The following is a 71,071-nucleotide window of genomic DNA, read 5'->3' as shown; positions in this document are numbered from 1 at the left end:
GATGGCTCAAGGACTTGGGTCCCTGCCAGCCTCCTTTAGATAGAAGATCTCTGTCTCTTTAAATCAAAATAAAATAATTTTTGAAAGATTTATTTTATTTATTTGAAACACAGAGTGGCAGAGTTATGGGGAAAGAGGGAGAAAGAGGTCTCCCCATTTGCTGGTTCATTCCCCATATGAGAAAAATGGCCAGGGCTGGGCCAGGCTGAAGCCAGGAGCCAGGAGTTTCTTCCACGTCTCCCATGTGGGTGCAGGGGCTCAAGGACTTGGGCCATCTTCTACTGCTTTCCCAGGCCACAGCAGAGAGCTGGATCAGAAGTGCAACAGCTAGGACTCGAACCGATGTCCATGTGAAATGCCAGCATTGCAGGCAGCAGCTTAACCCATTACGTCACAATACAACACTCCAAAATAAAAATTTTAGAAGTTAGAGAAGAAGCACAATTGTGGGCCATTTGTTTTTATTTTTTTAAAGATGCATTTATTTACCTATTTGAAAGCCACCCACTGCTGCCTCTCAGGAAGTTGGAATCAGAAGTGCAGTAGCCAGGACTTGAAACAGGCCCTCCAATTTGGATCGCAGACCTCTCCAACGTTGGCTTAACCTGTTGTGCCACAATGCCGGCCCCCAAGCTGTGAGCCGTTTCTGATGGGTAAGCTCTCCTCTCCAAGGCTTTCCCCCAGGTTCTGGGACAAACGTCAGGCCTGGGCTGCCCGCCAAGTAGGCAGCGTGGGCTGTGAAGGGGAGCAAATCCCCACAGACACTGCAGGGAGGTTGGTAAAGCAGAGACATGTGGCCTATGGATTGCGAAACTGGGATGTGGACAGCCAAGTTTACAGTCAGTCTCACCTTCCGTCCCAGGCAAGAGGCAATGGCCTGCACTTCCGGCCGAGAAATCTGAGTCATAGCCAAGTTCACTAAGGCAGTGGTTTCGGGGCAATGGCAGTGTGCATGGAAGAAATGGCCTCGCTCAGTAAAGACATTGGGATGCCCTGGAAGAGCAGGTGCTTCAGAACAGGGTGGCCATAGGGGTCTAGATCAGGGCTCCCCGGCCCTTTCATACCCAGGATATGATAATATTTGTATGTTTTATTTGGTAGTACCTACAAAAGACCTGATAAAAACAAAACAGATGATTACATTTTCCACCGGCACAAAGAGCAGCAATCTGGTAGCAGTGTCTCACCTGTCAGGGGCAAAAGACAAATCTGCCAGGGGGTCCCCAAGTAGTGGTGCATTAATTGGGCGTGGTTGTGTAACAAAACCTGGCAGCTTGAAGCAATGTTAAGTAAAAATTACAGGAGACCGGGGCAAGCGATTGGCATGGCGGTTAAGACATTGCTTGGGACACCCAAATCCCGTGTCGGACTGCCTCGGTTCAAATCCCAGATTCCAGCTTCCTGGAGGCGCCCCGGGAGGCAGCAGGGAGTGGCTCAAGTAGTTGGGCTTCTGCCACCCGTGGAGACCCAGGTTGAGTTCCTGCCTCCTAGCTTTGGCTTGGCCCAGCCCTGGCTGTCGCAGGCATTTGGGGAGTGAACCAGCAGATGGACAATCTTTCTGTTTGTCTGTCTCTGTTTCTTTTTTTTTTACAGGCAGAGTGGATAGTGAGAGAGACAGAGAGGAAGGTCTTCCTTTTTGCCGTTGGTTCACCCTCCAATGGCTGCTGTGGCTGGCGCATCTCGCTGATCCAGGAGCCAGGTGCTTCTCCTGGTCTCCCTTGCGGGTACAGGGCCCAAGCACTTGGGCCATCCTCCACTGCACTCCCTGGCCACAGCAGAGAGCTGGCCTGGAAGAGGGGCAACCGGGATAGAGTCCGGCGCCCCAACCGGGACTAGAACCCGGTGTGCCGGCGCCGCAAGGCAGAGGATTAGCCTGTTAAGCCACGGCGCCGGCCAATCTGTCTCTGTTTCTGTCTCTTTCTGTTTCTCTGCCTTTGCAATAAAATGAAACAAAAAGTAGAAAAAAATTTAAAAATTATAGGAGGCCATTGTTTTGGAGTAAGCCCCTGTATTAGATGCCAACAGATAAGGCTAAAATCAAACAGAAGCCACGCATGCTAAGACAAGCCGAAGTGAATGCACCTGACCTTCTGAGGCACTACAATCAGAAAGACGACAGCCACATTTCCCAAACAGGTGCTCTCCATCCCAGGATAATTACGATCCCTCTGCTTTGAATTCTTACACAGAAAAGGTAACCTCGAGTAACCTGAGGCTAACCACTCCGTTATTTTTCTATTTTTCTGTCTCCCTGGGCTTGTTTTACAAGGAAGGTAACTTCGAAATGACCGACTAATTTTCTCTTCTGTTTTTGTTTCCCTCAGCCTTTCTCTGTCTATAAAAGTAACCTCTTCTGTTCTGCCTTTCAGAGTGCTCATTCTGAAGTGTTGCCTGATTCTAGAATCAAAAATGAAGCCAATGAAAACCTTTAACCTGGGGCTGGTGTTGTGGTTAAGTCACTGCCTGTGATGCCGGCATCCCATATGGGCACCGGTTCGAGACCTGGCTGCTCCACTTCCGATTCAATTCTCTGCTATGGCCTGGGAAAGCAGTAGAAGATGGTTCAAGTCCTTGGGCCCCTGCACCCGCGTGGGAGACTTGGAGGAAGCTCCTGGCTCCTGGATCGAATCGGCCCAGCTCCAGCCATTGAAGCCATTTGGGGAGTGAACCAGCGGATGGAAGACCTCTCTCTCTGCCTCTCCTTCTCTCTCTGTGTAACTCTGACTTTCAAATAAATAAATAAATCTTAAAAAAAAAAAAAAAGATGGGAGTGGCAGGCATTGTGGAGCAGCGAGGTAAGCCACTGCTTGAGACACCCACATCTTATAGCAGAGTATGGATTCGTGTCCTGGCTACTCTGCTTCTGATTTAGTTTCCTGTTAATGTGCCTGGGAAGTTAGCGGATGAAGGTCCAAGTACTTGGGCCCCTTCTACCCACATGGGAGACCCAGATGGAGCTCCAGGCTCCTGGCTTTAGTCTGGCCCAGCTCGGACTGTTGCAGGGATCTGGAGAGCAAATCTCTCTTGCTTTCTCTCTGGCATTTTGCCTTTCAAATAAATAAATCAATCTTCTTTAAAAAGATTTATTTATTTATTTATTTGAAAGGCAGAGTTACAGAGAGAGAGAGAGAGAGTGAGAGACAGAGAAAGAGAGATCTTCCATCCGCTGGTTCACTCCCCAAATGGCTGCAATGGCCAGAGCTAGGCTAGATGGAAGCCAGGTGCTTCATCTGGGTCTCCCACATGGGTGCAGGGGCCCGAGCACTTGGTCCATCTTTTACTGCTTTTCCAGGCACACTAGCAGGGAGCTGGATTAAAGTGGAGCAGCCAGGACTTGAACTAGCACCCATATGAGATGTCACCAGTGCAGGCCTTGTCTTAACCCACTGCGCCACAGTGCCAGCCCCATAAATAAATCTTTAAGAAAAAGAAAAAATAAATAAATAAAAATAAGACAAGGCCGGCGCCGCGGTTCACTAGGCTAATCCTCCGCCTAGCGGCGCCGGCACACCGGGTTCTAGTCCCGGTCGGGGCACCGGATTCTGTCCCGGTTGCCCCTCTTCCAGGCCAGCTCTCTGCTGTGGCCCGGGAAGGCAGTGGAGGATGGCCCAAGTGCTTGGGCCCTGCACCCGCATGGGAGACCAGGAGAAGCACCTGGCTCCTGGCTTCGGATCAGCGCAGTGCGCCAGCCACGACGGCCATTGGAGGGTGAACCAACGGCAAAAAGGAAGACCTTCCTCTGTCTCTCTCTCACTATCCACTCTGCCTGTGAAAAAAAAAAAAAAAAAGTCACACAATGCTTGCTGCACATCTAGTGTTAACTCCGCATTCCAGGCAGCAAAGAGGGCAGGGCAAGGGGCACAAGCTCTTTCCTGGGAACGCCATCCATCAACTTGCCCTTCCATCTCAGTGTTCCTCCCGACTTCGAGGGAGGCTGGGAAACACCATTCCCTATCTGTGTGCAACACTGTTCCAAATAATGGAGGGAAACTGTGAGTGAGGGAGAGGCAGAGAGAGGTGATCTTCATAACCACTTTGGCTAAGCCAGCTTCCCACAAAGCAGTCTGGCTCCCAGGCTCCCGTATTCAGAGCCAGGGGGTCTTAATGGGGGGAACATGGACATTTCTGGTCCAAGGAAACTTAATGGAGTCAGCCCTTCATAGCATAGGTTTTACATCCACTGATCCAGGCAATTTAGCACCCATGGATTTTGGTATCCAAGGGAGTCCTGGAGCCCATCCCCCTTGGACACCGAGAAACAACTATATATGGGCACCCAGCCTACATCTCAGTTTGGAGGCTTTTGGGTCTTCTGAGACAGTGCTCAAACACATATTCTTTTTTTTTTTTTTTTTTGACAGGCAGAGTGGACTGTGAGAGAGAGAGACAGAGAGAAAGGTCTTCCTTTTGCCGTTGGTTCACCCTCCAATGGCCGCCGCGGTAGGTGCGCTGCGGCCAGCGCACCGCGCTGATCCGATGGCAGGAGCCAGGTGCTTCTCCTGGTCTCCCATGGGGTGCAGGGCCCAAGGACTTGGGCCATCCTCCACTGCACTCCCTGGCCACAGCAGAGAGCTGGCCTGGAAGAGGGGCAACCGGGACAGGATCGGTGCCCCGACCGGGACTAGAACCCGGTGTGCCGGCGCCACAAGGCGGAGGATTAGCCTGTTAAGCCATGGCGCCGGCCTTCAAACACATATTCTAATGCAGCTGGGAGGCCTGGGGCCTCAGGGGCTCCGCCTAGCCAGCTTTCTTGGCTCTGGTCCCCTTCCCAGATCACTACACAGAGCAGAGTACTCCTGTGCTCATAGGGTTGCCAAACTCTATGCCGCTTCCTGCAGTCCCTGAGCCCCTCACCATTCGATGCCCAGAGGAACCTCTGCAGTCAGTCCAGGCTCTCCCCTAAAGCCTGGGAAGAGGGCATGCTGGGAGCAACTCAGCTTGCCTCTCTCCAAAGCCCCTGTGGCAAGGACCCGTGCCAGCCTGGCTAGGCCTGCTCAGAGAGAAATACAGGGAGAGCACACAAAAGAACAACTCAATAATGTCCCCTGCCTCAAGCATGTGCTGGGACCAAGCTGGAATGCATGGAACCTCAATTTTATTCTGTAGGCACTTGGGAAGCCACTGAAGTTTGTTTTAGAAGGGAAGTATCCGGCCGGCGCCGTGGCTTAACAGGCTAATCCTCCGCCTTGCGGCGCCGGCACACCGGGTTCTAGTCCCGGTTGGGGCGCCGGATTCTGTCCCGGTTGCCCCTCTTCCAGGCCAGCTCTCTGCTATGGCCCGGGAAGGCAGTGGAGGATGGCCCAAGTCCTTGGGCCCTGCACCCCATGGGAGACCAGGAGAAGCACCTGGCTCCTGGCTTCGGATCAGCGTGATGCGCCGGCCGCAGCGGCCATTGGAGGGTGAACCAACGGCAAAGGAAGACCTTTCTCTCTGTCTCGCTCTCTCACTATCCACTCTGCCTGTCAAAAAAAAAAAAATAAATAAATAAAAAAGATCCTGGCTCTGGTTCTGCCTGGCTTAGTCCCCATGTTTGGGCACTTGGGGAGCGAATCAGCAGATGGGAGTTTCTCTCTCTCTCTCTCTCCCAAATAATTAAAATAAATGAACTAAAAAATTTAAAAATGGCTCGAAATGCTCCCCCCGCCACCACATGGGCAGATTTGAATTATAGCCAGAGAAAAGTAAGTGACATCCAGAAAACAGAAATGAGCTACAGAGACAGCCAAACCGGTTACAGCTGGCCGCTGTCTTACTAGAACACAGAACTGTTGGCCACTTGTGGTCGGCTGAGACACAGCTACCTCCTCGAAGAGTGGGTTACAGTCTGTTCACACAGAAACCTTTAGGGCAAACTTAAAATATGTATAGAGGCAACTTAGGCCAAACTTAATGAAAGTTAACACTGCCAATCCGCAGGACGTCCTCACCTTGTAACTGAACTAGGACACCCTGTGAGAGCCGCGAGTCAACCACGAGGGCAGAAACTACAAGGCTGGGAGGTGAGCAGGCCAAGAGTAGGCAGAGGCTGCAAAGGACCAGAGAGGAGGAGGGAGGAGGCAGAGGACTTGGTGGGCGGTGGCGGCAAGCTCCCTGTAAGCACCGGAGGGGATACTGTGAGAGGGGCCCAGAGGGGTCTCACGCAAAGGGCCTGGCTCCCTCTCTGCCTCTTGCAGTCCAACTGGGCCCCGGGGCCCCTCTCCATGTTTGACCTACAGCTGTCCTCAAGGAGGAGTCGCTGCTTCTGGTAACCTACAGAGTCCCAGTTAAACGAGAGGTGGTGCCAATGGACACAGACGATGTGAGGAGCCGGGCAAGCGGATGCTACAGGCAGCTCCGGAAAGCTCTGACATACTCATGGAAAGCTATGAGGCCACCAGCACACATGGGCTGTGGACACGCCCAGGAAACACCTGACTGACCTTGAGGCTCTATACAAGCAGCAGGGGAAAGCTAAGGCAGAGCTGTCAACTGGCTGGCTGAAGGAATGTTCTCCAGTACCTACAGTAAAGCCAGCAAGATCCGGGAGACTGCTTCCAGCCATTTAAGGAAATCTTACTCCATTCCTGAGCTGACCACTAAGCTAACCCAGCAGACACTACAAGGGCCACACATGACAAAGAACATACTTTTTTTTTTTTTTTTTTTTGATAGAGTTAGTGAGAGAGACAGAGAGAAAGGTCCTTCCGTTGGTTCACCCCCCAAATGGCCACTACGGCCGGCGCTGTGCTGATCTGAAGCCAGGAGCCAGGTGCTTCCTCCTGGTCTCTCATGCGGGTGCAGGACCCAAGGACCTGGGCCATCCTCCACTGCACTCCCGGGCCACAGCAGAGAGCTGGACAGGAAGAGGAGCAACCGGGACAGAATCTGGCGCCCCGACCGGGACTAGAACCCGGGGTGCTGGCGCCGCTAGGTGGAGGATTAGCCTAGTGAGCTGCGGCGCCAGCCCCCGACAAAGAAATACTTTACAAAATCAATGCAAAACAATAAGAATAAGCAGCAGCAACAACAATGAACCCTGGAGTCGGGGAGAGAATTTGATCTCCAGTTGCCACATTGTATTAAGGTGTCCAATTTTGGCAAATGTATGACATGTGAGAAGGGATCTAAATGATGACAGCTGCCAATATCTGTGATTATCCAAAAAAACCACTGAATTGTACATTTTAAATGGGCAGATTGCATTGTATATAAATTATATCTTAATAAAGTTGTTTAAAACTGTGTTTTCTGGGATGGGTACATCCAGCATGCGCAGTACAGCAGAAACTACTTGGGACACCCCACATTGAAGTGCTCGGGTTTCCACTCTAGTCCCAGTTTCACTCTAGATTTCAGATTCCTGCTAACGCACACGCTGGGAGGAAGCAGGTGATGGTTCAATTACTTGGGTCCCTGCCATCCACATGGGAGACCTGGATGGAGTTCCTGGCTCCTATTTTTGGCCTGACCCAGTCCTAGCTTTGTGGGCATTTGGGGAGGGAATCAGTGGATGGAAGATCTCTATCTTTCTGTCTTTTTCTCTCTGCATTTCAAATAATAATAAAAAAGTATTTCCTACATCATACTATATACTGAATTGCCTCATTTCAAAAGTGCTCATTTGAAAAAATATGAATGAGGCCGGCACTGTGGTATAGCAGGGAAAGCTGCTGCCTGCAGTGCAGGCATCCCAAATGGGCACCGGTTCGAGTCCCGGTTGCTCCACTTCCGATCCAGCTCTCTGCTATGGCCTGGGGAAGCAGTAGAAGATGGCTCAAGTCCTTGGACTCCTGTACCCACATGGGAGACCCGGAAGAAGCTCCTGGCTCCTGGCTTCGGATCAGCACAGCTCTGTCCATTGTGGCCATTTGGGGAGTCAACCATCGGATGGAAGACCTCTCTCTCTCTCTGACTCTCCTTCTCTCTCTGTGTAACTCTGACTTTCAAATACATAAATAAATCTTTTAAAAATTAACAAACATAACTATTATCTAGAATCTTTAATACTGATGTTACTATTCACTACAGTACACTAAAATTTATTAAATTGTCAATAATTCACTTAATGAAGTTATTTCTCCCTCTCTCTCTCTCTCTCTCTTTTTTGAAAAGGGAGATTTATTTATTTGAAAGACAGAATGACAGAAAAAAAGGGGGAGAGAGAGAGAGAGAGATCCTTCATCTGCTGCTCCACTCTCCAAATGACCACAAAGGCTGGAGCTGGGCCAGGCTGAAGCCAGGAGCCAGGAGCTTCACCCAGGTCTCCCACATGGGTGGCAGGTGCCCAGTGACTTGGGCCATCCTCCACTGTTTCCCAGGTGCATTAGCAGGGAGCTGGATGGGAAATAGCGAGAGCAGAACACTTGAACTGGTGCTCTGATATGGGATGCAGGAATTATAGGTGATTTAACCTGCTGTGCCATGAGTTTGGCCCCATGAAATTATTTCTAAGGTCAAAACTAAATTCTCTTTTCAGATATAAAATATAAGAATCTGATTATACAGCATTTGTAATATTTAATAGAGTCTTAGTATAAGAAGTTATAGCTGAAGAAATTACAACAACATGTTAACATCTGACCAGGTTAGGTATTGAGTACTAGGGTATTTTTTATATGATTCTCTTAATATTTTGGATATAGACAGTATTTCATGATGAAAATGTGCAAGAAAACAGTGCCACTACACAGCAACTGGAATGGCTAACATGAAAGAGATTAAAACACCAAATGCTGAGGAGGATGTGGGAGCAACTGAAACTCTGACACATTGCTGGTGGGAATGTAATATGCTACAGCCACTCTGGAGAATGGTTTGACATTTCCTGGTTAATCTAAACATAGAAGTACCATTTGAATCAGCTATTTTACTGTTACATTAAGAGAAATGAAAACATATGCCTACACAAAGATTTGCATACAAATATTCACAGCAGTTTTATTCATAATAACTTAAACAAATGAAGTAGCAAGGCTGGCGCTATGGCATAGTGGGTTAAACATCCACCTGAGGTGCCAGCATCCCATAGGGGTGCCAGTTCGAGTCCTGGCTGCTCTACTTCTGATCCAGCTCGCTGCTGATACCCTTCCTGGGAAAGCCCTGGAAGATGGCCCAAATCCTTGGGCCCCTGCACCCGCATGGTAGACCCCGAAGACACTCCTGGTTCCTGGCTTAGGATTGGCTCAGCTCTGGTTGTTGTGGCCATTTGGGGAGTGAACCAGCGGACAGAAGACCTCTCTCTGCCTCTCAAACAAATGAATAAATCTTTAAAAAAAATTTTTTTTGACAGGCAGAGTGGACAGTGAGAGAGAGAGACAGAGAGAAAGGTCTTCCTTTGCCGTTGGTTCACCCTCCAATGGCCGCCGCGGCCGGCACACTGTGGCCAGCGCACCGCGCTGATCCGAAGGCAGGAGCCAGGTGCTTCTCCTGGTCTCCCATGGGGTGCAGGGCCCAAGCACTTGGGCCATCCTCCACTGCCTTCCCGGGCCACAGCAGAGAGCTGGCCTGGAAGAGGGGCAACCGGGACAGAATCCGGTGCCCCAACCAGGACTAGAACCCGGTGTGCCGGCGCCGCTAGGCGGAGGATTAGCCTGTTGAGCCACGGCGCCGGCCGTTAAAAAATATTTTTAAAAGAAAGCAGATCAATGGTTTTCTGGAGATGGGGATGGCGGGAGGAGATTTTCTGGGAAGGGACATGACTTTTTAGAGCAACAGAAATATTCTTGGGACTGGTACTGTGGTGTAGTAGGTTAAGCCTCCGCCTGCTGTGCTGGCATCCCATTTGGGTACCAGTTCACGTCCCTGCTGCTCCACTTCTGATCCAACTCCCTACTAATGTGTCTGGGAAAGCAGTGGAAGATGGCTCAGGTGCTTGGGCCCCTGCACCCACATAGGAGACCCAGAAGAAGCTCCTGGCTCCTGGCTTCCTGGCTTTGGATCGACCCAGCTCCAGCCATTGCAGGACATTTGGGGAGTGAACCACTGGATGGAAGACCTCTCTCTCTCTCTCTCTCTCTCTCTCTCCTTCTCAAATAAATAAATATATCTTAAAAAAATTCTTGATTATGGGAGTGGTTACACATGGGCATACATTTGTCAAAACTCAACATGGGGACCAGCACTGTGGCGAAGCAGGTTCAGTCTGCTTGGAACACCTGCATCCCATATTGGAGTGCCGGTTCCAGTCCTGGCTGCTCTGCTTCTGATCCAGTTTCCCGATAATGGACCTGGGAAGGCAGTGATGATGGCCCAAGTACTTGAGTCCCTGCAATCCACATGGGAGACCTGGTTGGAGTGACAAATAAATTAATCTATTTTTACAAAATTGATTTATTTGAAAGGCAAAGTTACAGAGAGAGAGAGAAAGAGGACACACCTACAACACACACACACACACAGAGACCACAGTTCCACTGGTTCACTTCCCAAATGGTCTGTGATGGCTGGGGCTGGGCCAGGGCAAAGCTAGGAGCCAGGAACTTCTTCCTGGTCTCCCACATGGGTTGCAGGAGCCTAAGGACTTGGGCCACTTGGGCCCATTTTCTGCTGCTTTCTTAGGCCATTAGCAGGGAGCTGGATCGGAAGTGGAGCAGCCTGGACTCGAACTGGCACCCATATGGGATGCTGGCACTGCAGGCAGTAACTTAGCCTGCTGCAACAGTGTCAGCTCCCAAATAAATAAATCCTTTTTTTTTTAAAAGATTTATTTATTTATTTGAAAGTCAGAGTTACACAGAGAGAGAAGGAGAGGCAGAGAGAGAGAGGTCTTCCATCCGCTGGTTCACTCCCCAATGGGTCACAACGGCCAGAGCTGTGTTGATCAGAAGCCAGGAGCCAGGAGCTTCTTCTAGGTCTCCCACACAGGTGCAAGGGGCCCAAGAACTTGGGCCATCCTCTATTGCTTCCCTAGGCCATAGCAGAGAGCTGGATCAGAAGTGGAGCAGCCAGGACTCGAACCGGTGCCCATATGGGATGCCAGCACTGCAGGCAGCGGCTTTACCCGCTATGCCATAGTGCCGGCCCCAGCAAATAAATAAATCTTTAAAAACACTCAGCAACATGTACAGTTAAAATTGTTTCATTTGATGGTAGGTAAGGTAAGGTACACTTTAATAATATTGGCTTTTGTTTTTATTTTGCTTTTATTTTAATTTATTTTCATTTTATATGAAAGGCAAAGAGACAGAGATCCTCCACCTGCTGCTTCATTCCCCAAATGCCTGCAGCAGCTATGGCTGGGCCAGGCCAAAGCCACATCTGGAACTCCATCCAAGACTTCTTACGTGAATGGCAGGAACGCAAGTACTCGGGCCATCATCTTTGCCTTGCAGGGTTTGTATCAGCAGGAAGCTGGAACAGAAGCGGAGGAGCCAGAATTCAAACCAGGCACTCTGATATGGAATGCGGGCATCGCAAGCAGTGACTTAACCACTGCGCACGTTGCCTGCTCTGTTCAGACTGGGTGTTAAAAAAGAACACGGAATGTCTAGGAGATGTTGGGCAGAGTCAGACAACTGCTGCCGGTGGCAAGGGGCAAGGCGAGGAGGGTCTGTACTAAGGATACGGATATGCGGATATGCGGGATAAGGGCGTGGGGGTGAGATGGGGGATATGCAGATCACATTACAGCTTGGGAGGAGGAAGTCTGGTAAAGGAGACAGGGAACACATGAAAGACTGTGGAAATCGAGACAGGCTTCCGAGATGGGGGGGCATGTAGGATGGGTTCAGCGGCCTAAGTCAGGGTCAGCCTTGGGGAGGCGCATAGCTGCTCCTGGAGCAGGAGGCCCTAATGGCTGGATGGTGACACACACAAGCAGAGAGGCCAAGGCAAGGCCAGTTCACCAGGCCTCAGTAGAGGAGGTGGAGCCCCCCCCCCCCCCCCCCAGCCATTAACTGCACTGCAGGGGCCTGGGCTGGGGGAGAATCACAAAGCTTTGAACCCAGTATTAGGAGGCGCAGGGAGCCACCTGGGCCGGCAGCCGTCAAGCTGGAGCGCATTAATCAGTAATGAAGCCCACTGGGGTGGTTATGTTGTTTGCCCTAGCAACCTGGGAGCAAAGGGGAGGAGCAAAACACTTCAGAGCCACTGCCCTCCCAGCCCCCTGGCCCACGGCCCTGTCGCCCACGAGGCAGAATGTCTCGGGGTGCAGCCGTGAGGTTTGGCCTGTGTCCTCGTCTCGGGGCCTCTGCTTGTGTGGCTCTTAGCTGTGTGCACTTGGTGGCCTCAGACCCCCTGGCCAGGCCCCAGGTGTGTGGGGTGGTGGTTGGCCGTGGGGGGTGCATGTGCTCTGTTGCCCACCCACCCACCCCCAAGTTCTCCTTGTGTAGGGGAACATCTCCACTTCCTCTGCTCCCCCCACCACGCACAGGGATTTAAGGGAAAGCAAATCCCTTCCTCCCCTGGGGTGACTGCAGCCAGAGCCCAAGTCCTTTCCACGGTAATCCTTCACATGAGATCCTGCCCTGGTTTTTTCCACCTTTAGTTATCTTATGATTACAAGATTATAGGTTCATTATCAGACATTCTAATGCTGTGGAAATGTACAGTACAGAACATGCTCTGGACTCCTACCTTCCAGCCATGACCACTGTTCACTCTGATCTACAGGCTACCTATCCATATTCTTTTACATAACAATGGCATCTTTTTACACTTTTATTGTTTTAGTTGTGGGAAAGTATACATTGTTAAAAATTTTATAAAAATTTCTAAGAGATTTATTTATTTGAAAGTCAGAGCAACAAAGAGAGAAAGAGACAGAGAGATCTTCCATCCAGTTGTAATTCTCTGAAAATATTTGTGATTACATTTATGGAGCCATGAACAAATGAAAACGAATGAGACAAGTGTGACAATACTTCAGAAAGTTCATGGGAGGGTGGGCATCTGGCCTAGCAGTTAAGATGGGGTTGGCACATCTGTATCTCCTGCTGGAGTGCCTGGGTTCAAGTCTCGGCCGTGGCTCCTGACTTGGGCTTCCTGCTAATACGCACCTGGGAGGCAGCAGCACGTGGGAGATCTGGTTTGGATTCCTGGCTTTCTGGCCCGACCCTGGCTGTTAGGGGCCCTTGAGAAGTGGGCTCACAGATGCAGGCCTCCTATCTCTCTGCCTCTCAAAAAACAAAAACAAAAACAAAAACCACCCACAACTTTATTTTGGTGCAAAAAAAATTTAAAACTTCTGCATACTTTTTCCATTTGCCATGAACTTTTTGAAGCCTTTTTATACAATGATAAGAAAAAAATTGGTTGAACTTACTTAAGAACATACATCCAAAATTCCTAAATAGGATGTTGGCAAGTTGAAGCCAGCAGTGTGGAAGATACTAAAGCGTTATGGTCAGGCAGAACAGGCTCTGAGGTATAGGGTCTGCCCCAGAGCTTCCCCCCCGCCCCCCCAGGCTGAATGGCTGAAACCACAACCTTGCTCTTGACTTCTGTTCCCATTCCCCTCACTCCTTAGCTTCCTGCTGAGCGCCCTCCCTCAGGAAGTCACTTACCCGAGAATCTGTGTCGCAGGCTCCACCTTTAGGGAGGCTTATCTGAGACAGGAGCTTCCCCAGCTCTGAGAGCATCAGTGGTTGTGCCCTGACCACACCTTCACCATGCCCCTGTGGGATCTCAGGCCCCTACCAGATCCCACCTGTTTGCCCACCTGCCAATCAGGCTATGTAACCACTCCCCTTTGGAAGTGGATAAAAGGCCTGGAGGAAGGTGGGCCCCTCCCTTTTCCGCCTTCATTGACTTTTGTTGCCCTTGTTCCCCCTTGGGCCACTGCCCGCTCCCTGCTTTCCTGCCTGCATGCAGGCTCCGTGCTCCACGTGGCTCACTCGTGGCCTGCTCTCTGCTTGCTATGGACCCAACTTCGCTTCTAGACTTCTCTTTCTCTCCTACATAAAGCCCTCACTCCCCTGTGCATTTCTCTACTGAATAAAATCCTTAAAACTTACCATGTTGTCTGGTCTATTTAAGCCAGTATTCAGAATTCTCTAAATAGTGGCAAGAGCCCACAAGGCTTATTTTTTAAAAAAAATATTTATTTATTTGAAAGTCTGAGTTACATAGAGAGAGGAGAGAGGCAGAGAGAGAGAGAGAGGGAGAGAGGTCTTCCATCTGCTGGTTCACTCCCCAATTGGCCACAATGGCTGGAACTGCACCGATCCAAAGCCAGGAACCAGGAGCCTCTTCCGGGTCTCCCACGTGGGTGCAGGGGCCCAAGGACTTGGGCCATCTTCTACTGCTTTCCCAGGCCATAGCAGAGAGCTGGATCAGAAGAGGAGCAGCCGAGACTAGAACCGGCGCCCAAATGGGATGCCGGCACTTCAGGCCAGGGCGTTAACCCACTGTACCACAGCGTTGGCCCCCACAAGGCTTATTAATATTGAACAATTATTAATAAGCAGGATGGTATCACCTCTCTTGCTTATCAGACTCAGACACAGTGCAGTGACCCTGGGTTTATTTCGTCCTGAGGCAGTGACCAACTATCAAGTAGTTCCTTCCTCTATCCAACCTGGAATGGTTAAAATAAAAAAGATCTTGGCTTGAAGTACGTACTTGAGAAGATTGGCAAGCATTGGAGCTACTGGAGCTTCAAAGAGAGCCTTTGGGTCCCCAGGTCTAAGCAGTGTAGGAAAAAGAAGGGGAAACAACCCCCTAGCGCCTGTGATTGTCACACCCCCGCCCGACCGCTGGGATTGGGCTTTGGGGCCCTCTCTGAGCACGGCCTGCATGTTGAAGCAATCATCAGGCTGTTTTGGAGAAGGGTGCGGCATCTTTTAGCAAGTTAGGGACAGTCATGCTTTGGCTGATTTCGAGACCATGTCGAACAGGGAGAGCATTAGATACAGTTGGGGGTTGGGGGGAGGATGCTGCCTGCAGTTCAGAGGGCAGAGCCCCAAACTGAGAGCCAGGAAGGTACTAACTGTGTGTCAAGATGGAGAAGGAAGGCAGGAGGAGGCTGGTTAAAGAGTGAAGGTCAGGAACAGGTAACGAAGGGTCAGGGTCAGGTTCAGCAGGGCCCACAGGAGGTTCTGTGCAAGTTTTGTTTTTTTGTTTTTTTTGTTTTTTGTTTTTTTTTGACAGGCAGAGTGGATAGTGAGAGAGAGAGACAGAGAGGAAGGTCTTCCTTTTTGCCGTTGGTTCACCCTCCAATGGCCGCTGTGGCCGGCGCATCTTGCTGATCCGAAGCCAGGAGCCAGGTGCTTCTCCTGGTCTCCCATGGGGTGCAAGGCCCAAGGACTTGGGCCATCCTCCATTGCCTTCCTGGGCCATAGCAGAGAGCTGGCCTGGAAGAGGGACAACCGGGATAGATTAGCCTGTTAAGCCACGGCGCCGGCCTCTGTGCAAGTTCTAAGAATGTAACTGCATGTTGTCTATGCTTGACTTGCATGCAATGAAAACACTACTTTTACTGAGTCTCCTTTAAAATCCATTCAAGAGGCATTACCTGGTTGTGATAGCTAATTTTATGTGTCAACTTGACCAGGTCAAGGGGTGCCTAAGTATTTGGCAAAGCATTCTATTTGGGTGTTTCTGTGAGGATACTTTTGGATGAGATTAGCATTTAAATAGACTGAATAAAGCAGGTGGTCCTCTCTAACATGGTAGGCCTCATCCAACCACCCACAGACCTCAATGAGAACAAAAAGCCTGGCCGTCTTCTGAGAAGAGGGAGTCTTTCCACCTGTCCGCAAGCTGGGACATCACTTTTCTTCCTGTCTTCTGGCTCAAATGGAAACATCAGCTCTTCCTGGGTCTCCATTCCTGTTACCATTTTGACTGCAACCACACCATTGGCTCTCCCTCGTCTCCAACTTGCTGACTCACCCTGCAGGTCATGGAACCTGTTAGCCTCCTACCCACGTGGCTCAACTGCTGAGCTCTCTGTAACTCCTGAAGACTCTCTCTCCACAATGTTCCAGGTATACCGGTCTTCTCGATGCTCTGATGACACCCAGTCAGTTCTCAGAAATGCAAGGCCCTTACACCTTGAGGTCTCCTACGGTTTGGATGTGGTTTGTCCCCTAAGGGTTCATGTGTTGGGAACTTGGTTCCCAGTGTGGTGATGTTAAGAGGTGGTGGGACCTTTAAGAGGTGGGGCCAGTGGGAGGTCCTTGGGTCATTATGAAGGGATTATGGTTACTCTTGTGCATTAGTTCTTGGGAGAGGGCTGCTATAAAAAGAGCAAGTCTGGCCCTTCCCCCTTGCTCTGGCTTCCTGTCTCCCCATGTGGTCTCTCCTGGGCACGTGTGCTCCCGCCATGACGCCATCTGTCATCAGATGCTGTAGTTAGGGTGCTGTCGCCAGAGCCAGTACCACGCTGTTTGGACTTTCAGCCTCTGAAACAATGAGTGAAACATATCTCTTTTCTTTATAAGTTACCCAGCCTCAGGGATGTCATTATAGTTGCAGAAAACAGACTAATACAGTCTCCTGCTGGTTCTGTTTCTCCAAAGAACCCTGATTAATACATTGGAAAAAAATAAATCCCATACTGCCCTGGGCCCCGTGACTTTTCAGTTAAGTCCTAGGTAATAGCCTTATTGTCCACTAAAGCTACAAATACAGCGTCTCCCATAACTAGACTATTCAGCCCAAGAGAGTTTCCATAACTTCTCTCTTCCCTGGCTCAGGCCTGCTTCTGGCTGTGCTCTTCCAGGAGGAAGTGCTGGCTTCTTATCTTTTTTTTTTTTCTTTTTTTTGACAGGCAGAGTGGATAGTGAGAGAGAGAGAGAGAAAGGTCTTCCTTTTTGCCGTTGGTTCACCCTCCAATGGCCGCTGCGGCCGGCTCATCACGCTGATCCGAAGCCAGGAGCCAGGTGCTTCTCCTTGTCTCCCTTGCGGGTGCAGGGCCCAAGCACTTGGGCCATCCTCTACTGCCTTCCCGGGCCATAGCAGAGAGCTGGCCTGGAAGAGGGGCAACCGGGATAGAATCCGGCGCCCCAACCGGGACTAGAACCTGGTGTGCCGGCGCCGCAAGGTGGAGGATTAGCCTGTTGAGCCACGGCGCCGGCCAAGGCTTCCTATCTTCCAATTTGCACTTCCTCTCTGCTCCTCCCAACTAGCTCCTGAGGAGGAAGCGTGGGTAGAAGGAGTAGCAGCAAGGGACTAGGCAAGGCTCCTCGACCTGCCTCTCTCTCTAAGCCTGGCAGGGGTCTGAAGCCAGGACACAGCTTGTACCAGCCTCATCAGGTATGGGGATGACGGGACCCACAGAGACAGCAGCACCTCCCTCAGTCACAAGAGTAAGCTCACCTGCTGGCCCTGGGGCTTCTTTGTGGCTGATGGTGAGGAATGCATGGCAGCATTGTGACACATGTACAAACACCCTGGGGCCAACCCTTGGCTGATTCAGGCCCAAGCCAGGCATAAAGACTGCTCTCTCCCACCCTTTGGGCAGACAATCTGGAGATGCATTTCCGCATTTGCATAGCTCCAGAGAAAGCCCTTAGTGATAGGAAACCTGCTACCACAGCAGGTTGTGATGAGCTTGTATTAGCTCTCCCTCCTTCCCTCTTTCGCTCCTCCCTGTCCCTCACTCCAGTTCCTCGGGATCACTCCACAAAAGAAATGAATTGCAAGGAAGCCCTTTGCTCAGCTCTTTGGGGGTGGGGCGGACTGGCTCAGATGGATCCCTCATTAGACTTGGGATTAAAAGATAAAACCTGGGGTCCATGTTGTGGTGTAGCGGGTAAAACTGCCACCTGCAGTGCTGACAGCCCCACGTGGGAGACCCAGAAGAAGCTCCTGGCTCCTGGCTTCAGATCGGTGCAGCTCCGGCCATTGCGGCCAACTAGGGAGTGGATGGAAGACCTCTTTCTCTCTCTCTCTCTCTCTTTCTCTCTCTCTCTGTCTTTGCCTCTCCTTCTCTGTGTAACTCTTTCAAAAATAAATCTTTTTTAAAAATGTCGTTGCTATCTCGTCTTTTTAAAAAAAAAAAAAGATAAAACCTTTCCACATACATCTTTACAGCTTTCCCTATATAATATTTCATTTTTAGGGTTTGGGTGAAGAATCAGATAAAGCAACTACTCCCTGTCTCCCACCAGTCTTTTATATATTTCTCTCTTCCTACTTTGACCCCCCCCCCTTTTTTGATTTATTTATTTGAAAGGCACAGTGTGAGAATGAGAATGAATGAGAGAAAGAAAGAGAGAGAGAGAGAGAGAGAGAGAGATCTTCCAAATGCTGGTTCACCTTCTAAATGGCTACAACAGACAGGGTTGGGCCAGGCCAAGGCCAGGAGCCTGGAAATCCGTCCAGGGCTCCCACACGAGTGAGAGGGTCCAAGTACTTCAGCCATCTTCTGATGCCTTCCCAGGAGCATCAGGAGGAAGCTGGATCAGAAGCACAAGAGCTGGGATGCCAATACGGGATGCAGGTGTGGCAAGCAGTGGCTTAGCCCACTGTGCCACAATGCCCACCCCTTATCTTTCCTGTCCAATCTGGTTAAGACCTGGGGAACTACTTCTTTTATAAATCTCTATGTGGTGAATTAGCACCTGACTACGAAATTTCACATTTATTGTAGCTAGATTCTCAAAGCTTCTATTTTCTTTTTTAAAATGTATTTTAAAAAAGATTTATTTTATTTATTTGGAAAGCAGAGTTACAGAGAGAAAGGAGAGAAAGCGAGAAAGAGATCTTCCTTCTGCTGGTTCACTCCCCAAATGGCTGCAATGGCCAGGGCTGGGCCGAACTGAAGCCAGGAGCCTGGAGCTTCTTCTGTGTCTCCCACATGGGAGCAGGAGCCCAAGCACTTGGGCCATCTGCTGCTGCTTTCCCAGGCCCATTAGCAGGGAGCTGGATTGGAAGTGGAGCAGCCGGGACTCAAATGGGCACCCATATGGGATGCCAGTGCCATAGGTGGAGGCTTTACCTGCTACACCACAGCGCCAGTCCCCCAAAAATGCATTTTTAAAAAAGATTTATTTATTTGTTCACTTGAAAGGCAGAATGACAGAGAGAGAGAGAGAGGGAGAGGCCGAAAGAGAAACGGGACTCTCATCCATTGGTTCATTCCCCAAATGGCTGCAATGGCTGGGGCTGAGCTAGGCTGAACTCAGGAGCCTGGAACTCCATCCATGTCTCCCATGTGGATGTCGGGGGCCAAGCACTGCTTTCCCAGGCACATTAGCAGGGAGCTGAATTGCAAGCAGAATTGCTGGGATTTCAACGAATGCTTGGATACGGATGCCAGCTTCATAAGTGGCTGTTTAATCCTCTGTGCCTTGATGCTGGTTCCAAAAAGCTTCCATTTTCCTATCCTGATACATGCTGATCATTCAGTCTGGAGTACTTCTGAACAACACTGACATACACTTTTCTAAGTGTCTATAACATGATTTCCAGTTCTCCTGCCATTCTGGTCTCCTGGCTCTGTGCCTGTAATGAGCTGGGTTACTAACGTCAGTCCGAAAATATGCCCACTCCCATCCTCACTGCTGGTGATACCAATGAGGTGCAAACCGTAGCTGATTACCTCTGCCGAGATACTGTGCACTATAAATGCAGCCTGGTCGGTGTTCATTTTAGCAGCCACGTCATCTGGCTCCTTAGATGCCAGCTCCTGCTGCTATTTCCTAATGTCTGCTGGACATCTCCACTGGGATGTCTTCAGGCTCCTCGAATTAACAAGCCTACAACGGCTCATCACATCCTCCCACTTGAGCTCTGCCTCACGTACTTGTGGTCTTGGTGAGTGGAGTCATCCAAACCATCTCCCAGGCTAGCTCTCCCAGAGGCTTTCTCAAGGACTTCAGCAGCACCCCCAATCGCACCTTTCCTCAGAGCTGCTGTGTCCTACAGTGCAAACATCTCTCTGTCCCACTGCCTTGGTTCACATCCCATCACTCCCGTGGCCCCCTACCTGCAGCGCCTCTGACCTCCCATCTCCAGCCCTGACCATATGATCAGCTAGCTTTCAGTTCAGCAGCAAGAGCTACAAGTCTTCACAAATTGGCCCTATCACCCTTCTCCGGCCTCAGCCCCTACATGTATCTAAGGCTCATGAGCTTCCTTGAAGGTCACTTTCTTGGGTCCAGCGGGACTATGGTTTGAAGCTCTGTCTCCCTTCATCTTTACCACTAAGTTGTTGAATTCTAGTCTCAGATCGTAACCTGGTGATGGTGGTTTTCCAGCCACCAGTCATTGCTTTCTGCTCTCATCACTTTGCTCCTGTACTGAGTCAGGTTTCTCAGTAATGACTGCCTGCTATTAATTTGCAAGTTCTCAAGCATCATGCTAGCTGCATGGTAATAAGAGTCATCTGAGTGCCTGATCCCCAGTGCCTGGGGAGCACCAAGTGACCAGGCTTATTAGGAAGCTACAGAAGTGGTCCACGTGCTCCATTCTTAGTTCCCTGGCTAAGGGAGCAGAATTCTGGAACACTGCGATTTCTCCCACCCACACCTCTCAGTTGTTGATGTCATCCTGAGAGACTAAACTGGGACACATCCAAGACACTCATTTGGGTGTATGGATACACTGAGGATGAGCCTTGCCTGTTCTTGGAGTGGCTGATGGGCTGGGCAGAAGGTTGGGGACCCCAGCAGCCCCGGAGCACATGCAAAGAGCCAATGGAATCCATGAGGTAGCAGCTACCCACACTATGGCTGATCAGTGCTCTACTCAGGACCTCTGAACCCCTAGATCTGACTCTGTATTTGCATTTCTGGGAAGTTCACACTTCTCACCACATTCTCAAAGGAGTTTGTGACACAAATGAGGTTCACAGAAAGAGAACAAAGGGGCGCTACAAAGGCACCATTTTGCTAGAATATGTTTCTTTCCCACTATAAAAGCATTTAACAATCATTGGAAAATTGGAAAATGAAACAAGCACAAAGAAGACTATAAATTCAGCTCTAATTCCACCAGCCAGACAGCCATTTTAGCATTTTGATATGTATTCCTCTCATTCTTTCTCTGTACAAACACAAACACACATTCTGCCTCCTAATCCGGGGAAGATGTTCCTTTGTGGTCTGCCTCCTTCTGTGTAAGATAACATGGACATTTTCCCACAACTTTAATGACTTAAAAGACTTCATAGTATTCAACCATTTGAGTGCCTTCTTTATTGTTTGTTGCTATCATAAATAATATTGAGATAAACATTAATATACTTATTAAAGATCTATTTATTTATTTGAAAGGCAGAGTTACAGAGAGGCAGAGAAAGAGAGAGAGAGAGAGAAAGAGAGAGATCTTCCATCTGCTGGTTCACTCCCCAGTTGGCCACAATGGCCAGAGCTGTGCCGATCTGAAGCCAGGAACCAGGAGCTTCCTCTGGGTCTCCCACATGGGTGCAGGGGCCCAAGGACTTGAGCCATCTTCTACTGCTTTCCCAGGCCATAGCAGAGAGCTGGATCGTAAGTGGAGCAACTGGGACTCGAACCGGTACCCATATGGGATGCTGGCACTGCAGGTGGCAGCTTTACCTGCTATGCCACAGTGCCAGCCCCTTGATATACTTTTTAAGATTTGTTTTCTGTTAATGCAATGCAAGAAGTGGAGTTCTTTTTTTTAAACTTTCCCCCGCTGCAGCAAAGTTCTGTATAAAAAGTGGAGTTTTTGAGCCGGTGCTGCGGCTCACTAGGCTAATCCTCCGCCTTGCGGCGCCAGCACACCGAGTTCTAGTCCTGGTCAGGGTGCCGGTTCTGTCCCGGCTGCCCCTCTTCCAGGCCAGCTCTCTGCTGTGGCCTGGGAAGGCAGTGGAGGATGGCCCAAGTCCTTGGGCCCTGCACCCCATGGGAGACCAGGAGAAGCACCTGGCTCCTGCCTTTGGATCAGCGCGGTGCGACGGCCGCAGCGCGCCAGCCGCAGCGGCCATTGGAGGGTGAACCAACGGCAAAAGGAAGACCTTTCTCTCTGTCTCTCTCTTTCACTGTCCACTCTGCCTGTCAAAAAAAAAAAAAAAAAAAAAAAGCGGAGTTTTTGAATGAAAGGGTATATTAGTCAGCTTTTTGTTACTTCAACTTAAATACCTGAGAGGAGTTTCTTAGGAAGGAAGAACGTTTATCTCAGCTTACAGTTTTGCAGGTTCACAGTTCAAGATCAGGCACATCTGTTATTGTACTGGTATTTGATAAGGGTGATGAATGGCAGAATAGGTCTGGAGTGAGGATCACATGGTGAGCCAGAAAGCAGAGAGAGAAGTGAAGCCAAACTCAGCTTAAATAACCAACCCTCTCATGAGAACTACCTTCTCAGAACAAGTCCCCATTGACCGAAGGCCTCCCACTGGGCCTACCACCTAGATGCCATAATGAGATCAAGTCTCTATCCATAAGCCACCAACCACTAATGTAAGACTCTGAAGACCAAAATCTCAATACGTGGGCTTTGGGGGGATACCAAACTATTATTCAAACCGTAACATTCTGCTTCAGTCCCCCAAAAGGTTTATGTTTATCTCATAATGCAAAATACAATCAGTCCATCCCCCAAAGTACCCAAGTCTTAACTCAGTCCAACATTAATTCAAAAATTCAAAGTCTCATCTGAACCTCAAGGCAAACTCCCTTAGCTGTGAGCCTTTGCACAATTAAATACAAATTACATACTGGCAGAACAGGCACAGGGTATATATGTCCATTCCAAACAGGGGAAACAGGGAAACAAAAAGGATTAACAAGGCTGAAATAAGATCAAAATCCAGCAGGGCAAACATTAACTATAAAGCTCTAGGTATGGCATCCTGGGCACAGCACGGTAGTGGATGAGCTCCCAAGGGCTTAGGCAGCCTTGTCCCTGTGGCTTTGCTGGTTGCAGTCCACCCTTCAGTTCTCACAGGTGGTGGTCTCATCTCTGTAGCTCCACTAGCTGTTGCCCTGGTGAGGACTCTCTGCAGTAGCACTGACCTTACTTTTCTGCTCAGCATTGCTCCAATATGGGCTCTTTGCAGTAACTCTGTCCCTGTGACCAATCTCTGTCTGGATACCGAGTTTGTCCAGAACATCCTTTGACCTAGGTGGAGGCCCCTATGGACTTTGCCCACAAAGCTACTCCCCAAGGCTGTGTGCCGATGTCTGCAGCTTTCCCAGGCTTGCCTGGGATACTGCTTACAGCTTTCCTCACTGGGTGTCTCACATGGTTGGCTCCTCCACTTTTCTGGGGTTTCCTCTGCAGCTGCACTCACAGCTTTACGACACTTTGCTCCTAACAGGGGCTCCAACCCTGTGGCACAGCTCTGCCTGGTCCTCAAGGCTTTCCATTGAAATCTTGGTGGAAGCTACCATGGCCTCATAACTCTCATGTTCTGCACACCTAAAAAGCCAGCATCATGTGGAGGGACAGCCTCAAAGATCCCTGAAATATCTTCAAGGTCTTTTTCCCATTGCTTTACCCATTAGCACATGGCTCCCTTGTACCTGTGTTAATCTCTTTAGCAGGCTGTTTCTCTGAAGCATGTTCCTGTCCCAAACACACCACTTTTCCTTCATTCCTTCTCTGGCTAGGCTGCAAAATTTCCAAATCTTTCTGATCTGCTCCTTTTTGCTCACGATTCTCACTGAAAGTTGCCAGAAACACCCACGCTGCAGCCTGAATGCTTTGCTGTCTTGAGATCTCCTTTATCAAACAAACCAGTCCACCATCTTTAAGTTCAGCATCCTAGAAAGACTTAGGACGTGGACACAAAAAAGGTAGATTCTTTGTCACCATACAACAAGGATGGCCTTTAGTCCAATTACCAATAGAATTCTCATTTCCATCTGAGGCCTCATCAGCACTGCCTTTACTGTCCTAAATTCTACCAGGATGCTGGTCTGCTGCCCTCATCAGAATCATCAGTAACAGCATTCTAGGCTTTCTCTAGCATGATCCTCCAAACTTTCAAATACTTTCAAATTGATAAAACAATTCCAAAGGTTCCTCTACTTCAGATATAGTTAATAGTAATGACCCCACCACCACCAATTTCCTGTGTTAGATCTTCATTAAATTAGATAAAATATCTGAGAGTGTGCTCCCTGTGTCTCTCTGCCTCCCAATTCACCATGGGATCCTCCCCCTGAACATATTCTGCAACCCTCATCAGATGTCAGACTAATGGGGTCCCCTGATCTTGGACTGTGAACCTCCAAAATTGCAAACAGAAATAAATCCTCTTCCTTCCTAAGTAGCTCCTCTCAGATATTTTAGTTAAAGTAACAAAAAGTTAACACAAAAAGGGTATAAACACTTTCATTTAAGGATTTTTTTTTTTTTGACAGGCAGAGTGGACAGTGAGAGAGAGAGACAGAGAGAAAGGTCTTCCTTTGCCTTTGGTTCACCCTCCAATGACCGCTGCAGCCGGCGTGCTGCGGCCGGCACACCACGCTGATCCGAAGCCAGGAGCCAGGTGCTTCTCCTGGTCTCCCATGGGGTGCAGGGCCCAAGCACTTGGGCCATCCTCCACTGCACTCCCGGGCCACAGCAGAGAGCTGGCCTGGAAGAGGGGCAACCGGGACAGAATCTGGTGCCCCGACCGGGACTAGAACCCGGTGTGCTGGCGCCGCAAGGCGGAGGATTAGCCTATTGAGCTGTGGTGCTGGCCTCATTTAAGGATTTTGATACTGACAAATTATTCTCCATAAAGGTTGACTGCAAACTATCCTTCTATTAGCAGTTCATGAGAATAAGAGGGAACTTCAAAAAGTTTGTGGACAATAGAATTAAAAGAAGTTTATTTTGGCATAAAATTTTTGCAAACCATGCATAGTTTTCTCTTCATAGTATTCACTTTCCAGGAACTTTCTTTTTGAGAGGCAGAGAGACACAGAAAGAGATATATAGACAGAGAGGGCTCCCCTCTGCTGGTTCATTCTCTAAATGTGTGGAATGGCTGGGATTGGGCCAAGGATGAAATCAGGAGCCAGGAATCCAGGTCTTCTACATGGGTGGCAGAAACCCAAATGGCTCAAGTAATGAGCCATTACCACTACCTCCCAGGATCTACATTAGCAGGCAGCTGGAGTCAGGACTGGAGGTGGGCATTAAATGCAAGCCTTCACAATTGGGACATGTCCATCTTCACCACTAGGTCAAACATCTGCCCCTTCAAGAATTTTTTTGAAGACCCCCTCTTCCTCATTCCCTTGCATCCTCTTGTGATCAATAGTCATGGGGGCAGGCAGGAGGGGGTTATTTGTAATCTGGGAGGTGAAATACCATATTCTAGGTTTTACTGGAGTGTGTGAAAGCTGGTCAGTGCTCCAGCTGTGGACCACAGAGTTGACATTCTCTGAGAATTACCCCAGGTTTTGGCAACTCTCAGAGATGCCATGAAGTAGACTATGACTGTTTTTCTTTGACGTTTCAGCAGACCTGGAGACATGATGGCAACTTTATTTCCAGGCAGTGATTCACTTAGAGTTCATGAGATTGAAGGGCAACAAATAAATATTTGGTGGCTTTTTGAGAAGATTCCCTCCCCTAACCCCCAGCTTAAGTCAAAATTTGTATGTCTTGTGAAAGTTGTAAGCATTGTGGCTCATGCCAAAGCTCCCCTGGCATGCCCTAATTTTCTGGATAGTTCAGTTGAAAATGAGAATGTCGGAGTAAAATCCATCCATAATGAACAAACATCTGCATAAAATCATGACTTATTTTACATAATGAACAAGTTGGGGATTCTAGAATATTGTATGTGACTGAAATCCTATTTCTAATTCTCTAGGATTGCCTTCAAAAGGAAACCCAGGGTGATTATTTTACACAATGTTTATTTTCATCTACTTGACAGGGAGAGAGAGAAAGAGAGAGAGAGAGAGAGAGAGAGAGAGAGAGAGAGAGAGAGAGAGAGAGAGAAATCTCCCATCTGCTGGTTTATTTCCCAAAGGCCTGAAGTAGCCAGGGTTGGGCCAGGCTGAAGACAGGAGCCCAGAACTCCATCTACATCTCCCATGTGGGTGGCAGGGGCCCAAGCACTTGGGCCATCATATGCTGCCTCTCAGGGTACATTTGCAGGGAGCTGGACTGCAAGTAGAATATCTGGGACTTGAACTGTCCCAATATGGGATGTGGGTATCTCAAGCAGTGCAGCTTAACCGGCTATACCACAACTGCCTGCCCCAGATTCTTTTTTGTTGCAAATCTACATTTTTGTTCAGCCGGAGTGCTGGAAGTCACGTACCTAACATTGTTTCCTCATAGCTTAGAGCTGTGGAAGGGATTTTGCTTTTTTTGGGGGGGTCCTCAGTCCTGTTCCTAAGCACTTTATTGAGGAGTATGACAGGAGTCCATGACAGCCACGTCACTATAATACAGGAAATAATGGCTATCACAGGTTGGTCTACCACCCTCCCTCCTTCCTGCTGTGTGCACTGATGTTCCCACTGTCTTTGGGTACCAGCAGCTGAGGGCAGGCATTTGGCCCAGTGATTAAGCTGCTGCTTGGGGTGCCCCTATTCCATCTCAGAGTGCCTGAGATCCAGTCCTTCTTCTACTTCTGCTCCAGCTTCCTGCTAATGCACTTCTGGGAGGCAGCAGTGATGGCTCAAGTGGTTGGGTCCCTGCCACCCACATGGGACACTTGGAGTGAGTTTCTTGCTCCAGGCCCAAACCAGTCCTGATGTTGCAGGTATTTGGGGAGAGAACCAACAGATGGTTGCTCTCTCTCTCTCTCTCTCTCTCTCAAATGAAAATAAAGGGGAAAAAATGAAAAAGGAAAAAAAGGGCAAGTAGACACTTGTAGACGATGACCCCAGAAATCACCAGTCCGGATAGCGGTGCCCCCAAACTGACCAATGATGTTAAGTACCATTTGTGTTTAAGTAGAAAATTGTTTCTAAAGGGAAATTTCCACCCTCCCTGAGTTCTAGTTTAGGCTAAAGGTTTCAGCTGAAGGAGATAGAATGATATGGGGATGAACAACTTGGTCCTGAACCCATCCAGAACATTCCTAAAATCCCCACATCAATTTTGCTTTTCAAGTTTTCAATGACGTGCCCCAAAATTCAAGTTCAGGATATAACTCAAAGGAAAGAACCAAATGAGCAGGCAAGAGCTGGATCTAAATGGGTCGTGCCCATAAAATGTCATTTTGAAGTTTGTGGTTTGGAGTTTGGAATGCTGCTTCCCAGAGAAAAACAGAACAATGTTCAAGCGGGTGTTAGATTCCTAGGCTAGACCTCAAAATTCTACATAACTCGTAACACAGCTAAATCCTCATCTCGTATGAAAAAGAAGGAGCAGGAAAAAAAAATGCCATCTTGTGATAATTTTAAAAACAAACAGAAGCAATTTTACAACAGAAAACAAGACAGGTTTTATTCATTTGAAACACTAGCGTGTAAAGCAATCAGACTTAAGAGGGAGCAAGGAAGAAGCTGTTAATTTTCAGGAGATTTTTTTTCTTTTCTTTTTCTTTTTTTTTAATTGTTGACAGGCAGAGTGGACAGTGAGAGAGAGAGACAGAGAGAAAGGTCTTCCTTTGCCGTTGGTTCACCCTCCAATGGCCGCCGCGGCCGGCGCGCTGTGGCCGGCGCACCGCGCTGATCCGATGGCAGGAGCCAGGTGCTTCTCCTGGTCTCCCATGGGGTGCAGGGCCCAAGCACTTGGGCCATCCTCCACTGCACTCCCGGGCCATAGCAGAGAGCTGGCCTGGAAGAGGGGCAACCGGGATAGAATCCGGTGCCCCAGCCGGGACTAGAACCTGGTGTGCCGGCGCCGCTAGGTGGAGGATTAGCCTGTTGAGCCACGGCGCCGGCCGCAGGAGATTTTTTTTTTTTTAAAGATTTATTTATTTATTTGAAAGTCTCAGTTACACAGAGAGAGGAGAGGCAGAGAGAGAGAGAGAGAGAGAGATCTTCCATCCACTCCCTAGTTGGCCGCAATGGCCGGAGCTGCACCGATCTGAAGCCAGGAGCCAGGAGTTTCTTCCAGGTCTCCCATGTGGGTGCAGGGGCCCAAGGACTTGGGCCATCTTCTACTGCTTTCCCAGGCCATAGCAGAGAGCTGGATCAGAAAAGGAGCAGCAGGTCTTGAACCAGCGCCCATATGTGATGCCAGCGCTTCAGGCCAGGGCGTTGACCCGCTGAGCCACAGCGCAGGCCCCCAAGGAGAGAGATTTTGATAGGTACTTCTGAGAATTCAGAGTTTAGGGCTTGAAGTTAACTGCATCTTTGTGTCTGATTTTATTTCATAATTTATGACCTTTCTTTCTTTCTTTCTTTTTTAAAAGACAAGCAGAACACTAAAACCACTCTGGTTTAACATCAGCCTTGCTTGGGGATAGGGTTTGGGCTTATATATGTAATTAAAAGAGGGAGAGCTTTACTGAAGCAAGTAAGTATACGTTGGAAAGAAGCTCTAGAAGGCAAAGGGGAAAGGTAAAAGCAGACACAAGTGGAAGTAGATGGCTGGGGTGCAACTGCTGTACCCTGTGCTGTGACAGCTGGTGGTGAGGAGGAGAAAGCGTGGTGAGGATAAGGAAGGCTTGGGCCCCTCGGTGCCCTGGGCCTGCAGACAGGCTGTGTCAGTGCCTGGCAGCCTGCATGGTGTTCCTAGAATGTCAGGAAAAAGATGGAAGGCCCTGTATGGATGTGGAATCGCATTTGAGACCCGCTTCAGTATCCGGTGTTTGAAACCGGATACTGAACATGCCTGCTCCGGAGTGCCAGACTGTAAGAGCTAAACCCCAGAGAAGGCCACCTCACAATGGACAGATATTCAGGCTCTTGGGTTTTTTGGCTAGTAGAATTCCTCAGAATGATACTGCATGGCTTCCAAAGCCAGGTCCTAAGGAGTCTCATAGCTACCACCCACATCTCAGCACAGCAACTGGCTTGGGGGAGCCCAAGTCTCTGAGCCTGCTATGCTATAAGGAAGCCTACAGCGGTTTTCCAGCCACTCCATCCCCAGGTGCCAGACATGTGCAGGAAGAAGATTCAGGTAAGGGCTGTCTTATCCCCCATCTAACTGCCACTCAAATCAGAAGCGCGAAGAAGAATCACATGGCTGAACTTCTTATCATTCCAAAGAACTGTGAAGAATAATAAATAGGTATGTTAAGCCACTAAAGTCTGGGGTGGCTTTTACACAGCAACATATCACTAGAACTGAGATTAAGCCCAATATTTTCTTTCTTGCCAAGCACACCAATATTTTAGCTCCAAACGACAACCTGCTCCCATGAGGATGTGCCAATCGATCCATCTTAACCTGCTTAGTGCAAGGGAACACCAAGCATCTCCCAGCATGCTCAGATTTTAGACCTCAATTAGCTTCTCCTTAAATCTCACTCATTGGTCCTTTGCTAGATTAGAAGTCTAAAGTTCACAATTAAGAAAAAGAAATCAGTAATAACGGTCCCAAACTATAGTACCAGGCTTATCTTGTAGAGTAACCATGGCAACATTAGCTATTTGTAGCATTCAGGGTGGGGAAGGGGGCAGCCTTGGTGGAACTACAGAAGCAATTCTGGGCCAATGTTCCATAGCTGACTGGAAAAATTGTTTCCTGTCTCTATGGTTTTACTGCTGTTAGTTAGACTCTCTTACACATCTCTATTATCTACTAAGAGCTGAGTGCTTCTGGGGACACAGCAGTACAGGTGTTTCCTCAAGACACTGGCTTAAGAAAGTGGGTAAAGAGAGACTTTCCAGGCACTTTGCCTGGGATTCCTTCTGTTGTAGGAATGACTGGAACAGAGGTGGGTGTTGGGTACAGAGATTAAGATGTTGTTTGGGACACCTGCATCCCATATAGGAATCCTGGGGTTTGAGTCCTGGCTCCACTTCTGATTCCAGTTTCCTGCTAATATGCACCATGGCAGATGATGGCTCAAGTATTTGGGTCCCTGCCACCCATGTGGGAGACCTGGACTGACTTTCAGGCTACTTACTTTGGCCTGGGCCTGTCTTGGCTGTTGTGGGCATTTGGGGAGTGAACCAGAAGATGGAAGGTATCTCTTTTTTTCTCTCTGCCTTTCAACTAAATAAATTAAATAAATTTAAAAAAAAAAATGAGACAGGGGCCAGCACTGTGGCATAGCAGGTAAAGCCACCACCTGCAGAGTTGGCATTCTGTATGGGTGCCAGTTCAGGTCCCGGCTGCTCCACTTCCCATCCAGCTCTCTGCTATGGCCTGGGAAAGCAGTAGAAGATGGCCCAAGCGCTTGGGCCCCTGCACCCACATGGGAGACCCAGAAGAAGCTCCTCACTCCTGGTTTTGGATTGGCCCAGCTCTGGCAATTGCGGCCATTTGGGAAGTGAACCAGCAGATGGAAGACCTCTCTCTCCTCTCCCTCTGCTTCTGTCTCTCTGTAACTCTGCCTTTCAAATAAATAAATAAATAAATCTTTTAAAAAATGAAATGACTTGAACAGAGCAGTCATTTTCTTGATGAGTTTTCATGAGTTGTTTCTTATGACAAGGCTGGTCGACTCATTGTTGAACAATTACAAACATGAAGTCAGTGAGGGTAACACTGTCACCAAGCTGTCAGAGAGATCCCAGAGTTTCACTAACTCCTCCCTCTCAGAAGTACAAAGCATGTGATTATGTGGAGGAGCTCCTAAGACTATGACGCAAAGAATCTGTGCAGGGGTCAGTGCCCCCACAAGGTTGATCATCAACAGGAATTGCTTTCTCCCACCTACTGGGAATGCTGTCACGAAACTGAGATGGAACTCAAGAATGCTGACCTAGTGAATGAGTCTATGACTTAGAAGTCCTGAAACTGAGTGGCTTGGAGTTGGGTAACCCACGGGGATCCTATAAATAGCAAGGCTGAAAACAGCTCCATTCATGCTGCAATTGAGCCATACACCCTAGCTAACTACACAGTCTGGAAACAGGTAAAAATATAGAAGAGCGTTAAGGACATCTTCAGAAAAAAATGATAGTATCTACATGTCTGGACTTTATGGATACCCTGTGTGTGTGTATGTGTATTTAAGTTTACTTATTTGAAAGGCGAAGTGACACACACACACACACACAGAGGTTCCCCAAACGCCCCCCAACAGCCCGGGCTGGGCCAGGCTGAAGTCAGGAGCCAAGAACTGCATCTAGACACCCTCACAGGCACCGGCTCCTAAGTCTTGCTGGACAGAAACTGTCCCTTAGGGGACTTGCCTTTCTTTTCTCTCTGCTTCCCCAGCTAACCTGATGTGGGGTCACCTCAAGCTGAAGGTCCTGGGAGAAATGTTTGCCACTTGCCCTTGTGATGAGGTAAAGAAGTACCACCAGGAGGCTGTGATGGTTAACTACCAAGTAGGGAGCCTTCCCTGCTCCTAAAGGCAGGTTACTGAGAAAGCGCAATTGTCCAATAAACCTTTAGGGGTGACACCAAAAGAGAAGTTCAATAAGTACAAGGCCAGCTAGTTGACTTTGGATTAATCTTCCAGAATCTTCAGAAACACTTTACCCTAGCATTTGTCAGAAGAGTTTTATCAAGGACGAAGATGATTTTCATGCCCAGGAAAGAAGGAAGGAGTGGGGGAAGAAATTGGGATTGGGCATTTAAAAGAAACCTGCTGGGTTGGCACTGTGGCATAGCAGGTAAAGCTGCCACTTGCAGTGCCGGCATCCCATATGAGCACCGGTTCAAGTCCTGGCTGCTCTACTTCTGATCCAGCTCTCTGCTATGGCATGGGAAAGCAGTGGAAGATGGCCCAAGTCCTTGGGCCCCTGCACTTGCCTGGGAAGACCTGGAGGAAGCTCCTGGCTTTGAATCGGTGCAGCTACAGCCGTTGCGGCTAATTGGGGAGTGAAACAGCAGATGGAAGGCTCTCTCTCTCTCTCTGCCTCTCCTTCCCTCTCTCTGTAACTCTGACTTTCAAATAAATAAATCAATCTTAAAAAGAAAAGAAAAAAGGAAAAAGAAAAGAAAAGGAAGAAACCTGCTGGGCCGGCGTTATGACATAGTAGGTAAAGCTGCTGCCTGCAGTGCCGGCACCCCGTATGGGTGCTGGTTCGAGTCCTGGCTGCCCCACTTCCAATCCAGCTCTCTGCTATGGCCTGGGAAAGCAGTGGAAGATGGCCCAAGTCCTTGGGCTCCTGTACCCCTGTGGGAGACCCAAAAGAATCTCCTGGTTCCTGGCTTCGGATCAGCACAGCTTCAGCCGTTGTGGCCATCTGGGGAGTGAACCAGAAGATGAAAAAATCTCTCTCTCTCTGTCTCTGCCTTTCTGTAACTCTGCCTTTCAAATAAATAAATAAATCCTTAAAAAAAAGAAAGAAAGAAAGAAAGAAACCTGCTCCCATTGTTACCACCATCAAACAATGACAAAAGAATTCAAACTTTAAAGGCATGTTGGGAGGCTCTAGATATATTTTAATTGCCTTGGAGTTCTTACAAATCATGATGTAAGGAGCAGTTTTGAAAATACAAGGTGTGCATAAAAGAAAAAGTTGCAAGTCAGAGATGCTGACTGGTTTCATTTCTTAAAACTTTAAATTTTGAAATAATTATAGGTCAACAGGAAGTTGCACAACCGTCTACAGCATCAAAACCAGGAAACCGATGCTGGTACAATTCACAGCCCTTATTCAGATTTCACCAGTTTTACATGCACTCATTTGTGTGTGGTTATGTCTCTCCATGCCAATTTTATTTATTTATATTTATTTGAAAGGTCAAGAAACACACAGAAACAGAGTGATCATTCATCTACTGGTTCACTCACCAAATGCCAGCAACAGCCAAGGGCTGGGCCAGGCCACTACCAGGAGCCAGTAACTCTATTTGGGTCTCCCACATGGGGGGCAAGGACTCAAAGTACCTGAGCCATCACCTGCTGTCTCCTAGCAGGAAGCTGGAATCAGAAGCAGAGCTGGGACTTGAGCCCAATTATTCCCATATGGGATGTGGGCATCTCACGTGGCATTTTAACTGCCATGCCAAACACTCACCCTGATGCAATTTTATCACATGTAGTTCACACCCATCAAGATACTTAACTCCACTATCACCACAAGGCTCCCTCAGGCCATCCTTTTAGAGTCACACCCACTCCCCTTCTGTTCCCTCACCCCGGCCACACTAAGCTGTTCTTCCTAGAATTACATTGTTCCACGAGTGTTATATAAATGGCATCAACAGCTATGCATCCTTTTGAGATCGGCTTTGTTTTCCCACTCAGCATAATTCCCTGGGCGCCATCCAGGTGGTTGTCTCACCAGTTGAGTAGAATTCTACGGCACGGATGTATCACAGTTCCTTTAAGCAGTCACCCATTGAAAGACATTTGGATCGTTTCCAGTCTTTGGCTATGACAAATAAAAGTTGCTAACCACATTTGTGTAGCAGTGTCTGTGAGAAAGTAAGTTTTCATTTCTCTGGGATAGATGCCCAAGAATTAAGTGCTGGGTCATACGGTAAGTCTGTTTTTAGTTTTAAAAGGAACTGCCAAATCACTTTCCAGAGTGGCTGTGTCATTTTACACTCCCACCAGCAATGCAGCAGAGATCCAGTTTCTCTGCATCTTCACCAGCATTTGGTGTTGTCACTATTTTTAATTCTGGCCATTCTGATAGGTGTGTGCTTTTCATTTGTATTTGTCTAATGGCTAATGATGAACATCTTCTCATGTGCCAACTTGTTATTTATATGACTTCTTCAGTGAAATATCTGTTCATGTCTTTTGCCCATTTTCTAACTGGATTATTTATTGTTGAGTTTTGAGAGTTCTTTATGCATTCTAGATATAAGTCCTTTATCGGATACATGATTTGCAAATATTTTCTCCCAATGTTTGTCTTTTCATCCCCTTAACAGGGTCTTTGGCAGAGCAAAGTTTTAAATGTTGATGTGGTTTCAGTTTTTAAAGTGATAACAAAATAACAGTGATCTCCAGGCCTGCTCCATCATCCATGTAGAGTGAGGAAATGCATATATTCTACCCAGTTATTTAATCGATATTTATTGAGTACCTACTATGTTCCAGGCTCAGTACCAGGTGCTAGTGATCTGTAAGTGAATAAAATCATCTCCTCCAAGTATTCATAGTCTATTGGGGACAGGGACACGTGAGCATATGCCTTCTGTCAGGGGGTGGCAAGGGATGCAAAGCAGGCCGGGGGAGCCCAAGATGGAATGCCTGCCCTGGCTGGGGGAGAGGAAAAGGAGGCTTCTTGTTTGTCAGTTATGAACCAGTTGAAATCCTAGCACTATTCTAGCTTTATACAGATCATGATGTAAAACATCTCCATCTATTCTATCATATCACCACTGCTTCATTTAATAGAGATTCTTTCCCCACATCCAAAATAGCTAATGCTGAAACTGAGCTCCTGTGAGATTAATGGAGAATTAACCCCCAGGAATGATCATTTTTCCAAAATACGACATCTGTTAGTTCAACAGGTAGTCTTTGCTGTGAAGTACAGGCATCAAGGAAAGGTGTAGCTGGGTCTTGTTGCATAACAGTCCTTGGTCCCAATATAGCAACATTCATCTGAGAAGCTTAAAGGACTTGCCTCACATGACAAGCTGCCTCCTTTTTGCACTGACTCTTCGAGGAAGGCAGGACAAGATTTATTATGCAGTGGCCTATATTCCAAGTAGAATATGATGCTCCTTACCCAGGGAACTAGAAAAGAAATGTCCATTTGGAAGGAATATGGAGAGCCATGAGTGAGAAGAGGATTGAACCTTAGGCCTTAGGCCCTGGTCATCCTCCTTCAAGTATAAGGTCTGATCTTGCTTCTACAGAGCTGACTAAATGATAATTATAATAAATACTTGAGCCTTGAAACCTGAGAATGCTTTTTGTTTTCATGTCTGATCAGGGCCTTAGCCTGTTGCCTCTCCCTGGGTGATGTCCTCACCTTATATTCTCCCTTCCTTCCTGGTCCTATGGAGGTTTAATCCTAGGACACTTGATACCTGACTGTCTAGCCTCAGCTCCTCTCTTCCCTCACTCACACTGTGTGCAACCCTGACAGACTACTATCCCAAAGGTAACATTTCTCCTGTCATTCTCTAAGTTGGAACTCTTCAGCGGCTCCCAAACACTTCACTTTCCATGACCAGCCTCAACTTACCTTTTTATCTCCCATGATCTTTCTAAACACCCACTTAAACACTGTGGGCCCATGCTGTGGCATAGCAGGTAAAGCCACCATCTGCAGTGCTGGCATCTCATATGGGCACAAGATCGAGTCCTGGCTGCTCCACTTCTGATCCAGCTCCCTGCTAATGCACCTGGGAAAGCAGAGGAAGATGGCCCAACTACTTGGGCCCCTGCACCTATGTGGGAGACACGGATAAAGCTCCTGGTCTGGGTTGGCTCAGCTCTGGCCATTGTGGCCATTTGGGGAGTGAACCAGCGGATGGAAGACCTCTCTCTCTGTCTGTCTGTCTGTCTGTCTCTGTCTCTCTCTGTAACTCTGCCTTCTAAATAAATAAATAAATCTTAAGAAAATAAAACACACACACCACAGTCAACAGATGTCAGTTCCATGAGGTCAAGGGCTAATATCTTTCTTGTTCACCACTGTATGCTCACCTGTTGGGACAGTACGTTGTGGGTTTTGCTGAGTAAATGAATGAACCATCCCCTCCAACCACTGTTTCCTAAACTCACCATGTCCAAAAGCTACTTGACCATTCCCATCTCTGAGTTTCTGAGTACTGGATATCTCCTCCCTTATCCCCATAGCTACTCCCACCTAAAATAGTCTTTCTTCCCCATCTGACAATGTGAATCCTGTCCATGTTTCCACACTTGATTCAAACTCCAACTTTGAAAGTTTCTTCCTTCTTAGAACAGCTCCTTCATTTTGAGTACCATCCATTCATTCATTCCCTCCGTGTTTACAAAGGTGAATAGCATATAGGCTCCCTGGTAGAGGAGAGCAGTCTAGATGGCATGTATCACAACCTGCTGCATCTTCTGTTATGACCTTTGTATGTGTGTATGTCTTCTTGCCTCAATTCTGTGACAGCAGAGGCCATGTCTTCCCCCCAGCCCTGACTTAGCATGGTGTTCAGAAAACATTTGTTTAAAAGATTTATCTACTTATTTGAGAGGCATAGTTACAAAGAGAGGGCGGTAGGGGTGGGAGGAAACAGAGAGAGAGGTCTTCCATCAGCTGGTTTACTCCCCAAATGGCTGCAATGGCCAGAGCTGGGCGGATCCGAATGCAGGAGCCAGGAGCTTCTTCCAGGTCTTCTGCAGAGGCCCAAGGACTTGGGCCATCTTCCACTGCTTTCCCAGGCCATAGCAGAGAGCTGGATCAGAAGTGGAGTGGCCAGGACACAAAACGGCACCCATATGGGATGCTGGCACCATAGGTGGAGGCATAACCCACTAGGCCACAGCGCCAGCGCCAGTGAACATTTCTTAAATGATGAAAATATCACTTTGATTTGATACTTTTCTCCTTTGTGTTTTTTTTCCCACCTAGATAAAATTATTCCCTATCTATATGTGAAACATAGGGGGTGGCTCTCATTCTCCTTGTTTCATAAATGAGGAACCTGAGGTACAGAATGGTGAAGTGACTTGTCTCAGGCTGTAAGTGAATCATGACTGCTTCACCCAAAATAGAGACTGAACAGCTTTTGGAACCAAAGGCAGTTATACAAGCACGTATGGCGCCATACTTAGATAGCTCTCTTAGAGGCACAGGTACACATTGCACCCCAGTATACTCACTGTCTTAGTTGCTCTTCTGTGGCTATAACAAAATATCTGAAATGGGGTAATTTTTTAAAAGTATAAGTTAATATGGCTCACAGTTCTAGAGGCTGGGAAGTCCAAGAGCATGGGGCTGGAGCTGGTGAGGGCCTTCCTGCTGCTTCATCACACAGCAGACAGCATCATCTGGCAAAACAGAGCACATGTGCCAAACCAAGTCTCTCTTCCTCTTCTTACAAATCCACCAAAGGCCCACCCTCATGACTTCATCTAATCCTAACTCCCTCCCAAAGGCAGGCAGTATTATTCTAGCTATAATAATACACTGGGGACTGAGTGTGGTGGCAGAGCAGACAGGGCTGTTGCTTGGGATGCCCATGTCCCCTGTTAGAGCACCTGGGGTGGTGTCCTGCCTCTGCTTCTGCTTCCAGTCCAGCTTCCTGCTAATGCACTTGGAAGGAAGCAAATGATGGCTCAAGTATCCAGTCCCTGCCACCTATGTGGGAGACTGGGATGGAGTTTGGGGCTCCTGCCTTTCTCTTGGACCAGCCCCGACTATTGTGGGTATTTGGAGAGTAAACCAACAGATGGAAGACTTCTCTCTCTCTCTCTCTCTCTCTCTCTCTCTCTCTGCCTCCATACCTTTTCTCTCTGTCTTTCAAGTAAATACAAATGAATAAACATTAAAAACAAGAACTTTGGAGGATACAAATCACATCCAAACCATAACGACCGCTATGAACATGGGTGTGTGAATGCCTTTAAAAAACCAAAAAAAAAAAAAAAACCAAAAATAAAACAGAGTCCTGGGAGAATCAACAGGATGAAGTCCTGATTAAACATGGGAACAAAAAGCATCCTCAGGTTTTGAGGTTCACGTATTTATTATAATGATCATTTGATCAGGCCCCTCTAAGCAAAATCCCAATATCATTAACATGATGTTGAAGATTAAGTTTCCAACAAATGAATTTTGGGGCCACATTCAAAGCACAGGCCTCCCATACAAACTATCAAAATCATGAAGAAGAACATGCATATGTTTGAAGTCAGAGAGTGGTGCACACATGATAATTAATTTCTTCTGATAGTCAAGATCAAGTTACAGGAAAGGTAACATATGATAGATTAAAAAACACTCCAGAGAGGAAACAGTGGGTGGCAGTTGGTGAGCTGCAACATTTTTTCCTTTCATAGAACTATCCTTATGGAAGAAATATCATTGCTGATTTTCCTATTCTCAGCACAAAGCAACACTTAACTAATCGAATTGCTACTCAAGTGAGGGGCATGGCCACAAACCTTCATCTGATCTGCCCGCACTGCCAAACAACAAGCTCACACGCTGCAGAGGATGCACATGGGTGTTCTGCTGGCAAAACTGAGCTCCTTGAAGGCGTTTAAAGGTTTTTCAACTCCATTGGGAACACATATTCTTAGGAAAGGACGTTTAAAATATTTCTACAAGGCAAGGAAAATACAGGGAAAACCAATACTCATGTATCCATCAATCCAACTTGAAAAGCAGGACAGTATCAAAAGCCCTAACGCCTTCTAGATACACAACAGTGAACTGGAATCATCAGAATTAGCTGCCAACAGTGACAAACTAGAACATTTCACACAAAAAATCTGCACTCCCACCTCTCTGGAAAAACCTTGACCGATGAGCCTGCATTCCCTTAGGGAATGCCTGGGTGGGCCCTGTGCTGGGTGTCCCTCTGTCCAGCCAGCGCACCCCCGGCTTCTCTCTGCTCCTTTTCTCCAGTCACATGGCCTGCCAGGCCCTGGAGGAGCCTGAGTTTGTAACCCTCAGCCTGTGTGCTTCCTTCCTGGGTTAGCTCTCTCCTCCATGACAAGGTTCAAGAGCTCCATTTCTTTCCTCTCCTACCTCTGCTTTGGGGTATCTTGTTTCTTGGTGGAGCAGGACCCTTAAGAGGCACTAGGCCCAATGGAGATGTACAGATAAGAAACTGTGTCTGAGGGTGGACATTTGGCATAGTAATGTACCACTTGGGATACCCGCATCCCATGTCAGAGTGCCTGGGTTCTGGTCCCAGCTACTCTACTTCTGATCCAGCTCCCTGCTAATGCACACCCTGGGAGGCAGCAGGTGTGGCTCAAAGTAGCTGGCTCCCTGTCACCCACGCAGGAGATACCAATTGAATTCCTGACTCCTGGCTTTGACCTGGCCCAGCCCTGGTTGTTGCTGGCATTTGGGGAGTGAACCAGCAGATGCAATACTTCTCTCTATCTGTCCATCTGTCTGTTTGCTTGTCTGCCTTTCAAATAAAATGAAAATAAAATTCAATAAAAACTTTAAAAGGGAGAAGAAAAAGATGCTGGTTGGGATACTCGCATCCCATATCAGAGTGCCTGGGATCAAAGCTCAGTTCCATTCTTGATTCCAGCTTCCTACTAATGCACACCCTGGGAGGCAGCAGATGATGGCTGAAATACTTGGGTCCCTGCCCCCCCCCTCCCCCCCGCCAAGGAGACCTGGATCGAGTTCTGACTCTTGACAGGTGCAGACATTTGGAGAGTGAATCAGTGAACAGAGATCTTTCTCTACCTGTCTCTGTCTCTCTTTCAAATAAATAAATACAAATTTAAAAAAATAAAAGAGAAACTGTGTCTGCCCTTGGTGGAAAATGTACCTGTGGAAGAAGCTGACCTGTGTCATATGACATATTATACCAGACTGGCAATTATTTGAATATGAGATGGCTTCATAAAGTTCATGGAAAATATAATTAAAAACTAAGTCTGGGGGGCCCGGTGCTGTGGTGTAGCTGGTAAAGCTGCTGCCTGTGGCGCCAATATCCCATGTGGGTGCTGGTTTGAGTCCCGGCTGCTCCACTTCCAATCCAGCTTTCTGCTATGGCCTGGGAAAGCAGTAGAAGATGGCCCAAGTCCCTGGGCCCCTGCAAAACCCACGTGGGAGATCTGGAGGAGGCTCCTGGCTCCTGGCTTTAGCTTGGTCTAGCTCTGGCTGTTGTGGCCATTTTGGGAAGTGAACCAGTGGATGGAAAATCTCTGTCTCTCTCTCTCTCTCTCATTCTTTCTCTCTCTGCCTTTCAAATAAATAAATAAATAAATCTTAAAACAACAACAACAACAAACCTAAGTCTGGGGTGGACATTGGGCCTAGTGGTTGAGATGCCACTTGGGATGCTTGTATCCCATATCGGAGTGCCTGGGTTGAGTCCCAGTTCTGCTCCCATTTCCAGCTTCCTGCTAACACACATCCTGGGAGGCAGCACGTGATAGCTTAAGTAGTTGGGTCACTGGCACCCATGTGGGAGTTTTTGGCTCCTGGCTTCAGCCTGGCCCAGCCTCAGCTATTATGGATGTTTGGGGATTGATTATGCCTCTCACATATATAAATTTAAAAAAAAAAAAAAAAGTTCATTCTGGCAGAAAAGTTTTGAAGACCATACATAAGAAGGGTTTTCAAAAACTTCATGGAAAGTGAACATGATATATGTGTACGTATGTGTGCAAAGGTTCAGCTAGGCAGTCAAAGGTAGAAACACAGGGGGGCCGGCGCCGTGGCTTAACAGGCTAATCCTCCGCCTAGCGGCGCCAGCACACCGGGTTCTCATCCCGGTCGGGGTGCCGGATTCTATCCCGGTTGCCCCTCTTCCAGGCCAGCTCTCTGCTATGGCCCGGGAAGGCAGTGGAGGATGGCCCAAGTGCTTGGGCCCTGCACCCGCATGGGAGACCAGGAGAAGCACCTGGCTCCTGGCTTCGGATCAGCGTGATGTGCCAGCCGCAGCGGCCATTGGAGGGTGAACCAACGGCAAAAGGAAGACCTTTCTCTCTGTCTCTCTCTCTCACTATCCACTCTGTCTGTAAAAAAAAAAAAAAAAAGAAAGAGAAAGAAAAAGAAAGAAAGAAAGGAACACAGGGGAACATTTTGCAAGGAGTGGACCTGGTGAAGAAAGCACAGAGTTGGGGACACACTGAGCATGTTCAGAGAACAGTGAGTAGTCCAGTGCAAGAATGGTGGTAGGGGTCACGGCAGGGGGCAAAGTGGACAAGAGGGGTGGGAATGGGATCTGGGGTCATGACCTTGAATGGATATTCAAGCAGGAAAGTGGCACAAGAGGAGTCTGTTTATGGAGGAAACTGGCAGACAGGCAAAGGGTGCAGAAGAGAGGGAGAGAATGAGGCAGGAAGGGCAGCGTGGAAGTTATTAGGATAGGCAAGTACAGGGCTGAGCAGTGCTCAAGCTATTCGGTTTTTTCTACAAGGAGAAACAGCTTATCACTCTTAAATTGGCACTCACATAACAACAACAGTAAACAATACAAAGATTGCTTGCTGCTGATGTAGAGGTAACGAAAGTCCTGACCTGGAAAAGAGAGATGATGAGATCAATTGGAGAGGCGTCAGGTGGGAGAGGAGGGAGGGTCTGCTTTATGGAGAGGAGAGAAATGGAGGCAAACATCAGAGGTTTGAAGTCTGGGTGTGAGAAATAATGAGGACACTCTGATCTGTGATAAAGGTCCCTCATTTCATGGGAGATAAAATTACCTGAGGACCAAGTCATTTTTGGAGACGATGAAGAATGCTGCTTAGGATTTGCTGTGTTGGGGGAGTTCCAGGGCCCCGGGGCCCACTTGGCATGGGCCTGTAGATTCATCCAGCAGCCATCTAGGTCTGTAGGTCAATGACAGCAATGATCACTAAGTAGGAAGGTATGAGGGGAAGGCTGAACCAGCTTTAGCAAATGCAGACACAGGACAATAGTCCCATCTGTGAGGTCTGGCCAGGCTTCAAGTCCTAACATCACCAGAGATAGTGATTGCTACAAAATGCCATTATTACCTAAGACCAGCATGGACTCTTGAGCGCATGCGATCTCCTTCACTATCCTCTTAACTTCCAAGGCTTACCCCAGGCAAGACCCCCTTTTCATCCAATTGCTACTCCTTGTACTAAGCCACTTTGCCTGAATGAAGGCAGACATGTCCTGGGCTTTTCTGTTGGCAACAATTTTCAGTCATTTATTGGCAAAGATGCCCTTTGATATTAATTTTGGTTTTGGTCTTGCCATCTTTGGTGGCAGGAAAGTATAATTCCAGGTCAGCTGTGCTATTGGAGAGAATAATTGCCTACAACATTAGTAACATTCTCCTAATTATCATCAATTATCTGGCACTTGAAGTTAATCTACTTTATCTGAAGCAACAAACAAACAAAAATCCAAAAAGCCCATTACATTTGAAAACATAAAAGAAGACTCAGTAGGGAACTGCTTTTACCTCCAGACCTATAATTATCCTCCTGATTACAGGGAAGTTTTTCCTTCTTTGAACTTTATTCCTGATCTGCACTAAAGGAAGTGTGGGTCAGTGGGACCCAGGAAGCTCTTCCCATGGATCTGGCACAAAGATGGTAATCACAAAGCTCAGGACAGGCTCTGACATTCCTTTCTTCTAGCTGCAGAATAGCTGAATTATCTTAGCGCTGTTTTAGGTTACTTAGGCACATTATTCTGTGCACTGTGATAACGTGATTTCAGTCTATCTCGGTCTCAGCAATGAGGAAGTTCACTTAAAGTCATCTATGGATGTGAAATAATGGATCTAGACCTCTTAACATGCCCCACATTATGGCTTCCCCAGGGCAGGCGTTTGCACTTTGCACCCACCATTCAACAGCTACTGCGCATCTGTGTGCTCCCAGTCCCCTCTCCCCTGCAGGCTCACACAATGCAGTGCCACACGGTGTCACAGTGGAGGTCTCAGCTGGAGGTGCCTTGGGAGCCCAGTGCCTGGAGCAACCCGCTTTGCTGGGAGAGTTGAGATGATGGGGAGACAGCCACTTCTATTTGCACGTGGAGCTGCCAGTTTTTAAACTCTTACTCTCACCTTTATCCTAACCATCTTTGGAGTCAGAAACTACTTTAATTCTACCTTTATAGGTAAAAGAACCTGAGGTACTGAGATGTCCTTGAGTTGCTGCCACTCACACAGCTTGGAAGCAGCGGGGCAGGGAGCTGAACTGCTGGGGGAAGTGCACATGCCAGGCGCTTGTCCCCTGGGCTGCCTCCAGGGATGGAGGTGGTGCAGGCAGACTATCTGCTCCGACTGGAGAGCAGTATGTCTGGGAACAAAATTAAGTGGGCTTGCAAAACAAATTTCCCTGATTGCAGTCATTTCTAACCTTTCTTAGGTCACTTCAAGTAAAATTTGCAAAGGACCATCCGGTGGGGGAAAATATCCACCCGCTTAATGGGAACGTCACTTGGAGTACCCTGAAAGCTGGCTAGTTGGCTTCTTTAGCTGCCTGGGGGCGCGGGGTGGGGGGTGCACATCATTCTTTTTCAGAGTGACTGTGTTTGAAGACAAAGCTTTGTTTCCCTACTTCCTCTCCAACTTGATATTCCAATTATAACATATTGATTAACAAAACACCCTGGGGGTTTGAGCTGATTATGCCTAGGAGCAGGGGTTAATTGAAAATATAAAACAGCTGTATATTTAATTCTTTTAGGCACTCCCACGGCAGTACCTTGTATACTGGTGCTACTCAAAAGTAAAACAAAGGCCACAACTCCTTTTATAGATGTAGCCAGTGCATCTCACTGTTGCTACATGCAGTTTGAAGAGTTGTCAGAACCCACAGCTTTTCCATTGCGGATTTATGTTTACCCTGGTCTATAATGAAAGGAAATTGAAGCAAAACCAAGAACATACCCTGCTAAGGCTCCGTGAGAACTCAATCTCAGGGCAGGAAGGGACACTAATGATCAATAAACCTGGTGGTTTCAAAGGGGCATTGTGGAAATCTGTGTGTTTTTCCTTATCACAGTGACTGGCAAAGGCTACGGGCATTTAGTCAGCAGGAGCCAGGTGTGCTAGATGCTCTACCATGCTGATCAGGTCCCCCACAAAACCAAGAACTGATCCACTGGACACTCATGCGGGTGACAAACTAGCTTACCTTCAGCTAAGCCTAGAAAATACACTGTTTCACATACAAACACAAAGTATTTTTGCCTAGTTTCCATACACAATAAATTGCCCGTGAATGCCACTACTGTATCAATTGAAAGGTTTGTTTTGTTTCAGGAATGTACCACTTTGGAGAATGAAGCCATCAAGGGCAACATTGTTCATGATACTTGAGTTGTGCAAGCAACACATCTATCCAGTTTGCATTTGTGGCTGCACTAGGCAGGTAGCTACTATCAGTTACTGTAGCTTTGAGGGAGCATTTACATATTAAAACACACACTGTTTTTTTTGTTTTGTTTTGTTTTTGTTTTGACAGGCAGAGTGGATAGTGAGAGAGAGAGAGACAGAGAGAAAGGTCTTCCTTTTTGCCGCTGGTTCACCCTCCAATGGCTGCTGCGGCCAGCATATCTCGCTGATCCGAAGCCAGGAGCCAGGTGCTTCTCCTGGTCTCCCATGCGGGTGCAGGGCCCAAGCACTTGGGCCATCCTCCACTGCCTTCCCGGGCCACAGCAGAGAGCTGGAAGAGGGGCAACCGGGATAGAATCCGGCGCCCCGACCAGGACTAGAACCCGGTGTGCCGGCACCGCAAGGTGGAGGATTAGCTTGTTAAGCCACGGCGCCGGCCAAAACACACACTGTTTTATTATAATCACTTTTTAAAAATGTTTGAGAGAGAGATTTGTTCCATCCCCTGGTTCACTCCCTAAATGATCCGAGCCAAGAACTCCATGTGGGTGTCCCACATGGGTGGCACCAGCCCAAGAGCTGGGGCCATCACTTGCTGCCTTCCAGGGTGTGCATTAGTGGGAAGCTGGGTTGGAAGTGGAGGTGCCAGGACATGAACCAGGCACTCCCATATGGGGTGTGGGCACACCACTAGGCCTGTCCTTACAATCATTTTTATGTTATTTTTGTAACACTGTTGGTAGGTTTAGGTTATATTATTTAAGATTTCCTATCTCAGTATATGTTAAAGGGAGCATTGCAAAAATACTTGCTATTAAAGGGAGGGTTTTTGTTTTGTTTTACAGTCTAGACTCCTTTTCTAGATAAGGAAATTGAGACCCGAAGCCGTTAAACAACTTGGTTCTGGACGCAGAGTTAATAATATCTCCCTATCATCTTGGGACTCCGGTTTTAATTTTAAAAATTGCAAAAGGGAGGTAAGTTATGTGTGTGGTCAATTACGTGATGAGAACACAACCATCTGAATTCTGGCAGCAGAAGACCTTTTGGTGCATGAAGGAAAACCGTGCGTTTTGTGTCAAAAGAGAGGGGAGAAAGCATTGGGAAGAACCACTTCTGTGCGGCCACTCGCTTAATTAAAGCCGGGAAACCACTAGATAACTCATTTTTTTCTATTTACGGGACTGTGGCACAGGGTAGCCTGCCTCGGACCGGGACCACAAAAAGAGGTTCCTCAGATGGCAGAAACCCGTTTCCTCCCATTGCCCACCCACCGCAGCGGGGGAGGGGGAGGGGGGGTCACCCTGGTCCCAGGCCAGCAACCGTGCCGGCGGCGGCCACAGATATCCCCAGACTCCCAAGGGTGCTGAGAGCCGTTCCCAACCCTCAGGGTGCCCGCCGCGCCGCTGGGCGCCCCGCGGAAGGAAACTGGGTCCCAAGGCAGCCTGCGTTCCCACGGAACGCCGGGGGTCCCGGGCCCCGCGCAGAAGCGTCAGCTCAAGATCAGCCGCGTGATCGTCTCATTGTTCCCTCGCAGCTGGGTGGGGGGAGGGCGGCTCGCGCGCTCACGTGGGGAGCGGGGGGGGGGGGCTCGGTTTCTAGGCGGCGCCCCCTGCTGCCTAGGCAACCGCTCTGGGAAGCGTCCGGCCACCAGCGATCCCTTTCATTTCCCCCATACCCCTGCTCCGCTCAGCATCCCGCCCAGTTCCCTCCTCCCCTGCCCACCCCCCGCTTTCTGCTTCCCCCTCTCTCCCTCTCCTCCCCCATTCCCAGCACTGTGTGCAAGCCACCGTTTCTTGCTTCACAAAATGGCCACCGCGCGCGACACCTGCGGTCACGTGAGCAGCCGCCCTCTCAGGGTCGGGCCTGTTTCTGTGTAACTCAAATCTCAGAGAGGCAGTACTCAGACGAGAAGAGCGAGGGCCGCTTAGAGCAGAGAAATCCCACGCCACCTCCAAGCCCGGGGACTGACAGGGACCGCAGGGAGAGGAAAAGCGCTAAAAAGGAGGCACGAACGCCGGCTGCCCAGGGGGAGGAGGAAAGGAGAGCGAAGCGGCCTAGGAGCTGGCGAAAAGCAGGCGGGGAGGAGTTCTCGCGAGACCTCGAGACCTCCAAGACTGAGAGGAGGGTATTAGCGGCGAGCAGGGGACGGGCAGCGCAAACGAATTAGGACAGCCTTTGGCAGTGTGCGCGCCGGGGCTGAAAGACGAGGGGAGACGGCACTGAGGAGGAAATCCCGCGAGGTTAGGACTGAGAGCGCGCAGTAGCTGGGCAGAAGTCCTAGCGGCAGGGGGAGCGCGACGGGGAGAGGGAGGGCGCACGTCTTACGTGCTGACGTAGCAGTCTTCGGAGTGGGTATATTAGGTCCGGGGCCGCGCCGTGCGCTCCAGAGCCGCAGTTCTCCCGTGAGAGGGCCTTCGCGGTGAATCAAGCGCACTCGCTCAGCAGTAGAAGACTCCGAGTTCTCGGTACTCTTCAGGGATGAGTCATGTGGCGGTGGAAAATGCGCTCGGGCTGGACCAGCAGGTGAGCCGCCAGGGGCCTCTGGGGATGGCCGCTGAATCGCTCGCCTGCCCTAAGCTAGCTTGTGGCGCAGCGCTAACTAGCACTGCGCTTCCATTTCCTGGCGAGCTCGGGCTGCCCAGTGTCAGTGCCTCGGGGCTGTGGGGGAACGAGGAGGCAGCAGGATCGCTGCTTGGGGCTGTCGTTCGGAGCCCGGGGCCGCGGCTTGGCCTGTGGTATTGTCCCCCCGGCCGAGCACAATGGCGGCTTTTGTGTGTGTGTGTGCGTGCGCAGGCGGGCGGAGGGGCCGGGGAAGGGGTGCGCGCGCTCTGGCGGGGCCGCGCGCGCGCGCACCCCGACTGATGATAGTGTGACCCGGGGGTGGGGAGGGGGCGCACCGGCGCCGTGCGGGGCCGCGGGAGCCTCCGGGCCTCCGGGGCCTTGGCGCAGCCCGGATTGCTGTCAGGGAGAGCCGGCGGCATCCGGTGTTTGTGTGCGCGTGTGAGCAGCAACGCGGCCCTGGAATGTGGGAGGGGGCGGCGCGCGGGGCGGGGGGGGGGGTGGCCTGCGCTCGGGGTAATGGCGGCGGCCTCCTTTGTGTGGGGCTGGGTAGCTGGGCGGCGCTATTGGCCCACGAGCGGGAGAGGCCCGGGCCGGGCCTGGAAAGGAGGGTGGAAACGGGCATCTTGTTCCTCCCGGCTTTCCTTCCGCGGGCCCTTGCGTTTCAGCACAGTTTCCGCAGGCCCGGCGCTGCGGCCTCGTTTCCGGAGTGGAAAGTTTTGTGACGCAGAAGGTGGAGGGAGGACTGGGCGGGCGCTGGGGGGGAGGGCGGGGGGAAGGGGAGGGAGGCCTGGGCCGCAGCTCGCGCGGTGGCGCCGGGCTCTGGAGAGAGAGAGAGAGGCTGAACTCCGAGGGGCAGACAGCAGGGACGCCAGGGACCCGGCGCGGCCTTGGCCTCGCTCGCCCCGGATAGCCGCTGCCCGCTGTGGCGTCGTAGCCGCGGGCTGCGCGTTCTTTTTCTTAAGGGGTAGGGGACCGTGGCTTGCATTAGTCTCTTTTCTATCATCAGCGATGTTTGATCCGGGGATCCCGCCAGAGGATACTTTCCTGGGAAATGACCTGGGGGGGGGGGGGGCGGGGGGACAAGTTTGCTGACTTGTTGCTGCCTACGGAGCAAAATTTTTGGAACAGGTCAGAGGTCCCGGGTCGGTTCTCTTGAACTGGAATCGCCTCTTGTAAAGGGTTGAGGGCCGAGGAGGAGGAAGAGGAAGACGCGTGATCTCCGGCTTTGGCGGCCGGTAGTCCGCATCCCTCTGCAGTTGAGTAGGTCTTCTAAGAAAGTTCTGCTCACCGTGATGAGGAGAGAGGGAGCTGATTTCAGCAACTCCAGAATAATCCTGAGACAAAGTCGACTTGATACATGAGTTGATCTTGATCAGTGTTTTTAGGGATTTAACGATCAGTTCTTTGGGGACATTTTTGCTTCTCCCATTAACAAGCCAATTGTTACATCCTCTGTACTGCTGACTCTAATGTGTGGAACAGAGCACAGACAGAAAACCTGGTATCAGGGGCACAGACTGCCGCATTCTAACGTTTCCACAGAGGCGATGCCGTTCTTAAGATTTCCAGGCATAGCTAAACCTTATTTAAACTTGTGCTCATTTTTAACTCGGAAAAATTACGCTTTCAAGGTCGCTGAAGTCTGGACAAGGATTTGTAGGCAAGCAAATTCACTTCTAAGAAAGTTGAGATAATGTAACCTTTCAGTTGCCTAGTTTCTGTTGATGAGGTGTAAAATTTTAAGAGGCAGCTTGTACCAAGAGCGAAACGATAGTTTGTGTTCCTATTGTATTTCAAAGTATTAATTTATTACTTCCCAGAAGGAAGAATGGCAGCATTTTTGCTAATAGAAATTTTGGAAATGAGGTCCCTGCTGATCTTTTTATTTATAAGGCCCGCCAGCAGCTTCCTATTTTCGGTGACTCCCATCAGTGATGCCTAGTTTGGCAGTGTTCTGTTAAACCTTTAACATAAGACTTACAGACATGTCTTGATGGGTCTCTTGCAAACACGTGGCAACAATACTGTGCTACTTGGTCTTTTGTGGCTGTGTTAGAAGAAGCAGGATCTCATTTTTTTTTTTCCACATGTATAGTTCCTGCGCCACAGGGCGCCTCCCCACTCCTCCCTAATTCCTGGTTGGTTATAAAATGACATAAAGATAGCAGGTAATCTTCCAGAGTGTTGAGGCTTTGAGCTACCAGTGTAAGGTAAGTGTGGTTGGTATATTGCTGATTTTTTTTTTTGGTTGTTACCATAATTAAATACACTTGCATAATATTTGGAGATAAAGAGACTAATGAATGGTCAATTCAAAATGTGCCCTAAACATGTTTTGGGTGTGATATTTAGGTTTAGAATAATTCCAAGTAAAAAAATTAGCGTTGGAGATAATTTGTGAAATGTGATTGGGGCTGAAATAAATCCTTTGCCTAGTTACCATTTTAAAATAACTTGAAGTTCAGTATAACTTTATTTGGTTAGGGAGAGTTTACTATGGAAAGTAGTGTAGAAAATTTATTTTGACTAAATGAGTGAAATTGGGGCCTAATTTCTGATAGGTAACACCAGTATCTTGGTGTGCTGCTTTCCGCAGTAGATGCAGTATTACTGTTTTGCATGTACTCCAGAGCATTGCCGTCTTCAAAGCATTCTTGGTCACATTGTGATGAAGTTTTCCTATCTACCCTGTGGGGTAGGCAGGGCAACTATTTGAATATGGTGGTGGTAAATGCTGCAGGGCAGGACTAGTGTCCTTGTATAATGTTTCATTATATGGGCTGATAACCTCCTTTTTTCTTGTAGTTTGCTGGCCTAGACCTGAACTCTTCAGATAATCAGACTGGAGGAAGTACAGCCAGCAGTAAGTAAAACATTTTATGGATTTGCTGAATGTTAGAGCTTAACATCTTTTTTTTAATGGACGTATTTAAGATCAAGAGTTTATAATTTTTCCTGTGTAAAAATCCTACTCTTAATGTAGAATTCTGTAATACTAAGTGGTCAGTTTAAAACATGGCCCTTCTGGTAATAAAGGGGACTGGTCGGTTCTCTTGAGTAAGAGCAGTTAACTATTAAAAAGAATCTTCCAATACACATCATCTCTCTGGAAGAGTTCGATCATGTCCATTATGAGGGCTGAGCCTAGTTCACAGGTGGTGGGGATGTGTCCATTCCTTAGTGTGAATCAACCAGAATTAAACTCAGGAAAACATGCATTTTGATCAGCTGCTCTTCTGAGGAGCATGGGACTTACTGATAGAAGAAGACAGTACTGAATGTTGGGGTAGTCATTAGGATTTTAAATGCTGTGTTATTTTGCAACAAGTTAGGTACACAAGTGTCTTCCTTTTTTATTCAAGAGGGGTTATTTGGAGACTTGTTTCAGGTTAGTATTAAGGTAGAGGAGTTTGGTTTGTAATTAGTAGACCTCTGCTTCAGCTCAGGTCTCTTCCCACCTGTTAAACAATAGCAGTGGGTATACGCTGTCTCTTCGTTTTTAGGCAAGAAGAGCCTCACTGGGCACATGGTTACTTGGTGTTTGCTTTAATTTTTGCCATGCTGAGAATTTTTTTTTTTTTTTAAGATTTATTTATTTTACTTGAAAGTCAGAGTTACGCAGAGAGGTCTTCCATCCGCTGGTTCACTCCCCAATTGGCCGCAACGGCCAGAGCTGCACCGATCTGAAGCCAGGAGCTTCTTCCAGGTCTCCCACACGGGTGCAGGGGCCCAAGGACTTGGGCCATCTTCCACTGCTTTCCCAGGCCGTAGCAGAGAGCTGAATCAGAAGTGGAGCATCCGGGACTCAAACCGGCGCCCATATGGGATGCCAGCACTGCAGGTGGCAGCATTACCCACTGCGCCACAGCACCGGCCCCCATGCAGAGAATCTTAGGAATAATCATCCTAATAAGAGATCTTTTAAATACTTAGTCCAATCTAAAAGTGAAAACGTTGTTGTAGATTTACAGTAATAAAGCAAATTGACTTTCTTCTACTCGGATGTATATTTGCTTTTGCTTCTCTTGCAGTCTAGGCTTTATTCTTGCCTACATGCAGAACAACAGTTGACTTCCTTCAAAGTCAACAAGCCCTGAATTAAAATTCCCAGTTCTTGAAATTGGCACTTTTTTTCTTTTTGCAGTTTTCCATGTATATTTAATGTATGTTTTGGAACAACTCGATAGAAACAAAAAAGCTTCTTAGTGTCCAGTTTCATGATTTACTATATTACCGTCTTTGTAGGTTTTTACAATAATACTCAGGCTATAAGCGCTCATGTTTATGACAGTTCCCTTAAATCCTAGCAGGCCTTTTGGAAAAAAAAAATCACATTAAATAACCACTATGAGCTAGTTAAATGTATTGGATTTGTGAATTTCAGCTATTAGGTTTCACGTCAAATCTTTGCTAGCTTGTGGGTCAGACAGGGAGTTCCCACCCACTGGTTCACTCCCCAGATGCCTACGATGAGGGGCTGGGCTGGGGCCCAACCTGGGAGTTGAGCTCATTCCAGTTTTCCCATGTGAGCGTTAAGAACCCAATTCCTGGAGTCAGGAATTCAACCCAAAGTACTCTGATGTGGTACACAAGCATCTTAACTACAAGACTAATTGCTTACCCTTCTAAATTCTTCTTTTAAAAATTTTCTTTATGAAGCAATAGCCTATTTAAAAGTAGACCCGTTTTTCTTCTCAATTTCTAGGTAAATAGACTAGAAGGCTAGAGACTAAGATTTATTTGAGAGGTAGAGTTACAGAGAGAGAGGGAGAGACAGAGGAAGGTCTTCCATCTACTGGTTCACTCCCCAGGAGCCAGGAGCTTCCCCCAGGTCTCCCACATAAGTGCAGGGGCCCAAGGACTTGGGCCATCTTCTGCTTTCCTAGGCCATAGCAGAGAGCTGGATGGGAAGTGGAACAGCTGGGACACGAACCAGTGCTCATATGGATGCCTGCACTGCAGGCAGAGGCTTAGCCTACTAAGCCATAGCATCAGCCTCTGGACACTTTTTTTAAAAAATAGTTTATCATTTGAAAGGCTGAGGGAGAGACAGATTTCCATCCACTAGTTCACTCCTCAGATGCCTGCAACTGCTGAGGCTAGGCCAGGCCAGTACCAGGAAACAAAAACTCAATCCAGGTCTCCCACATTGGTGGCAGGGACCAAGTACTTGAGTCAATGTCTGCTGCCTCCCTGGGTGTGCATTAGCAGGAGACTGGAACTAGAAGTGGAGCTGTGAGTAGAACCGTAGGCAGTCTACCATATGTACCTCCCAAGTGGCATATGTACCTCACAAGCTGTTCTGCCAAATGCCTTCCCGTAGATTTTTTTAAAGAAAATGTTTCCAAGGATCATTTTTAACAGCAGATTTTGGTAAAAGCTTTAGTGTGAAGGGTTTTTTTTGGGCATTTAATTAATTTTGTACGATTTCTTTTAGAAGGGCGCTATATTCCTCCTCATTTAAGGAACAGAGAAGCTACTAAAGGTAAGTCATACACCTTTGTAGATCTCATCAGTAGTTAGTTAAAGCCTAGGGAAAATGAGGCAGCTTGAAAGTCTGTAAACATTGCATTCTGTATTTATCAGGACTAGTTCAAGTAGTGGGGCAGTCACAGTAGAAAATTATTATGCATTTACGTCAGGTTATTCTGAGGCCAAGGGCATGGTTTTTGTATAACTGCACCAGTCTTGTGTTCGGTCTGTAATCATTCACAGTGTGGTTTTCACTTGAAAAAGGAACCAAACTGCATGGTGATAACAACCCACAGTTATTTTTGACTCGTAAAAATACCAGAATGAAGATGGGCTTGTTGACAAATAGTGAACAGGTGATAGCATTGAGCATGCTCTAGTAAGTTGGGAGTGTGATTCTCTGGTTTTGTTTCCTTGCCTTCTTTATTTGAAAGGCTTTACCCAAAATTGATTACATTTCGTGTCTTTTCCCGTTACATTTGTAAAAGGGACGACTGTGTGGGCACTGTAGATTCTGTAAAATAGGTGATCTGAAATTTGGAGGAAAAAATGTCCAGAGGAGGGGAAATGTTGAATAAAGAAGTCAGGATCTGAAGGTGGAGAGTCCGTGGGGGAGCTAATGGTTTGTTGCTGTTGCTCCATCTCCCTCTCCATCTGTAGTCTGAATTGGCTTCTCTGCCCTTGGCAATGCATGGATATGACATCTGTTATTTCTACCAGAAGTTCACCTCGTTAACATGATGCTCTTTTTAGGTGAAGTTACTGCAGAGCTTGTAATCAAGGGTGTTGTCATTGTTCCTTAGAATACACTAGCTAGCCTTGACCCTCAAGTGTATGTAGAGCCTTTTCTCTTGTTGGCAGTGACAGGAATCAGAGGTAGTTACAAGAGGCTTCAGAGCTAGCAAATGCTGTTGGTCATCTGGCTGGTTAATGGTAGAGGCAGAAAGAAAGTGACTTATTAACTTGTAAATCATCTCTGCCTGTTTAATAAGGTGTCACTGAAGCTTGTTAAACCTCCCGGTGGTTGCTAATTTACACATTGTCACCCCCCTCCTAACTGAGTACGCAGGAATTTGTTCATACCAGGAGTGTATAGGAATGTAAGTTTGCCCTTTTCCAGGTATTCCTGATTTTCATTAAGCTTGTAGTAAATGAACCACTAAAATGGTGTCATTTGAGTAGTATGTTTCATGTGTACAAAGTACTGTACTTTTTTTAGTACTTTTTATAATTGAATTTAGTAATCTGAGACAATGTTGTGAATGAATACCAACCTCTAAGCAAAATAGAAACAATGGTATCTATTTCCCAAACTCATTAACACCTATTAACACCTGTAAAATAAGAGGCAGTGGTGCTGTGGCTTAGCAGGTATAGCCACGGCCTACAGTGAATCTTTTAAAAAAATAAATTATGATGGCCATGTAGCAGTAATATAACCATGTATTATAGGCAAAGCTATTCACCTCCAAGAGATGGTATCCATTCAGAATATTCTTAGATGTATCAGGTTGCTTGATTTAGTGTTTAGTATTTCTAGTGGTGAGAATTGAAGATTTAAAAAGTTTTTTAAAGATTTATTTATTTGAGAGGGAGAGACAGATCTTCTGTCTGCTGGTTCACTCCCCAAATGGCTGCAACAGCCAGTGTTGAGCAGGCCGAAGCCAGGGGCCAGAGCAGTTGGGCCATCTTCAGCTGCTTTCCCAGGCACATTAGCAGGGAGCTAGATTAGATGGGAAGTGGAGCAGCTGAGACTGGATCCAGTGCCCATATGTCATGCTGGCATCAGTGGGCATTTGCTTAACCCATTATGCCACAACACTGGTCCATGTTTAAAAAGCTTTTTGTTCTGGTGTAAATAGCTCTAAGTCTTGATTTTTCACCTTCTGGCGCTATGTTTACAAATACTTGCATTGTCCCTTGAGCCCACAGAGATGAGAAAAAGTCAAGTCAGAAAGATTGAAAATACCTTAACATGGTTCTTATTTCTAGATAATAATAACTGTGGGTTTGTACCTTTTTTGTCTTGATCTGAAGGGTTCTACGACAAAGACAGTTCAGGGTGGAGTTCTAGTAAAGATAAGGATGCATACAGCAGTTTTGGATCTCGTGGTGATTCAAGAGGGAAGTCCAGTTTCTTCAGTGATCGAGGAAGTGGATCAAGGGGAAGGTAGGTGATTTCTTGTCTCCTCACCTTAGAATAGCAGTTTAGGAATTGATCTTTAGATTGGTAAGCCCTCATTCTGACCGCCTATTTGGAGTTAAACATTATGTCCATTTATGTATTTATTTTTTTAAGTTCTAAGAGGTCTTTACTGAATTGACTCTGTTACATAGAAATTAGATGAAAGCATGAATATGCTCTTTGGCATGATGAAAACAGTTATTTCTACTCTAGTTTTATATATTCTATTTAAAAGTGTAAGTTCATCTAGTGATTGGCCTAATTTGGTTGAGATTTTTGTTGACTATATAATTTTTAAACACCTCATATTTTTAATTATGCAAGTGTGGTGAACTGACCTCATGAGCCTAATAGCTGTGGTTAGTCCTGTATCCTGATTATTTCGCAAATAGGCCTAATACTCTAAAAACACCTTAATTCAGGTAAGGATTGTTTTCTACCTTTTATCCAAAATCTGTTACACAGGTGAATTGTTAAATGATACCCTAATATAACTGGGACAGTTGATATTTGGTGTGTTATTTTTTTTCCTTCCCCTGTCATTAGATATTTGATGAGCACGTTAAATGAAGATACAAGCCATACTCCAATTTCCCATATATAAAACTTGATTCTTAATTTTGGCATATGTGAGGCCTGCTTAGTAAGGCTGTATGACTGTAGAAATACAAAAGTTACTAATTTAAGAAAATGAACTCACATAAGTGATACCTATGATCTGGTTAGAGAATCTTGTTTGTCAATTAAGAAAAAACCAGATTTGGACTGTTGGGTATCTTAGTAATTACTCACAGTGAGTAATTTAACTTCCAGATAGAGTTCTACAGTAATGGTAGGAATCTGTTAATGGTTAAATGGTATTCTGAGTAATTGCTTGTGCTGTTCAGGTTTGATGATCGTGGACGTGGTGACTATGATGGCATTGGCAGCCGTGGTGACAGAAGTGGCTTTGGCAAATTTGAACGTGGTGGAAACAGTCGCTGGTGTGACAAATCAGATGAAGATGATTGGTCAAAACCACTCCCACCAAGTGAACGCTTGGAACAGTAAGTTTTTAAAATGTATGTTAACTGTAGTGAAGCCTTATTAGCTAGTATAACAAACTTAGCAATTGTTTGATCCCAGGGAACTCTTTTCTGGAGGCAACACTGGGATTAACTTCGAGAAATACGATGACATTCCAGTTGAGGCGACAGGTAACAACTGCCCTCCACATATTGAGAGTGTAAGTATTTTTGCTTGACTTTTTAAGATGCAGAGGGAGGTGTAAAAGGTTTTGTGGCACACCAGAATGAGATAGATACATATATACCAAATGTTAGTGGCTTGTGGAAAGCAAAGGGGAGAGGGGGCAGTGGCACATGAAAGAGCCCAACGTCTTTTCTGATGCATATATTAAATTAGCCCTGGGGTTGATTTTAAAATTGAAGCAGTTTTAAATTAATGTATGTATTCATATAAAACAGGATGGCTCCGGGTAGCATTTCTAGCTATTAAAACCTATTTGATTTCTTGACAGTTCAGTGATGTTGAAATGGGAGAAATTATTATGGGAAACATTGAGCTTACTCGTTATACTCGCCCAACTCCAGTGCAAAAGCATGCTATTCCTATTATCAAAGAGAAAAGAGACTTGATGGCTTGTGCCCAAACAGGTAAGCTCATTTGATAAGGTAAAAACATTGTCACCCTTTTTCTGTGGGCCTTGTCTCTGTAGCTACTCAGCTCTGTTACATTATAATGTGCAAGAAGCCACAGGCAATCCGTAAATTATCAGGTATAGCTGTATTCCATAAAAGCTTTTATTGACATGAGGCTGGACCTTAGTTGGTGTGACTCCTGTGGTGGATCGACCGAAGAAGTCACTTGATGGAGTTAATTTGTGAGTTTTTGGAAAATTTATTTGGATATAAAATAGAATTACTAATTATTAACAGGGCAGTAAAAGTAAATGTCTGTTGGAAAGTAATAAGTAGGATTGCTCCCTCTCCCCACCTTGTAATGGTTAAATGGATACACTTTTTTCTTAATAGGATCTGGAAAAACTGCAGCATTTCTCCTGCCTATTTTGAGTCAGATTTATTCAGATGGTCCAGGCGAGGCTTTGAGGGCCATGAAGGTAAATATTTCTTCTTAATAAAATGTTTCCCATTTATTGTAGAACTTGTAAGTGGTTATTGAAAGAGATTTCTAAATGATGCTAAGACTTAACTCTAGTACATCTAATGAGAAGTGGTTTTCAACTGTAATATGTAGGTTACAAATTATGAATTATATTGTGATGTACTATCAGTGGTAGAGTTTAACTTAGATTCCTGTTTCTTAGGAAAACGGAAGGTATGGGCGTCGCAAACAATACCCAATCTCCTTGGTATTGGCGCCAACACGAGAATTGGCGGTACAGATCTATGAGGAAGCCAGAAAAGTAAGTATTTCAGTGATTATTACCTTTCTCATTGATTGTAGTGTTTTATGACCACATAAAAATCTTGACATTGAAGTTGATAAAATTTCTTTTGTTTATAGTTTTCCTACCGATCTAGAGTCCGTCCTTGTGTGGTTTATGGTGGTGCTGATATTGGTCAGCAGATTCGAGACCTAGAACGTGGATGCCACTTGCTAGTAGCCACTCCAGGACGTTTAGTGGATATGATGGAAAGAGGAAAAATTGGATTAGACTTCTGCAAGTATGTTAATTTTTTTAATGTATGGAATGCAGCATTAATTTTTAAGTAGTGGCCATTAACTTTATGGGTTTATTAGCATTGCCTAAATTTTAAGATTAAGAGGTGATTTATTTTAGCCATTAACTTTCAGAAAGTTTGTTCTCGTAATTTTGATGTGGAAAAAATGAGTTGAAGATTTACTTACTGGGGCTGGTGCTGTGGCATAGTGGGTCTGCAATGCTATATGGGTGCCAGTTCGAGTCCCAGCTACTCAGCTTCTGATCCAGCTTTATGCTATAGCCTGGGAAAGCAGTAGAAGATGGCCTAAGTCCTTGGGCTCCTACATCCCCATGGGAAGCCAGCAAGAAGCTCCTGGCTTCGGATCAGCTCATCTCTGGCCATTGCAGCCTTTTGGGGAGTGAACCAGCGAGTGGAAGACCTCTCTCTCTGGTTCTACCTTTCTCTATAACTCTTATCTTTCAAATAAAATAAATATTTAAAAAATAAGAGACTTATTTATTTGAGAGGTAGAGAGAGAGATCTTTTCATCTGCTGGTTCACTCCCCAATTGGCTCCAATGGCCAGAGCTAGGCCAATCCAAAGCCAAGATCCAGGAGCTTCTTCTGGGTCTCCCACATCTCAAGCACTTGGGCCACCTTCTACTGCTTTCTCAGGCCATAACAGAGAGCTGGATTGGAAGTGGAGCGGCTGGGACTCGAACCAGCACCCATATGGGATGTCAGCTTTACCCCCTATGCCACAGCGCTGGCCCCATGAGTTAATATTTTAAGTAGAGACTGAGAATGACCAGACCGTGGAACAGTCAGTTGCTAAGAGCCAGTTTTGCTGTGTGATCTTAGGTGACCTAGAAGAATCTTGCGCTCTTTTACGTGTCAGGGCGTGTGGTGTTAATAATGTAGCCATCTTAATGGTGATATAATTGTAATTACTCGTGTCATCTTTTGATTATCCCTCATTCTAAACTGAAATTTTGTTTTCTGACAGATATCTGGTGTTAGATGAAGCTGATCGGATGTTGGATATGGGTTTTGAACCTCAGATCCGCAGAATAGTTGAACAGGATACTATGCCTCCAAAAGGTGTCCGCCACACTATGATGTTTAGTGCTACTTTCCCTAAGGAAATACAGGTATTATATGAAGCCAATCTTGTTTATTTTGGAATTTGTTTTTTCTTGGCAAATAACAAGCATTTCCTCCTTTTAGATGCTTGCTCGTGATTTCTTGGATGAATACATCTTTCTGGCGGTGGGAAGAGTTGGCTCTACTTCTGAGAACATCACACAGAAAGTAGTTTGGGTGGAAGAATCAGACAAACGGTCATTTCTGCTCGACCTCCTAAATGCTACAGGTAAAATTACGAATAATTTTAGCATCACTTTGGTGGCCTAGGAGATGAGAATCCATTTGAGTTTTCTTTATTTCTCTCCTCATTCGAGATATTCTGTTAAAAGTCTACTGCCACTGTCTTGTATTCACATGTTGCCTAAGTATAAAAACAATCAAGCTCCTATTAGTGATAAAAACTTTGTAATTTTTAAAATTCAGGCAAGGATTCACTGACCTTAGTGTTTGTGGAGACCAAAAAGGGTGCAGATTCTCTGGAGGATTTCTTGTACCACGAAGGATATGCTTGTACCAGTATCCATGGAGACCGTTCTCAGAGAGATAGAGAAGAGGCCCTTCACCAGTTCCGCTCAGGAAAAAGCCCAATTCTAGTGGCTACAGCAGTATGTATAATACTATTTTGTTTTCACTTGGGTTCAGCATGTTTGAATGTTTGCTTTCTTTCCAGTGGGCCATATATAGTAACAAAAACTGTTTTCCAGGTAGCGGCAAGAGGACTGGACATTTCAAATGTGAAACATGTCATCAACTTTGACTTGCCAAGTGATATTGAAGAATACGTGCATCGCATTGGCCGTACAGGACGTGTAGGAAACCTTGGTAAGTATTTGGTTACTTGATGGTCTGATTGTTTTTCTTGGTGATGCATGAAGCACAAAACTTTCCAAGATCTTACATATCAGAATCCACTTTCCAAGAAATACCATTAAAATACATTTGAATAATAAATGATAAATTCAGATTTTGTTCAAAGTATTTTCAGTTGGTTAAATAGCAGATGATAATTTTTAAAACATTCTGGTTTTAGGAAAGTCAAAATGGTAAGCTACTTTATGGAAGACCATTGTTTATGTACTCTTGAACTCTTTTTAGGCCTTGCCACCTCATTCTTTAATGAGAGGAACGTGAATATCACTAAGGATTTGTTGGATCTTCTTGTTGAAGCTAAACAAGAAGTGCCATCTTGGTTAGAAAACATGGCTTATGAACACCACTACAAGGGGAGCAGTCGTGGACGTTCTAAGAGGTGAGGTACAGATGGTATAAAACAAGGGGGGCGGGGAATGTTCACTTAGATTTCCCAACGTTGTTTGCTCTGGGCAAGTGATGTCCAGAGGTCACTTTTCAGCATTGAACTTAAATGTCTAGAGTCTTTAAGCGGTGTTAAGCGTCCGCTCTTCCCTGCTCGGGTCTTTGCAACCACCATTAGGGGAAATGTGGCTGGATAGGGAATTGTTCATTTGGGAAAAAAATGGAAATTGGTCATAGGTGTTTTAACGGAAGTTGTGTTATTCAGTGGAATGTCTTCCTCGTGTGAACCAACACAATTTTTCTCCTTATAGTAGTAGATTCAGCGGCGGATTCGGCGCCAGAGACTATCGACAAAGCAGTGGCGCCAGCAGTTCAAGCTTCAGCAGCAGCCGCGCCAGCAGCAGCCGCAGTGGCGGGGGTGGCCATGGTAGCAGCAGAGGATTTGGTGGAGGTAGTGTGAATTTGTGACCTCTCTCTTTGGGTAGGGCTTTTTTGTTATGTTATCTTTTTGAAGGTAATTAAGATCTTGGGGGAGGTTTAGCAGTTTACATTGTGTTTTGTATCTTTGCCTGAAAAGTATTTAAAGAAGGGGAGAGTAGTATTCAATGATGAATGACTTCATTAATTTCTTCCTTTTTCAAATCTCTCTTAGGTGGCTATGGAGGCTTTTACAACAGTGATGGATATGGAGGAAATTATAACTCCCAGGGGGTTGACTGGTGGGGTAACTGAGCCTGCTTTGTAGTAGGTCACCCTGCCAAACAAGCTAATATGGAAACCACATGTAACTTAGCCAGACTATACCTTGTGTAGCTTCAAGAACTCGCAGTACATTACCAGCTGTGATTCTCCACTGAAATTTTTTTTTTAAGGGAGCTCAAGGTCACAAGAAAAGATGAAAGGAACAATCAGCAGCCCTGTTCAGAAGGTGGTTTGAAGACTTCATTGCTGTAGTTTGGATTAACTCCCCTCCCGCCTACCCCCATCCCAAACTGCATTTATAATTTTGTGACTGAGGATCATTTGTTTGTTAATGTACTGTGCCTTTAACTTTAGACAACTTTTTATTTTGATGTCCTGTTGGCTCAGTAATGCTCAAGATATCAATTGTTTTGACAAAATAAATTTACTGAACTTGGGCTAAAATCAAACCTTGGCACACAGGTGTGATACAACTTAACAGGAATCATCGATTCATCCATAAATATTATAAGGAAAAAACTTATGCGGTAGCCTGCATTAGGGCTTTTTGATACTTGCAGATTGGGGGGAAACAGACAACAAACGTCTTGAAGCATATTAATGGAATTAGTTTCTAATGTGGCAAACTGTATTAAGTTAAAGTTCTGATTTGCTCACTCTATCCTGGATAGGTATTTAGAACCTGATAGTCTTTAAACAAGCCATTCCAGTCATGATGAGGTGATGTATGAATACTACATGCATACATTCAAAGCACTGTTTTCAAAGTTAATGCAAGTAAATACAGCAATTCCTCTTTCAGTGTTTAGGCAGATCATTAATTATGAGCTAGCCAAATGTGGGCATACTATTACAGGGAAAGTTTAAAGGTCTGATAACTTGAAATAGGTTTTTAGGAGAATTCATCTACTTAGACTTTTTAAATGCCTGCCATAAATGAAATTGAAATGGTAGAATGGCTGACCACAGCAATGAGCAGCCCTCATTAGGGCCCTGGATGATTTTTGGTCTAATAACGCATGCTAGTGTTGATGTTTTTTGGTCAAGAGGGTATGAACAGGAAGAATTCTGCAGCAGGCTTTATTTTAAATGCCGATTCACATTACTCTGTTCAAGCTGCGTTGAGATGTTAAACTGGCTTACTATAGACTTTGTAAAAATGGCTCCAGAAGAGTAACAAACTGAAATCTTTGAGATCACACAGGTTGGAAATATGTACATAACTGCACAAGGTGTCAATTCTGCTCTACAGTGCAGTTTAGTCAGTTTTAGTTGCATAGGTTTCCATTGTATTTATAGTCTGTTTATGCTAAATCTGGCCAAAGATGAGCATTGTCCACCACTAAAATGCCTCTGCCACTTTGAATTCTGGGCTAATTTTGTGGCCAGAATGGGGTGATCAAAACGCTCAATCTTTTTACAGTGGCATAGGAAGATGGCAAAAATTTCCTAAAGTGCAATAGATTTTCAAGTGTATTGTGCCTTGTTCTAAAACTTTTATTAAGTAGGTGCACTTGACAGTATTGAGGTCATTTGTTATGGTGCTATTTCAATTAGTCTAGGTTTAGGCCCTTGTACATTTTGCCCATAACTTTTTACAAAGTACTTCTTTTATTGCACATTCAGAGAATTTTATATATATGTCTTGTGTGCGTGTCCTTAAACTTCCAATCTTATTTTGTCTCTTGGAGATTGTTGAACGCAGCTTGTCTAGGAAGGGGATGGGACTAGATTCTAAAATTTATTTGGGACCATGGGAATGATAGTTGGGAAGAAAACTATTTGCACACGACAGATTTCTAGATACTTTTTGCTGCTAGTTTTATGTAATATTTATTGAACATTTTGACAAATATTTATTTTTGTAAGCCTAAAAGTGATTCTTTGAAAGTTTAAAGAAACTTGACCAAAAGACAGTACAAAAACACTGGCACTTGAATGTTGAATGTCACCGTATGCGTGAAATTATATATTTCGGGGTAGTGTGAGCTTTTAATGTTAAGTCATATTAAACTCTTAAGTCAAATTAAGCAGACCCGGCATTGGCAGTGTAGCCATAACTTTCTGATGTTAGTAAAAACAAAATTGGCGACTTGAAATTAAATCATGCCAAGGTTTTGATACACTTGTCTTAAGATATTAATGAAACACTTCAAAACACTGAAACGAAGTGTCCAGATTCTCAGATGTTTGTTGTGTGAGTTTTGTTTAGTTGTGTGTATTTTTTTTTTCAGTGAATGTCTGGCACATTGCAATCCTCAAACATGTGGTTATCTTTGTTGTATTGGCATAATCAGTGACTTGTACATTCAGCGATAGCATTTGAGCAAGTTTTATCAGCAAGCAATATTTTCAGTTAATAAGGTTTCAAAAATCATGTAAGAATGGGTTTAAACTTGCTGAATGTAAAGATTGAACCTCAAGTCACTGTAGCTTTAGTAATTGCTTATTGTATTAGTTTAGATGCTAGCACTGCATGTGCTGTGCATATTCTGATTTTATTAAAATAAAAAGTTGAACTGCACAGTCTCCTTTGTTGTTGTCAATTGTTTATTTTTAGAGGTGGAAATAAAGTTGTGCTTTTGCCTGAAGATTTGTAAGATGTAATTCTTTGATGTCTGGTGCTATTTTTGAGATGCCTCTTAGAGACAGAATTAACTCTGGTACCAAGTGTTTGTAATAAAAGATGCAGATGGTCTTTGGAATACAGTGAAACAAGATTTTGGTAATAGAAATCTAAAAGGCACTTGCTGATGCACAGCACGTATTACAAATTGCTTTATGCTTTTACCCACTTAACATGGCTGAGATCCTCTTTATTTTTATCTCATGTATTCGATGTGAAAGATGGTTGAACGCTGGAAGAATGCTTTAGGTAAAAGTCAAAAGCATTAATGTATTAGTATTTCAACAAGTGATGGTTAAGAATCTGCTTAGGGATTGAGAATGTACTTAGGGTGATGGAGACATCCATCTTACACATTGCTGCAGACAGCCCCTGCCGATGATAAGCAGTACGAGAGCCATAGCTGCATAGATGTTAGCTTCTAAAATTGAGGTTAGGTTGAACCATATGAAATGGCTCCTCTGGGTTTTTTTTTGGGTCATGATGGTGAAATTGGTGACTTTGCAAACCCACAGTTCATCTTGAGTGAAAGTACTCAGCTTTAGGTTAAGAATTTTGCAATTTTGTCAATACTTCTGAATAGCAGTTTCACACTCATGGTCTGCACCAAGCTGCAGGTTTAGGGCACAAGTTTGAAACAATGTGACATTCATTCTGGAGATGCAAAAGAGGAAGGCAGAGTCTAAATTCAAATTAGGAAGAAGTTATGTTCTGAATTTCTGGATTGAAAAGCTGATGGTGGGAGGTTATTCAACTGGAGTGAAATTGGATTCCAAGGTTAGCTGAAGGTCCCGTCTACATGCTCTGGGTTAGCTGTGTAAATTTGAGTCGTTTGGTCTAGCAGTATTAGGCTTGCAGTAAACCCTGGTTTATTTTGGCTACATACCACTGTGGTTTGGTTTTGACTATTTAAACATATACTTAAACCTATAGTTATTCTTAATTTGTCTGCTGGGTTTTAACTCAGGCTTGCCTTTTTAAATTAGGAGAGGTTTTTTGTTTTTTTGTGTGTGTGTGTTTTTGTTTTTGTTTTTTTTAATTGAAAGAGTTACAGAGAGAACTACCTGCTGGTTTACTCCCTGATGCCTGTGCAGCCAGGGCTGAGCCAGGTTGAAGCCAGGAGCTCATGTCTCCCACGTGGGTGGCAGGGCCCAAACACAGACCATTTTCTGCTACCTTTCCCAGGCCATTAGCAGAGGGCTGGGTTGGAAGTGAAGCAGTGCCCATATGTGATGTGTGTGTTTTAGGTGGAGGTTTTATACCACAAAGCCTTGACCATTTTTATTTCTAAAAAAGACATTTATTTGAAGAGATTAACAGGCAGATATAAGAGGCCTTCCTTTTATCTGCTGGCTCACTCAACAAATGGGAAGCCAGGAGTTTGGAAAGGTCTAAGTGGGCCATGTGCTGCTTTCCCAGGTGCATTAGTGGGGAACCTGGATCGGAATTGGAGCAATGGGGACATGCTGCATCTTAACATGGGTCCCTCAAACTAATGGCTTTATATAAGAGCTGTGTTTATGCTTGTTTGAAAATGTCTAATGTTGGCCGGCGCCATGGCTCAACAGGCTAATCCTCCGCCTTGCGGCGCCGGCACACCGGGTTCTAGTCCCGGTCGGGGCACCACTCCTGTCCCGGTTGCCCCTCTTCCAGGCCAGCTCTCTGCTGTGGCCAGGGAGTGCAGTGGAGGATGGCCCAAGTCCTTGGGCTCTGCACCCCATGGGAGACCAGGATAAGCACCTGGCTCCTGCCATCGGAACAGCTGGTGCGCCGGCCGCAGCGCGCTACCGCGGCGGCCATTGGAGGGTGAACCAACGGCAAAAGGAAGACCTTTCTCTCTGTCTCTCTCTCACTGTCCACTCTGCCTGTCAAAAATTAAAAAAAAAAAGAAAAGAAAATGTCTAATGTCTTTGTGCTTAAACAATTCATGCCTGTTTTCCTTGCTGTATGCTCTAAGTTCCTTGCTTGAATCGCCAGCCAGGGGCTTGCCCTTTGAAGCCCTGTGACTAATGTATTGGTGTTGACATGCCCTTCCCATCCAAGGTTTCAATCGCTGCAGAAACAGTGCTTGGAAAGTTTCAGAATAGCTTTAGGTTTTGTTTTTTCCATGTGGCTCTCCATAATGACTTCATGTTCTTGGGTTATCTAGGATAATTGTGAAATAGGAGTTAAACTTTTTTAAGGGCTACCATATGATATTTCAATACACGTATAGGATGTGTAGTGATTAAAACAGGGTATTCAACATCTTTGACTTGATCAGAGGCTTGGTGCTGCTTCTATTTGCCCATACCCTATATATTAGATTATTTTGAAGTATAGTCTCCCTGGTTTGCTGTGTACCACTGGGAACTTACTCCACCTGTCTCTGTGATTGGTACCCTGAAATAGGAGTTTATGACATAGCAAAATTACATTGTGGAAGGATATTTTGTGACCTGGGAAGATGTTTATTATGGGAAGAAACATCCCAAAGGAGTTAAAACATCCATATGACTCAGCATTTCCATTCTTATGGAAATTCTTTCAGGAGAAAAGTCTATCACATGTTTGTATGCAAATACAGTATTCACAACCAAAAATGCATGCATATGAAGGGTCTTCAAAAAAGTTCAAGGAGGTTAAGCTGTCTGCAGTATTGGCGTTCCTTACGGGTTCAAGTCCCGGCTTCCCCTCTTCAGATCGAGCTCTCTACTATGGCCTGGGAAAGCAGTGGAAGATGGCCCAAGTCCTTGGGCCCCTGCACCCATGTGGGAGACCCAGAAGAACTGACTCCTGGCTTCAGCCTGGCCCAGCCCACTTGGGGAATAACCAGCAGGTGGAAGATCTCTCTTCTCCCTCCCTCCCTCCTTTCTATCTCTGACTTTCAAATAGATACATAAAATCTTTTTTAAAAAGTTCATGGCAAAGGTATATTATGAAAAAATGCGTGGATTTCAATTTTTTTCAACAAAATGATTTTTTTAAAGATTTATTTTACTTATTTGAAAGGTAGAGTTATAGAGGAATGGAAGAGACAGGGAGGGAGATGTTCCATCCTCTGGTTCACTCCCCAAATGGCCAGAGCCAGGAACTTCCAGGTCTCAGGCCATCCTCTGCTCTTTTCAAGGCACATCAGCCGGGAGCAGGATCGGAAGTGAAGCACCTGGGACTCGAACCGGCACCCATGTGGGATGTCTGTGCCATAGGTGGCGGCTTTACCCACTACGCCACAGCGCAGACCCCTCCTGTTGAGTTTTGAGAGTCCGTTAGGCATAACAAGCCTTATGTCTGATATGTGGTTTGTAAAAATACGCTTTCTCTCAGTCTGTAGCTTGTCTTTTCATCTCAATAGGGTTCTGCAGAGTGAATACTTTTTAAAAAAATATTTAACTTTGATGCAGTTTAATTTGTTAGTATTTACTTTTATGGATCCATGTTTTGGTGTCATGTCTAAGAACTCTTCACCTAGCCCTTGATCCTAAAGATTTTGTTTTTTTCCTACTAATTTGTAGTTTTCCCATTTAAATCTATGATCCACTTTGAGTCAACATTACAGGTATAAGGTTAGGTTGAGGTGCATTAGGTTTTTAAAAACATCTATGGCTGTTCGATTTTTCCAACATGATGTGTAGAAGAGACTCTCCGTCCTCCACTGAGCTGCTGTAGCACCTTTGTAGAAAATTACTTGACCATCCTTGTGTGGGTCTATTCCTTGGTTCTCTGTTCTGTTCATTGATCAATATGTCTATCCTTCCACCAAGACTGCACTGCTTGAATCTTTTTTTTTTTTTTTTTTTTTTACCTAAATAGTAAGTCATAAAGTTGGGTGTGTGACTCTTCCCACTGCATTATAGTTTTGAAAAATTGTTTTAGCCCTTCGAGTTCCTTTGCCTCTCCATATAGATCTTTGAATAAGCTTTCTGTATCCACAAAACTCTTGCTGGGATATTGATGGCAACGTGTCGGGGAGAATTGACACCTTTGCATTGTTCAGTCTAACCCTTATTTTTAAGCTGTGAACTTGAATATTCAACAGGAAAGATGACCTGGTGCTAACATGGAACACTCCTACTTATTTATCCCAGAGTCATGTTCCTGTTTTGGATACATGATTGTGGAGCAAGTGACTCCACAAAATGCCACATTTTGATGACGACAGCTCATGCAGGAATATTCACGAGTCCAGTTTTAGTCATGGCACTCTTAGGCATTTCAGATCACCCCATCCACCACCCACCCCCACCCCCGCCTACTGTACAAGACTATGAAAGCTCAGACATTCCCATTCGGAGTCCCTAAGCATCTTGTGGAAGGGTTCCCAATAGTCAAGTAAGGTCCCACCTGCCTGGGCAGAAAATGCGGTACTCAGTTAATCTCAGACTTGGAAGCAAACTTACACCCTTTCAGTTTCATCTTCTTAAAGCTTATCATTTTGCGAGTACCTTCGAGGTCTTCCTTGAATATTAATTCTCAGCATGCATCAGCTTAATTACCATAATGTCCTAGCATTTTGATAGCGATTTCCATCAGAGGACGTTGTTCTTGAAGGGAGCTCTTGTGACTTCCTATAGAAGTTCTTGAATTGGGACACACTTGGGCAGAGCCTTCCCTTTGACACGGAAGCAGCTGCCATGTGTGATCACAATCCTCTTGACTCCGTAGGGATTTTGAAGAAATCTGGTGCTAAGAGTCCTTGTAAGAGAACTGGAGGGGTACATTTATCTTGGGTATCGGTGGCACGAGTAAGCTCTACTTCCAAGAAACATGATTTCACTTTGACCCACTCCTGGGAGTGAAGGGAGTGAAGTCTTAAGGGGCTTATTAACCTTAACCTATTCCTCTATTTTTTTTTTTTTAAAGATTTTATTTATTTGAGAGGCAGAGTTACAGACAGAGAGAGGGAGAAACAGAGAAAGGTCTTCCATCCGCTGGTTCACTCCCCAAATAGCCTCAATGGATGGAGCTGGCCTGATCTGAAGCCAGGAGATTCATCCTGGTCTCCCATGTAGGTGCAGGGGCCCAAACGCCATCTTGCATTGCTTTCCCAAGCCATAGTAGAGAGCGCGATCAGACGAGGAGTAGCCGGGACTCGAACTGGCGCCCATATGGGATGCCGGCACTGCAGGCAGTGGCTTCACCCGCTATGCCACAGTGCCAGCCCCCAGAGTTCTCTTCTGATGAGCTTGAACACCTTCCCATTTCTTCTATACACATTTTAATCCTTTTTCCTGTGACTATTTGTGAATATCCTTTGCCATTTTGTTTTGTTTTGTTTTGTTTTGTTTTTGTTACTGTCCTGTTGATTTGTAGATGCTTGCTATCTTGGGAACATTAGCTCTTTGTTACATGAGTAGCCAGATCTTTTTTGTGTTTTCACTTTGCTCATGGTGCAGGGGGGGGTTGGCGATGACACTATCCCAAGAAGTTTCTTTTTCTTTTTCTTTTTTTTGACAGGCAGAGTGGACAGTGAGAGAGAGAGACAGAGAGAAAGGTCTTCCTTTTGCCATTGGTTCACCCTCCAATGGCCGCCGCGGCTGGCGCGCTGCAGCCAGCGCACCGCACTGATCGGATGGCAGGAGCCAGGTGCTTCTCCTGGTCTCCCATGGGGTGCAGGGCCCAAGGACTTGGGCCATCCTCCACTGCACTCCCGGGCCACAGCAGAGAGCTGGCCTGGAAGAGGGGCAACCGGGACAGGATCGGTGTCCCGACCGGGACTAGAACCCGGTGTGCCGGCGCTGCAAGGCGGAGGATTAGCCTAGTGAGCCAAGGCGCCGGCCTAGAAGTTTCTTTTTCTTTCACGTGTAACTTATTTCGTCAATCTTTTCTACTAGGGCTTCTGAGTGTTGAGTCTTCGTTTGCTTGATTTCCTACTGCAACATGCCATACAAAAATTCTCCCATGTTTTCTTTTATAATTTCAGTTTTACTCTTTTGGTTCTATTTTCACATTAATTTAAAAAGTCCATTTGGAGTTTATCTTGGTGTAGGATGATGGGTGTATGAATCCAACATGGTTTTTTCCCCACTTGACCTAACACTATCTATTGCAACATCTGCCTTTTCTTCACTACATTTGTTAGGGTAAGGCCAAAGTGTCGCTACAAAGAGGCTCTGAAATGCAACGGCTTCAACAAGACAGAAACGGCTTCTCTGCCAGTTCAGAATACATGTTCTTGGATCAGCGACTGTTGCCTTCAGTCATCTGGGACCTGAGGCTCCCTCCACTCCATTCTCTGCCTTCAGGGTAGTGCTTCTCAAAAGTACTGCCTCTACCGATCACAGCAATCGAATCTCCTGGGAACTCCGGGGCCCCATTCCAAGACTGTGCACCCCGCCAGGGATTCTGCTGCCGCCTCACACTGGAGAAGCAGCGCTCTGGGGCATGGCCCTCATCTGCACGGTTCAAATAAGGCTGCACAGCAGACAGCAGAACACAGAAGCCCGGAGGAGGCCCACCAGCTGTTCTCGCACATCAGTCCAGGAGCGGCATGCATCGCTTTTGCCATTTTGGCAAAAATTGGGTCGCCTGACCACATGTAACTGCAAGGGAGGCTGGGAAGGTGTTATCTAGCTGGGTGCGTTCCAATACTAAAAAGAGGAGAATGTCTTTGGGGTTAGCTAACAGTCTCCAATGTAGCCAGTGATTAAAGACACCGCCTTTATCAGATGCAAACACCCTTGTGATAGAAATGGCTCTCCTTCTGGAATTCCTATTGCGTTAACCCCCGGTCTCTTGAGTCATGCGCTGGAACCACATAATTTTCATGATTGCGACCTAGTAGCAGGTTTTAACATCTTTATCATCTAGTCTTCCCTTCAGTGCTCTTTTATTTAGCTTTTCCCCCTCTTCTTGCTTATTTTTAAAAACCTACTTAGAACCTGTTCTAAAATTCTGTCAGGTTTTTTTGGGGATGATGTTAATTTACAAATTAACAGGAATCATGGACATTTACGATGAGTCATTCAAGTTGTCTTTTTTTCCTGCTCTTTAGTAGTGTTTTAAAATTTATCTTTATGTAGATTATGCATAGTTCATGTGAAATTTATTCCTAACTATCTTATTCATTGCTGTCATAAATGGGGAATCTTCCATTATATTTTTGGCTTGTAAATTGGGTGTATGAAAGCTATCGATATCAGCATACTTTTATTTTCTGCTATCTTGTTGAATTCTCATATTGTTTATAGCAGCTTCTTGTATGATTCTCTAGGCCTTTCCTGGTTCATACGTCATCGGCAAATAATAATCGTTTTAGTTTCTCCTTTTCAATTCTTAGACCTCTAACTTATTTTCTCTTGTCTAAGTGTTTTGGTTGGTATCGCCAGTACTATGGTCAATAATTCTAGTGGAGTCACCTGGTTTCACCCCATCAAACATGATGCTGGAATAAAGTTGAATACGTTAAGGGTGTCAATCTACTCATATTTGAGTTTTTATTTATTTGTTTTTTAAAATATTTTATTCATTTGAAAGAGTTAGAGAGCAAGGCAGAGGTAGAGAGAGAGGTCTTCCAACCACTGGTTCACTCCCCAGATGGCCACAACGGCCAGAGCTGAGCCGATCCGAAGCCAGGAGCCAGAAGCTTCTTCTGGGTCTCCCACGTGGGTGCAGGGCCATCTTCTACTGCTATCCCAGGCCATAGCAGAGAGCTGGATCAGAAGAGGAGCAGCCGGGACTAGAACTGGCGCCCATATGGGATGCTGGTGCTTCAGGACAGGGCTTTAACCTGCTACGCCACAGCGCTGGCCCCTTGAGTTTTTATTAAGAACAAGTATTTATTTATTTATCTATTTATTTTTATTTGTTTATTTTTTTTGACAGGCAGAGTGGACAGTGAGAGAGAGAGACAGAGAGAAAGGTCTTCCTTTTGCCGTTGGTTCACCCTCCAATGGCCGCCGCGGCTGGTGCACTGCGGCCGGTGCACCGCGCTGATCCGAAGGCAGGAGCCAGGTGCTTCTCCTGGTCTCCCATGGGGTGCAGGGCCCAAGCACTTGGGCCATCCTCCACTGCACTCCCTGGCCACAGCAGAGAGCTGGCCTGGAAGAGGGGCAGCCGGGACAGAATCCGGCTCCCCGACCGGGACTAGAACCCGGTGTGCCGGCACCGCAAGGCGGAGGATTAGCCTAGTGAGCCATGGCGCCAGCAAGAACAAGTATTTTTTTTTTTTTAAAGTTTTTTTATTTATTTGAAAGAGTTACACAGAGAGAGGAGAGGCAGAGAGAGAGGGAAAGGCAGAGAGAGAGAGAGAGGTCTTCCATCCGCTGGTTCACTCCCCAGATGGCTGCAACGGCCGGAGCTGTGCTGATCCGAAGCCAGGAGCCAGGAGCCTCTTCCAGGTCTCCCACCTGGGTGCAGGGGCTCAAGGACTTGGGCCATCTTCCACTGCTTTCCCAGGCCATAGCAGAGAGCTGGACAGGAAGTGGAGCAGCCGGGTCTCGAACCGGCACCCATATGGGATGCTGGCGCTTCAGGCCAAGGACTTTAACCCACTGCGCCACAGTGCCAGCCCCAAGAACAAGTATTTATCACATGCCTTTTTAGCTTTTATGAATATGATTATGTGTTTTTCTCCTTAAATGTATTGTTGCGTGAGTGTTTGAATAGATTTTCTAGTATTCCGATAGTGTACTCCTCACCACTGGAGCCGAAGCACTGACTAGATGGTGGACAACACTAGATCCTTTGCTTTCTCTTCCCTCCCCACATCGTTAAATGGCACCACCGTGCACCTGGTCTCTCTGGTCAACCCTGAGAGTCATTCCTT

General features: G+C 46.5%; 1 protein-coding gene across 3 annotated transcripts; it reads left to right on the top strand.

Annotated features, from left to right (window-relative positions):
* The first annotated feature begins 46,085 nt into the window (after positions 1 to 46,085).
* On the top strand, positions 46,086 to 62,223 carry DDX3X (DEAD-box helicase 3 X-linked). Of its 3 annotated transcripts, none has more exons than XM_062184334.1 (17): positions 46,086 to 46,236; positions 49,081 to 49,138; positions 51,716 to 51,760; positions 53,785 to 53,917; positions 54,820 to 54,978; positions 55,058 to 55,157; positions 55,452 to 55,587; positions 55,966 to 56,051; positions 56,259 to 56,357; positions 56,459 to 56,619; positions 57,604 to 57,748; positions 57,825 to 57,969; positions 58,167 to 58,348; positions 58,448 to 58,565; positions 58,839 to 58,992; positions 59,309 to 59,448; positions 59,650 to 62,223. In XM_062184334.1, the coding sequence occupies exons 1-17, from the start codon at positions 46,192 to 46,194 to the stop codon at positions 59,727 to 59,729; spliced, it is 1,986 nt and encodes a 661-aa protein (XP_062040318.1). In that variant the 5' UTR covers positions 46,086 to 46,191; the 3' UTR covers positions 59,730 to 62,223. The 3 variants fall into 3 exon arrangements, with proteins under 3 accessions (XP_062040318.1, XP_062040317.1, XP_062040316.1); XM_062184333.1 differs by having other exon boundaries at positions 51,713 to 51,760; positions 59,312 to 59,448; XM_062184332.1 differs by having other exon boundaries at positions 51,713 to 51,760.
* Positions 62,224 to 71,071: the final 8,848 nt, after the last annotated feature.

This window comes from Lepus europaeus, chromosome X (genome assembly GCF_033115175.1).
Source record: "Lepus europaeus isolate LE1 chromosome X, mLepTim1.pri, whole genome shotgun sequence".
NCBI classification, from domain to species: Eukaryota; Metazoa; Chordata; class Mammalia; order Lagomorpha; family Leporidae; genus Lepus; species Lepus europaeus.
The sequence above is the reverse complement of the archived record's forward strand: the minus strand, read 5'-3'. Positions and strand labels throughout refer to the sequence as shown.

What these genes read in the sequence shown, in the direction of transcription:
- DDX3X (XM_062184332.1), top strand. Translation starts at nt 46,192, where the DNA reads ATGAGTCATGTGGCGGTGGAAAATGCGCTCGGGCTGGACCAGCAG. An exon ending in GGAAGTGGATCAAGGGGAAG is followed by an intron (nt 53,918 to 54,819) that starts GTAGGTGATTTC and finishes TGTGCTGTTCAG; the next exon opens with GTTTGATGATCGTGGACGTG. An exon ending in CCAAGTGAACGCTTGGAACA is followed by an intron (nt 54,979 to 55,057) that starts GTAAGTTTTTAA and finishes GTTTGATCCCAG; the next exon opens with GGAACTCTTTTCTGGAGGCA.